General features: G+C 38.1%; 1 protein-coding gene and 1 long non-coding RNA gene across 10 annotated transcripts; both read left to right on the plus strand.

The window, feature by feature from the left end:
• The first annotated feature begins 1,707 nt into the window (after positions 1 to 1,707).
• LOC104091985 (uncharacterized) lies at positions 1,708 to 28,391 on the plus strand. 9 transcript variants are annotated; one of them, XM_009597440.4, is made up of 15 exons: positions 1,710 to 2,955; positions 3,035 to 3,767; positions 4,391 to 4,886; positions 5,372 to 5,523; positions 5,631 to 8,966; positions 9,102 to 9,314; positions 12,735 to 12,938; positions 13,074 to 13,277; positions 15,165 to 15,314; positions 16,252 to 16,602; positions 23,543 to 23,975; positions 24,074 to 24,164; positions 26,024 to 26,208; positions 27,093 to 27,217; positions 27,300 to 28,391. In XM_009597440.4, the coding sequence occupies exons 1-14, from the start codon at positions 1,817 to 1,819 to the stop codon at positions 27,152 to 27,154; spliced, it is 7,749 nt and encodes a 2,582-aa protein (XP_009595735.1). In that variant the 5' UTR covers positions 1,710 to 1,816; the 3' UTR covers positions 27,155 to 27,217; positions 27,300 to 28,391. The 9 variants fall into 9 exon arrangements, with proteins under 9 accessions (XP_009595741.1, XP_009595743.1, XP_009595735.1 ...); XM_009597443.4 differs by having other exon boundaries at positions 27,102 to 27,217; XM_070175065.1 differs by having other exon boundaries at positions 24,080 to 24,164.
• Positions 28,392 to 29,031: 640 nt separating this feature from the next.
• Positions 29,032 to 51,597, plus strand: LOC104091987 (uncharacterized). Its single transcript, XR_685326.4, has 2 exons — positions 29,032 to 29,611; positions 51,320 to 51,597. It is a non-coding gene; the product is annotated as an uncharacterized lncRNA (long non-coding RNA).
• Positions 51,598 to 72,089: the final 20,492 nt, after the last annotated feature.

Consider the following 72,089-nt stretch of genomic DNA (forward strand, 5'->3'; position numbering starts at 1 on the left):
GTGTTTGGTACGCAGGAAAATATTTTTCGAAAAATATTTTCCAATTTTTTCATGTCTGGTTGGCTTAAATGTTTTCCCTATCAAGAGAAGGGAAAATATTTTCCAAAACTCCTTCTCAACCTTTCCCACCCTATTCCCCATCCCCACCACCTCCCCCCACCCTAACAATCAAAAACAAAGCCCTTCCACATCCCCACCAACCCACCCCACCCCCACCCTAAATAAAAATATTATTAATAGTACTTTCTTTTCATGTTATAAATAGTTTTTTTTTTTCATTTCAACAAATGGGTATTTTTTTCATGATATAAAAAAGTATTTTCTTTAATTTTAATAAAAAAGGTATTTTTTTTTTCATTTCAACAAAATGAGTATTTTCTTGTCATGATATAGAAAAAGTATTTTTTTTTAATTTTAATAAAATGAGTAATTTATTTTCATGTTGTAGAAATAGTACTTTATTTTTCAACCAAAAAAGAGTATTTTCTTCTTAGTTATGGAGAACAAATTTCAACGTTATTTTTGAGTAAAAAAAGTAAAGTAACACATTAGTTACTTTGAATTTGTGTGAATTTTTAGAAGAATAATAAATTCTTGAAGAAAATAGAGTTCCGAAGACTTTAGCTATTTGGGGGGGGGGGGGGGCAATGAAACATGGGGACTTGGGGGAGAGGAGGTGAGGAGAGAAACATAAAATAATATTTTTCTAAAAAAATATTTTCTACTATTTAATCAAACACTAAAAAATATTTTTCGGAAAAGTTTTTGACTCACCAACCAAACAAGAAAAAATAAGTGATAAAACACTCATTTTCTATAAAACCATTTTCTAGGAAAATATTTTACTCGTCCCAAACACACCCATAGTTTACTTAAAAAAATTTCAGACCCTGTTAGTAGGCTATGGTTAATCATTACTCTTTTATTTCATCCTTTGCAAAAAAACCTATACTTTTAATTTATTTTCCGCTTCAACCTACTACATTTTCTTTTTATAGATTTCAGATACCAGATCATACACATATAAAAAATAATCCTTTATCACTAATTGTGTATTCAACTTTAATTTTCAAGACCGGGGAAGATGAACTTGTTACTGTAATAATTATCAAATCATTATGTTTAATATAAATGAAAACAAAATTTAATTTTTAGGATTCTTACTGCAAATCTAATTAAGCATTATGAAAAAGAACTTATAGATTGAGAAGCAGAAGAGCACACAAGTTATAAATATTAACGAAAGACCCAAATGAAAATAGGGCGAGGGCACAGAAGGCGATTTATCAGAAAAAATTTCTCTTTTTCGCGTACAAGATTTGAAAGCTTGTTTGGATGTTTGTTGCATATTGAATTGTATCGTATTGTTATTTTGAGTATAATATTTATTTTGATTGTTAGTTAAATTTTATTGATCGTATTGTTAAATCCGTCGTAATGTAATAAAAAATATTATCATTTTATGTAACGATTGATTTGCCGTGATTGTATTGTTATCTTATATTTTTCTCTTATCTTGCCCTTCCAGCTTAGTATTATATTTTATTCATTTTTATCTTATAATTTTATCTTGTATCTTATTTTTTATATTACTGGTGCATCATATTACAAAATAAAAGCAAATGAAATAATCTATTCAAACAAAATACTAATACAGTATAATATAATATCATAAAATATGATACACCGTACGTTGGTTTTCTTTTTGTTTTTCTTTTCCGACACTAAGCTTCCGCGCTAAACAAGCTGTAAAGCTGTAGGGTTTAGGGTTTAGTCTTAAGCTTCCGCTCTAGTTTCTCTTTGAATTGCTGCAACAATGGAAGACGAAGAAAATAAGGGAGCAGGAACAACAATGCCTCTGTCTCTGTTCGAAAATAAACTCTCTCAGGAGGCTAAACTCAAACACCTTCTTCGCAACTTAACCTCTACAGACTTACAGCTATGTTCCGATGCTTCAAAGGAGTTCCTCAAGCTTCTCAAATCCGATTCTGGACCCGAATTTCTCAACCTGTACATTCAGAATTCATCTAAGTGTATCGAACTCGAACAAGCTTGGGAGCTCCGAAAAGGCAAAACTGGACTTTACTATGTTTTCAATTTAATTTCTGGAATTCTCAATCATTCTTACGGGAAAAACAGAGCTGAAAAAGACCCGAAAGTTGCTTTAGTTGTCAATGCGTTGGATAGGTTTGCGAAATCGATAGTGGAAAAGAGAATGAATGATTTGTATAAGGAATTGAACAGTAAAGAGGCAAAGCGCCAACGCGCTGCCCTTTTTCTGTTGGCTTCTATAGTTAGGCGTAGTTCATGGATGGCGTGGGAAGTGGCCAAGTGTTTTGACTTTAAAATCCCTGTATTTGGGAAACTAGCTGAGTGGAAAGTTAAGAAAATTGAAGCGGAAAAGAAGAAGCACCATTCGACGAGGAAGGCTTTTGTTGGTTTTGCTATATCTTTTTTGGAGGTAGGGAATGCCAGGTTGTTGAGAGGTGTGTTGCAGCAGAAGGATATGTATTCTGGTGTGCTTCGCGGGTTGGGTAATGATGATGAGGATACTGTGGTTTATGTTTTGTCCACTTTGTGCGATAGGGTTCTTGTTCCTGATTCACTGGTGCCCACCGGGCTTAGAAGTGTGCTTTTCGGGAGTGTAACTTTGGAGCAGCTCGCCAGCATTTCGGGACAAGAGGGTGGCGGATTGGCTGCAGAGTTAGCTCATGAACTGTTATACATGGTGTGTACTGATCCTTCTAATGGATTGATGCCAGATTTGAAGAGGGTACCTAGTCCATTGAGAGGAAACCCGAAAAGGCTATTGGGCCTTATGAAGAAGTTAAAAGCTGCAGAAGTTGAGAACCACAGAAACCTGCTTTTGGCAATTGTTAAGGGGAAGTCGTCTTTTGGTTCAGCTTATTTGGATGAGTTCCCTTACAATCTTGAAGACCCTTCGTCTCGTAACTGGTTAGAAAATATTGCTTATTAGAGTTTATTTTTGAATATCAATATTGTTGTCTGTCCATTGTGACTCAATTACTTGCAGGTTTGCTTCAGTTTCTTTGGCAGCAAATGTGCTCTCCTCTGTTGGTGACGGACTTGTCTTTGGATTTATTGGATCTCAAACCCAGGAGCCACCAACTCTTAACAGCCCAGAGGTGCAAAATATCATGAAGTGCATTGGACCACGATCCTTCTCTCGGCTGGTGATTAATAAAGGGTTACTTCATTCTGATCCTCTAGCAAAACATGGAACTTTGAAGCTCGTGTTGGAGGTTCTGAAATTGTTGGAGTTACTAATTGGTGCATTAAACAGTGTATCGTCTTCCCAAGGTCAGATGATCCACAAATGGGAATCCCTCAAGCAAGATATCTGGAATGCAGTTCGGATTCTTCTCCCCGATCCTCAAGTTCTGTTCTCATTACTCTCTTCACTGAATGAATTTTACAGAGGTCTTGAGCAATGCTCAAAAAGACCCGCAGATTCTGAAATAGGAGATAAGATGAACAGTAGGAAGAAGCTGAAAATTGATGTTGCAAATGAAGATACAGACATTCTTGTTGGTGGGGTTAGTTACTCCCCTGATGCTGCTCTGCCCCTTGACGGTGAAGGAATCATAAATGAAGATGACATGGATAATTCTAAAGATGAAGCTTATTTTTTAAAGCTTATAACAGAACTCTGGGGTTTGCATTCTTCTGCTTTGCCAGACTCTACTGTAAAAGAGGCAGAAGTGCTATTCTATTCCAAGTTGCTTAATGCTTTAACGGTATATTATGTGAGTTTCAAACGCTTGAATCCTAGTTGTGCTGGATTTTTGTGAAACAAAGTGTTTGTGAAATTATAGAGGAAGCATTTGTTTGCATTTAGGGAAGTTAAAAACGTTTGCATGTAATAATTGATAAATATATTGCATCTAAAAACATGTTATCTGCAGTATCCCGTCGGTTTGACTCTGTATTAACTATTGCTGCATTTGTGTTAAGTTAGTGCCCACGTAAGCCACTCCAGTTGTTCCTCTATGTATTGATACTCATTTAAAATATTCCATTTTCTTGGTGGATCAATCAGTGACTTGTAGCATGTTGTTTGAATTTAACATTGTCAGTCTTATAAACTTTTAGCTTTACCTTATGTTCGTAGGTAGAACTTCAGATGCCCATGTTTTCGAGCGTATATTTGGATGAAACTTTTTCCTGGATTTTTCTTTTATTCTTCTTGTATGTGCTCTGAAACTGGAAATCCTCTGCTATTTAATATGATATATATCTAGTATTCTGATTTACGAATGTAAATCTGTTCACGCGAACTTAATAGTTCCTAATTCGAATAGGGAAAAATAAATGGAGAAATCCTGATATGTATTGCTTACATTTTGGATGTTATTTTTCTTTCTTGCAGAAAACAATGCCTACTATGTTGGAAGGATTATTTGATTTTTTCAAAATTCTGCCGAACAACCCGCTAGCATTACCAACTATGTTGCAACAAGCTCTGTTATCTCTGCTCCAAGAACATGTTGGTTGGTCCTCTAAATGCGAAATTGCCTCAAGAGTTCACCCACAAATGTACAAGCATTTGCTTCCTTTTCTGGAGTTGTCAATGTATTCACAAAACAGAGACATTAAAGATCAAGCATACAGTCTAGCGAAGGCATCGATGTATAGTACTGGTGCATTTGACCAGAACCCAAAGGAAATTTGTTCATGGTTCTTCTTTATTCCTGGGTATAGAAAAGACTACATGCTTGGAGGAGCAGTAGGGTGTGATATCTACAAAAAATTGTCCTCACCTGTTCTTCTTTTCCTACGTGATGCTGTAATTGAATCTGGCAATAAGTTATTCTATTATTTGAATCTCTTAAGGTCTTCTTTGAGTAGCATACCAGGCGCTAAAGGTACTTGAAATTTCATACAATGTTCTTGGTCTTCTTTTTCTTTTCCTCAAAAAAGATGGATTTTAACTTTTACCTTTTCTTTTTTGTAGTGATATATTTTCCATGTGACTTGACAAATATTGGATATGTCGTATTATTTTTGTTTCTTTTGTTCTATGATTTTTTGTGGGGGGTGGGGTGGGGGCTGTGACCATTATTCTACTTGTTCACTGGATAAAGCACTCATCACTTTACTCATTCTTGATCTACTATTTCAGTTTCTATTGGATTCATAGTGCATCATGATCGTGCTTCAATTGGAACTTTAACTTTTCCGCCGACATTTAATTGGTCTATCTTATTTCTTATAAATGAAATAGTTAACCGAATGGCTTGCAAAATCTTTTTAAACCTGCCAAAGTTCCGCAAACTCGAAAGGAAGAACTTAACAGTATGCTGAAAAGACTACTTGCGGTATTCTGACAGTTATGTGACACTTCTTGCAGATACATCTCCTGATTTCAGCGCTTTCACTATTTGCATCTTGGATAAGTGCCTAACATTGATAACTGCTGAATCTGGTGCTTTTTCTGTATCTGAGAAGTCAATGGTTTCATTATACATGTGCAATACCCTAAAGTATCTCCTGGAGACTCAGGTAATATCTGTCCTTACATTTATGTAATTTTTTTTTTCAATTTGAATTGATCGTACTTTAGGTGCTTTCCCCTCTTGACAGTGTCTATCTTTCCTGAACTTTGTTAGGTGGATCCATTACTTTTATCTTCAATAATTGATTTGAAGCTTTCTGAGAGACTTGAAGCTGCTTATGACTTGGATGATTCTCAATGTCTCTGTGAGTGGAGGCCATTCAACAGTTTACTACATTTGGCTCGGAGAATTTTGCAGAAAACTTACAGAATATCTTCCAACTGCAACGAAGTTGTGTATACTGACAGTTCTTTTACCCGTACAGTTGGTGAAGTCCAAAGATTGCTGAAGAGTGAGTTTGATGGTAGTCTGCTTGGAGTAACCATTGGGTTTTGCTTTTCATTGGCATGCACAAGACCAGCTGAGATAATACAGAATTTCCCTTTAATCATGTCTGTCTCAAATAAATTGCTTGGGGTCCCTCTCTCATTGTTGATGCAACTATTTTTCTCAGAACCTAGTCTTCTTAATGATGCTTCTAAGAGATGGCGAGAAATCTTCTTCACGGGTCTGGATAGGGCCGTAACTGGATTAAGTGGTGGGAGAACAATGGACTGCAGTGTCATCAGTTCAATGGATAACAAGTCTAATGCATTTTCTGTATTTTTGGACCGTGCACCTTTTTATATTCTCTTCCCAGCAATTCTGGATATTGATGGATTGGATTTGTCTAATCAATCAGGATTGCAAAACTTGTTTATGGCAAAGCTTTCTGAGGAGACATCTGATCATCTTCTTTCCATTTTCCGCTATTTACTCTTTTGGTTGAATCAAGCTCAATTATCATATAGAAATGAGCATTTCGAGGGGTTTGAAAAGCTTTCTGAAGCTTGCTTCCTTCTCCTGAGCCGCATGTTGAAAGAGTTGGTGGTTGAAAAATTTAATTCTTGCGGTTTAGACACCTTTACTCCTTTCACAATTCACTTTGTTAAAGAGTTGGTTGTAACTATCCTAGATCACCCTGCTGTGGCAGCAGTGCTGGAGTGCCCATCCCCTGTTAAAAGTGATTTTGCATGTGGAATAATTAAGGACAGTGTTGACCAGTTTGTTGAATCAGCTAAACTGGAAGTCAGCAAGATGGATCATCATGTGCATAATTTGTTAAAAGCAACTTCTGAGCTCTGGTTGTCTTTCTGCCATAGCCAAGGCTCCTCATCTGAAGTTTATCATGCTAATAAACATGTCATAAGTTCATTCAAGAATGTGGTAAATAAACTGGTTATGGCATTCAAGCAGAAGATGAATGAATGCATGAAGTCGAAGAACGTAATACCTTTAGTTCCTACATTATGTGCTCTACACAATTTGATTCATTTCATATCTCCCTTTGAGATGCTTGAACTGGTCCATTGGATGCTGTCTGCAATTGACCATGAGGATCGTTCTGTTTGGCTGACTTCAGTGCTCTGTGTTGGATTACACATTGCTGGTTCTGCATTTAGTCATCTGGCAGCAAACATGCAGCAGCCACATGAAAAAATGCCTTTTTGTTTGTTTTGGGGAATTCAACAGGAACAATTTGATGTCATCCTCTATGAGAAAATCTTTTCGCAAGTATACGAAATTGCCACTCGTTTTGAACTTGATGTTGCTGATATCTGTCTGCTCAAAGCTGTAAAAGTTGTGAAAACACATAAAGCTATCCAGAAGCCAAGCCATCCTTTTCTTAAGATTACATGTAGAGCTGTGGCTAACACTCATGTCAATATCCTTTCTCATTGCATGCTCAAAATAACCAAAAGAAAAGCTGAAATCTTGTTTCTTGTTGCTGATATAAGCCCCCTGCATCTATCAGTATTTGGAAAGTTATTTTCAGACATGATGAATAAATACGTGGCAGTCAAGTCTTGTGCAGTACAGCAAATTTGTGGTTATTCTGATGAGGACATGTTGATGCTTCTTCCCACTGTCATCCTGTACTTGAATTCAATTCCTTCTAAGTTTGGGGGCCAACTTTGCATGCTTCATGAGAATATAGTTTCTTTTTATTGGGGAATACTCAAGCAAGGTTTCTCTATCTGGAAGAGCTATGTTTCCAGGGAGATATTTCAGGTAGAATGCTGTGAAAACCTATCAATGGAAGATTCTCTGAATCTTATCTCAGGTAGTCTTCTTACAAATACTGTTCTTGTAGCTCAACTTTTCTTTGAATTGAGAGGTGATTTGGTGAACGTGAAAAAGCGCATGAGTATATTCAATTCTGTTTGCTCAAGTGAATATAGTGATCTGCTGGAGTTCGATCTCACTCAAGATGGTGCTTATTCAGTTGAGGAGTCTTTGAATGTTGTCAACAGGACTGTTACAAAAATACGTTTGTGTAGGGCACTTTTATTCTCCGAGAAGAGGAAGTTTCCATCTGTGCTGAAGAGAGACACAGAATTGATTCCTTCAGAAGATTGCTCCATTTTAGACTTGGCAAGAATCCGGCTTCTGAACCTGTTGGTTCAATCGTGGCAGCTTATTGTCAAGAGATGTTCTTTGAACGTTGTTGACTTCTCGCAAATTGAAGTTGGAAGCTGTTCCTTGTTTAGATATCTGGAAGTATATATTCTGAGAAATTTAATGGAAATAACAATGGAGATGCATGATTGTCTTCTGAATTTGGCTTCTCTTCCATTTATAGAGCAACTTGCTAAGTCATCTCTTTTGCATAGGTTTTACGATCCTACGACACTGCGGATGCTCCGAGCTATTATCTCATCGGTATCTGAGGGGAAGTTCTCTTGCATTTCAATTATTCAACTGTTGCTTGCACATTCGCAATTTGCAGCTACAATCCATTCTTCTCCCATCTCAGCTGGTCATTCTCACTTTGGGCTGATATTTACTCCTTTGCCGAGCATCATGAGATCGTATGTTCCATGTATTGATCAAGATGCCCTTGATCTAAAAGATAATTTTAAACTATCTGAAGAACGTGCCCGGCAGTTGGAACTTGTTAAGTTGCTTAAGTTGCTTTTCCAGATCAGGGCTCAGCAATGTGATATTGATAATGTAAAAGACATTGGAATAAATTTGAGGGAATTGGTCTTTTTACTATTATCTTCTTATGGTGCAAGTATGAGTGCGATTGACTTGGAGATATACAGCTTACTGGATGAAATCAAGTCGGCTAATGACTTGGATGAAGAAAGTATGGCTAAATTAGATTTCCTATGGAGTAGTGCTCTGCTGAAAGTCAGAAAAGAAAATGAACTGGTGCAGACTCTCTCTCGTAATTTGAGCGAAGCTGAAGCAGTTGATGACTACCGCAGAATCCACTTCAGAGAAAACATTCCCATTGACCCCAAATTTTGTGCAACTACTGTGCTTTATTTCCCATATGATAGAACTGTTGGTGCGGGGATTCACAGAAAACCTGAAACGGATAATCCTGATTTTAGATATGCGGTACTCCTATTATAGATAGTTTCTTTTTTCATAATCTTTGATTTTTCTTTCAATTTTCAGAGAGCAAGGAATAATGGATATTTTCTGTAGTTTCTCCCAGATCTGTCTAATTCTAAACTTCGGAAATATCTGCAGGTGCATTACACAGATGTTGAGAAAATCTGCGTGTATGATCCCATTTTTATCTTGCGCTTCTCAGTTCATTGTCTTTCTATGGGTTTTATTGAGCCCTTGGAGTTTGCTAGCTTAGGCTTGCTTGCGATTAGTGCTGTCAGTATATCTTCACCTGATGATGACATGAGGAAATTAGGTTACGAGGTTCTTGGAAGGTTCAAGAGTACACTGGAGGTACCTTCTTTTTTATCACTAAATACTTTTTTATTGATAGCAAAAAGTAGTCAGGCACTAAGCTAGCGCTGAACTATACAAGTTGAGAGGATCTCCTGTACAAAAAAGAAAAAGGAGCGTCTCCCTGTACAAAATTACTCCTGTAATGAGCTAATAAAGTCAGTCATTCCTATTTCATCATATATCCTGTAGAATGTAGATTACATGAAAGTGCCAGTAGCCTTAAACACCTATGCTTCATGATCTGAATTGAGCTGTTCTTTCCATCAAAACACCTTTCAATCCTCTCTTTCCAAAGCAACCAACAAACACACGCAGGAATAGTAATCTACTATTTTCTATTTGTCTTACTAGGACAGCAGCATCTCCAGCAAATCAGTAGGTTTTTTTTATCCCCCCCCCCCCCCCCCCATTTGTCTTGGTGGCCGACAATGTAAGAACAGGTGATTGCAGCATAACACAAAAAACATCTGCTACACAGAGGCAGACCCCTTCTCTGTAGATTACTTTGGGTGAGATTAGCTTCGTATGCAGCAACCCGCGTAAAACATGCTACTTTGTATGGTGCACTTGTCTTCTATATCATCGTCCATGGCTATTGAGTAGGACTACCACACACATTACTTAACCATTTATAGCATGACCCTACAGATAACGTCCCATTGCCTTGTCTTCTCCACCTAAGTGAATCAGTAGTCTCTGAATTTATCTGGAATTGTTCTAGCCTTTGTATTAGCTGAGCAAGCCTGTTCACCTCCCCGTCAAAATATGGCCTTCTAAAATGAAGGTTCCAAGCATTTTCACTTCGGCTCTGGCCGATTGTGGCTTCTGTATCCATCACCAAATTATCTAAATCTGGGAATTCAATTTTGAGGGGAGTATGGCCCAGCCAAGAATCATGCCAGAATTTTTTGCTTCTTCCATCCCCCGCTTTAAGCACAATGTTTGTTTCAAAGAGTGGCAAGAGGCTGCGTATATGCCTCCATACCCCATCGCCATGTGGGGAACTCACAGAATTAGTTCTCCAGTTCATGTTCTCCCCATATCTGCAAGCTATCACCTCTTTCCACAGCCCCTTCTCTTCTCTGCCGAACCTCCATAACCACTTCATTAGCAAACTGTTATTATGGTTCTTTAAGATCCTGATGCCCAATCCTCCTTCAACACCTCCATTTCTCTTATCCAAGGTCACTCTGTCCCATTTAATAAGATGAACAGATCTTCTATTTTGTTGCCTTCCCATAGAAAATTTCTTCTCAATCTATCCATGGATAGCTCAACCTTCCTTGGAATAGGAAATGGCAACATTAAGTAGGTGGGCAGTGAATCCAGGACGCTATTGATTAATGTGACTCTCCCTCCCAAAGAAAGATACAGTCTTTTCCAACCTGCTAGTGTTTTCTCAAACTCAAACCTTTCAATGGTGCTTTGTCAAATATTGGTGGCTTTAAACTGTCCCCAAAGGCATACTGAGGTAAGTGGTGGGTAGCCTTCCATCTCGGCACCCCAAATTCTCTGCTAGGCGCTAGCCATTGCACATTTTGAACCATGTTGAGAGGGAAATCGAACTCTTTCCCAGATTAATCCTTAACCCGGCAGCTGCTTCAAAAATTAGTAAAATTACCCTCAAGTATCTTAACTGGCATTCATGGGCATGCACTGGAGTTGCCTATTGTTGTCATCATTTTCTGTTGTTAGTGCTCTTAATATTTTGTGGATAGTGATGGTAAGTTTTCTTATTGAAAGATGGAGCTATATTTATCTGTAAAGTGCTTTGAGGTGGGAGGAATTTTTTTTATTGAATTCAACCCCGATGGATGGTTACAAACTTCAGACTTTGTTATGAGAATTATTGCAAGTTGAAGTATGATTTCAGATTTCAAAGTCAAATTGTCACAATAATTCTTTAGTTTGTGTGGCTAATGGCATTAACAATGCATAGGTTTCAGTATAGATGTTGAAAATGCTTGTTTATCATGGACTCCTATCTCTTTTATCCACATTTAGAAGAAGCATGTAAAATTGATTAACTTAGCTACCTTTCTTTTTGGTGAATCTGAATCTCTTGAGAACTCCATTATGTCTACACTAAGATCTAACCCACTTGCTACCAACTTCGGCAACTTAAATTTATACCCCTCTTTGTTTATCACTTTTCCTTTGTCAGGGTCAGTTTGACCTATTTTTATAGCTGAATTAAATACAAATAATTCATTCATTGAATAGAATTTTTGTATCTAGAAAGTAACAAAAGTACTATCAGTTGCAATAGACCAAAGGGTATATTAAATTATTTTAGTAAAACATTCTTTCCTTTACTTGGGAAGCGAAAATGACATCCATTTGGGATAGAAGGAGAAATTAAGAAATGGTAAGATTGGCCCAGGAGTAGGTGGAAGAGTGCCTCATAGGCCTCCAAATTTATAGTTGTACGCAGTGTTATCAAAGGCGAAAAGCGCAAAAAAGCTCTAAGGTCTATTGGGGCTTTAAGCGCAAAGCGGAAATAAAGCGTGGGCTTTAAGGAAAAAAGGCTCAACTGGAGAAAAAGTAAAAATATGTTTATGTAATCCAAGACCAATAATTATAAGCATAAATAACAAATATATGGACAAAGAAATTGAAAAATCAATTGCTTAGTGTCGCCTTTTCAGGATCACACTCATTGGCAAGGAAAAGTATGCCTTAGAACCTTGATGCGACACTGAAGCGCTCAATATGTTTTGAGTCTCGCTTCAGGGCTTAAGCGCGCCTTTGACAACACTGGTTGTACGTATTCAATACTTCTCTGTCTCTATTTATTTAAAGTAGTCTCCATTCAGGTGTCTTGAGAGTATCTTTTATCCAATTAGTTCAAGTGCTTTTCTAGCAGTTCAGATTCTATATTTGTAGTCAGTAGTGCTCTCTTTATTTTTTGACGAAGTTGATGAATTATTGATGTGATGAAAAACCTTCATACTCGATGTATAATTAAAAGAATCTTACATATAAACTCTTGCACAAAAAAAAAAAAAAATTACATACAAACATGATTCTCTCTGAAGAGGTATTGGGAACCATAGACTTAAACAATTACTAGCCTATGCATATCTCTGGTGCTTCTCAAACAAAGGCTATAAAAAGAGGCCAGTATTGTGAATTAAAAGTTTGGTAGGCGAGATATTGTGGCCATGCCTGCAAGTATATACACAGACGGAGATTTGTAACGAAATAGTATCATCCAATGTTGTCTGATAAAAGATACCTATCTATATATAAGAGAGATACAGTAATCTGTAACTATCAATTGCAAATCATAATAACCAGTCATCTTGGCTGGTTATATGCCAGGAAAAGGTGTTGATATCTCTCCAGAGCTGCATTATTGACTCTTCAATAGAAGTAACATGTCCTGATTTTATATGTTTTGACTGTTGGCTGCAGAAATGTCAGAAGAGGAAGGATGTGATGCGTCTTCGTCTCTTAATGTCATACTTGCAAAACGGTATTGAAGAGCCTTGGCAAAAGATTTCATCCATAACTGCCGTATTTGTTGCAGAGGCTTCTTTTGTACTTTTGGATCCTTCACATGACCATTATTCAGCAATAAGTGCATATCTGATGCGTTCTCCAAGTGCAAATATGAAGGTATATCTTCAGTATCGGAAATTTATAAGTGCCATTTGTCATAAAGATCAACTATCCAGTCATATCTGATCATCATCTGACTAATTTGTCTAACAGCACTTTTCCTTTCTCTCCTTCCCTCTGATCTTTTAACAGGGTATACCGTTGTTCCATAATTTTTTCTGGAGTAGCTCGACTAATTTCATAGCAGAGAGGCTGTGGATCCTACGTCTGTTGTACTCAGGATTGAATGCGAATGATGATACTCAAATATATATTAGAAATGCCATTTTTGAGACCCTTTTGAGCTTTTATGTTTCTCCTATTTCTAGTCATGAATCAAAGGAGTTGATTGTTCAGGTAATTGAAGCCCCATCTTTTATTGTTGTTGTTGGTTGTTTGTTTTTTTTCTCTTCCTTCTTTAGGAGTCTATTTGTCTTGCTTAAGTTTCCATGTTTTTGTTGTTGCTTTTTGATGTTGGTGTGTTAGTGATTATTTAGTTACAACTGAAGAAGTTGATTATTCAGGTAATATGCCATGTGTTTTCTTCTGGTTGGCAATGTGTTCTTGTCTTCCTTTATTTTTTGTCTCTTGCTTACTTTGCTGAGCTTTTCTGGTAAGGTAAGATTTTATTAAAGGTACCAAGAAAAGCAAACAATCCAGCTGGGTTACAAATAGAATTTCTACATATCAACTAATTCCAAATCACCTAAATCCATATCACCTAACTCCTCTAAAAAATTTAAATATCGTTCCAGATTTTCCATAACACTTCTTTTACACCAAAAATACAAACTTCGTAAACATCTATTTTTAATCCTGGAGATGCTCTGTCTTCTCTCTTCAAAACAGGCCTTATTCCTTTCTAGCCATATTGTCCATAGCACACATAAAGGAATTGTCCTCCACACAGACAACTTATCCTTTGCCATCTTCTGAAGTTGCCAAGTTTCCATTAAGCTCTTAACATTAGGAGGCATTGCCCATCTGACACTGCAAATTTAGAAAGAATTCCCAACATTGTCTTGCCACTCTACAATGAATAAATAGATGGTTGACAGTTTCAAGATCTTCTTCACACATATAGCATCTGTTAATAAGAATTATTCCTCTTTTCTGCAATACTAGTTTACTTGCTTGCTTTGCTGAACTTTCTGGTTGCCTTTTATTTTTATGCTTCTAGGTTCTGATTACTATCTATTTTTTAATTGCAGCTAATTGCCTAGTTATTTTCAGTTTAGAAGCTAAAAAGTAATAATAACTCCGTTTGCGAGGGGCATCATGAAGGGATGGAAAGATTTTAGTGAAAATATTACTTTTAGGATTGGGGATGGAAGCAGGGTTTGTTTTTGGGAGCATAAATGGTGTGGTGAGAATATATTGAAGGAAGATTTCCCCAACATTTATGGAGTTTCGTGCCAAAGAGAGCTGACAGTCCGACAGATTCACATGTTTAATGAGGGGGAAGTACACTGGGATTTGAGATTTAGGAGGGACCTCCAAGAATGACTGTTGGGGGAATTTGAAACCTTGGTTGAACTTTTGTACAGGCAGAATACATCACAGACTATTCCTGATGTATGGAGATGAGATGGCAAGTGAGTAGAGATGACTGGTTCACTGTCAAGTCTGTCTTATTATGAGAGATTACTGAGGAGGGAGGAGGTCACATTTCCATGTCGCTCTATTTGTGTCCCTAAGGTGCATAGGAAGGTTTGCTTCTTTGTGTGGCTGGCATCGAGGGGCGTGATTTTGACAGCAAAAATCTGAGGAAGAGGAAGATCACCTATGTTGGTGTTTCATGTCGTCACATGTTTAATAAATTCATCTGCTTATTTGGTTATCCTTGCATTCAGTAGATAAGAAGTGATAGTAAACTTCTAAAATGAAAATACTTTTATCCCTTGCTTTTTATACAATCTTGTAACTAGAACTGTTAACATTGTGTTCACATTTTACACCAATAAAATTATTAACTTAAAAAATCCTATAAGTGCACGTATTGGCAAGTTTGTTCCTCTTTAAGTATATGAAGTTCTTGTTCCACATAGTTATAGTGTCAAAAGAATGTGGGTCTTTAGTTTGTTGGTTTAACGTGGAACATAATTTTTAATTTCGTCGATAGGAACTTGTTTTTTACCCTCTCCATCCAATAGATGTTTTTCCAATTGATCATGTTTCTCTTTCCGAAGAGTGGTGAGCCTCTCCTAAGCAAGAGCTGAATTAGTCAGATGGTTTATGTTGCAGATAGTGAAGAAGTCTGTTGGAATACCCAAGATGGCCAGGTACTTAGTTGAACAATGTGGCTTGATCTCATGGTCATCCTGTGTCATTTCATCTCTCTCTTGGAGTCCGTGCAGACGTGATTCATTTGTTGAGTTGACTGTTATACTAGAGGTATTTGTTCCTTTTATTAAGTACTATAAAAATCTCTAGTTCTTCTTTCCCTTCTATTTAATTATCTCGACTATTTATGCTGTTAGAGAAAATACATTTACTTGTTTCTCGAGGATGGAGAGGGCTTATTATATGGACTTGAGTGTGTGTCAGTAGCAGGACGTTTCTGTATTAAACTCATCATGACCTATACGTTAGGATGCATGACAATGTATTCACAGTTGAAGAGTGTTGCTGGGATATAGTAGATCGATATCTGAGTTTGCACCTATATGCATATATTTTCTAATATGGACTTTTAGGCAGTCGAAAGGATCAAAGTTTCTTTTTTCTTAAACAAATATATTAATCAAGTTAGTAATTTTATGTACATATTCATTTAGAGAAGTCTCCAATTCTTACAAATTCATTATTCCGTGTACCAGTCTGCTGAAATGGAGTCAGAGACATGGGTATTGACTTCTAAACCATTGGATGATGATAAGTTATGGATCAAGTGTTGACTGTAGCCACCGATAGCAATCAAGAAATTTGGGTTTCCGAGGTTAAGTTTTTGTTGGTTCCATACAGATCATCTGAACTGGGGTAACATAACAAGAAAAACTTGCATGCATCAACCTCGAGGTCCCGGGGTATTTGCCAAGTTTTGTCAGATTTAGGTTCTAAGTAGTGTACCACATCATTTTCCACCATAGTCAGACAGTGTACATTATACACTCAATTCATTTTCAGTATTGCTGCTCTCCTTCACCACCAATAAATCGGAGATTGACTCACCCCCTCCAAAGCAATAGATCTCGTGGTACTTTTCCAAATTGAAGTCACTGCTGAGTTGCTGAACACTGTTTACCATTTTGCATCTTGAACTATTTTATGTCCCTGATAGCTTTTTGTGTACACTGCTATATTATATTCTCTTATCACGTTTCTTGTTTAGGCACTCAATGAAGTCATTTTGTCGAGACATACTATTGAGTGGATGCAGAAATATGCCTTGGAGCAACTTGTGGAACTCTCTTGCAATCTATACAAGATGCTAGTTGAACGTGTTGAAACGTTTAAAGGAAAGACTCAACTTGTTAAACTGATTCTACAAATAGTTACATCAGCATTGAAGATATCCCAAAAGAGGAAAGTTTATCAACCGCATTTCAACATCTCCATTGAGAGTTTACTTCAGTTATGTGAAGTTGTTGATGAATGCTGTGATGGAAGGCAAAGTCCTGTTGCACAGATTGCACTTGAAGCTGTACTTATGAGCACCCCTCCAGTAAATATTCTGCAAATGGTAAACCCCCTTTTCACTCCTTCTATAAGCTACGTGTTTGTTGATATCAAGCTTTATATACGTTCCTGCTTCTGCTGCAAGCTAAACATGGAATGTGCTTTGAAATTTGAAAAAAAATGCAATTGTGTTAGACTGGATGCTTAGTGCTTTTGGTGTAGGAATATCATGATAGAAAACTTGTCACAGTATTTTGATCTTCTGTATTCTTTGGGGATGTAATTGGAACAGATATGCTGTAATCCCTTAGCATTGCATTTAACCTGTGAGAAAGCATGGGAGAAAATATATTATCGATATTAGATACTCAATATAATACAAAAGGTCCTATTTATAGCTATAGTCTACAAAGTACATATTACTCCCTAACACTCCCCCTCAAGCCGGTGCATACACATCATATGTACTGAGCTTGTTACACATGTAACTAATACGAGAACCAGTAAGAGACTTGGTGAAAATATCTGCTAGTTGATCATTCGACTTTACAAACTTTGTAATAATATCTCTTGAAAGTATTTTTTCTCTGACAAAGTGACAGTCGATCTTAATGTGTTTAGTCCTCTTATGGAACACCAGATTTGACGCAATATGAAGAGCAGCTTGGTTATCACACACCAGTTCCATCTTGCTGATTTCTCCGAACTTTAACTCCTTGAGCAACTGTTTGACCCAAACTAACTTACACGTTGCCATAGCCATGGCCTGATATTCGGCTTCGGTGCTAGATCGAGCAACTATATTCTGTTTCTTGCTCTTCCACGAGATCAAATTACCTCCGACTAGAACACAATATCCAGACATAGAACGTCTATCAAAAGGTAATCCTGCCCAATCAACATCTGTGTACCCAACAATCTGCTCGTGGCCTTGATCCTCGAATAGTAAACCTTTGCATGGAGCTGACTTTATATACCGAAGAATGCGAACAACTGCATCCCAGTGACTATCACGGGGAGAATCCATAAACTGACTTACAACACTCACCGGAAAAGAAATGTCAGGTCTAGTCACTGTGAGGTAATTCAATTTGCCAACCAACCTCCTATATCTCGTAGGGTCTCTAAGTGGTTCCCCCTGTCCAGGCAAAAGCTTAGCATTCGGATCCATAGGAGAGTCAATAGGTCTACTACCCATCATTCCAGTCTCCTCAAGAATGTCTAAGGCATACTTCCGTTGTGAAATAACAATACCTGAGCTAGACTGAGCGACCTCAATACCTAGAAAATACTTCAATCTGCCCAGATCCTTAGTCTGGAAGTGCTGAAAGAGATGCTGCTTCAGATTAGTAATACCATCATGATCATTGCCAGTAATAACAATATCATCAACATAAACCACTAGATAAATACACAAATTAGGAGCAGAATGCCGATAAAACACAAAGTGATCAGCCTCACTACGAGTCATGCCGAACTCCTGAATAATTGTGCTGAACTTACCAAACCAAGCTCGAGGGGACTGTTTTAAACCATATAGTGACCTACGCAATCTGCGCACACAACCATTAAACTCCCCCTGAGCAACAAAACCAGGTGGTTGCTCCATATAAACTTCTTCCTCAAGATCACCGTGGAGAAAAGCATTCTTAATGTCTAACTGATAAAGAGGCCAATGACATACAACAACCATGGACAAAAAAAGACGAACATATGCTACTTTAGCCAGGGGAGAGAAAGTATCACTATAATCAAGCCCAAAAATATGAGTATATCCTTTTGCAACAAGACGAGCCTTAAGCCGATCAACCTGGCCATCCTGGCCGACTTTGACTGTATAAACCCCACGACAACCAACAGTAGACTTACCTGCAGGAAGAGGAACAAACTCCCAAGTGCCACTCGCATGTAAAGCAGACATCTCGTCAATCATAGCCTGTCGACATCCTGGATGAGATAGTGCCTCATATGTAGACTTAGGGATAAAAACAGTGGACAAAGAAGATATTAAAGCATAATGAGGTGACGACAGATGGTGATAACTTAAACCGACATAGTGGGGATTAGGATTAAGTGTGGATCGTACACCTTTGCAGAGTGCAATTGGTTGACTAAGAGGAGACAAGTCCGCAGTAGGTGCAGAATCTGATGCATGGCGTGAATCACCTGGGCCTGATGCTGGATGTGGACGACGATGATAAGTCAAGAGTGGTGTAGCGGCAGAAGGTTGAACTGGATTATGTGGAGGAACTGGAGCTATAGGTGGTGGAGCTACAATTGGAGTTGTAGGCGGTGGAACTGGAGCTATAGGTGGTAGAGCTACAACTGGAGCTGTAGGTGGTGGAGCTGGAGATGTAGAGGAAGATGAATGGGAGATAGTGACTGAATCTCCAAAAGATGAAACTGGTAGTACCTCAGAAATATCTAAGTGATGACCTGAACCTGTGAAGTATGATTAGGTTTCAAAGAAGGTAACATCAGCGGACATAAGGTACCGCTGGAGGTCAGGAGAGTAGCATCGATACCCCTTTTGTGTTCTCGAGTAACCCAGAAATACGCACTTAAGAGCACGAGGAGCTAACTTATCTGTTCCTGGAGTAAGGTTATGGACAAAACAAGTGCTTCCAAAGATAAGGAGTGGAAGAGAGAACAAAGGTAAGTGGGGAAACATGACAGAAAATGGAACTTGGTTTTGGATAGTTGAAGATGGCATACGATTAATAAGATAGCAAGATGTAATAACTGCATCTCCCAAAAACGCAACAGAGCATGAGATTGTATGAGTAGGGTATTAGCAGTTTCAATAAGATGTCTATTCTTTCTTTCAGCTACCCCATTTTGTTGAGATGTGTACGGACAAGCATGTTTGATGAATAATCCCATGAGATTTCATAAACTGCTGAAATGGGGAAGACAAATACTCTCGGGCATTATCACTATGAAATGTGCGAATAGAAACCCCAAATTGATTTTGAATTTCAGTGTGGAAGGTCTGGAAAATAGAAAACAGCTCAGATTGATTTTTTATCAAAAATATCCAAGTGCACCTGGAATAATCATCAATGAAACTGACAAAGTAGTGGAATCCCAAGGTGGAACTGACCCGACTGGGATTCCAAACATCTGAATGGACTAAAGTAAAAGGTGACTCTGCTCGATTATCAAGACGTCGAGGGAAATAGGAGCGAGTATGCTTACCGAGCTGACATGAATCACACTCTAGAGCTGACAAGTGAGATAAACCAGATATCATTTTTTGAAGTTTTGACAAACTGGGATGTCCCAACCGTTTATGTAATAAATCTGGTGAATCAGTAACAGGACAAGTTGTTGAAGGAAGACAAGATGTGAGTCTATGTGATTTAGCAAGGATAAGGTAATAAAGTCTGTTTGATTCATGCCCGGTACCAATGATCAATAAACCTGGTGAATCAATAACAAGACAAGTTGTTGAAGGAAGACAAGATGTGAGTCCATGTGATTTAGCAAGGATAAGGTAATAAAGTCCGTTTGATTCACGCCCGATACTAATGATCCGCCCCGTACTGTGTTCCTGTATAAAAACATGGTCATCAAGAAATAAAACAGCGCATTTAAGTGATTTGGCTAAGCGACTAACAACTATGAGATTAAAAGGGCTATTGAGAACATAAAGGACTGAATCTAAAGGTAAGGAAGGAAGTGGGCTTGCTTGACCTATTGCAGTTGCCATGGTTTGAGACCCATTAGCCATTGTGACTCTTGGAAGAGATTGAGAATACAAAATAGTAGTGAAAAGAGATTTGTTACCAGAAATATGATCCGATGCACCTGAATTAGTGACCCAAAACTCAGAGGATGAAGATTGGGAGAAACAAGTCACGCTATTACCTGTTTGAACAACAGAAGCTATCTCAAAAGATGTCTGCTTACATGCTTTGTACTGAAGGAACTCAATAAAATCTGCTAAAAGAAACCATCCGACTATTCAAAGTATCGGTTCCCATGTCGCTACAATTTGTAGTAGGGTTAACTTGAAATAGTGGAAATAAGTAACTCCTGTGAGAAAACTGAAGAAATAGTTGGGAAAATACTGTTTACAGCAGAAAACAGGAAACTATTTTACGCCGGAAACACTTTAGCTCGCCGGAAAATTGTAAACTTGTCGGAATTTGTCGTAACCAGGATGGATAGACTCGGAATTCCCTTGCGAGCAAACTGTGCTGAAGAAATGTTTTCAAAAAAATAATGGCCGGAAAGGTCTGTTCACGCCGGAAAAATATAAAAGTGGTCGGAATTTGATTTGAATTAGATGAGTAGGCTCGGAATTGTGAGGAGAGCAGACTGACCTGAAGAAGTTTCGCGAAAAAATGGCCGGAAAGTGGCCTGAACCCTCGCCGGAAAAGTTGCTATTGTCGGCGCGTGGAGGTGTGTGGCAGCTTTTCTGCCGGATAAATTTTAAGGGGTTGGTCGTCGGAGGGTTATCTACCTAGTGGTGGTGTTGGTTTTAGCACAACACCGACAGAAAGTGACTTTAACGTAGACATGTCTTAGGTCACCGGAAAAATTGCACGATGACTAAGTTCTTTCTTCCCGGTTAACGCTGGAATGACGCACAACGATCTTTTCTCACTAATGCTCTGATACCATGTGAGAAAGCACGAGACAATATATTATTGATCTTAGATACTCAATATAATACAAGAGGTCCTATTTATAGCTATAGTCTACAAAGTACATATTACTCCCATTCCAATGTGGGACTACACATAACTAACATAACCCATTAAATTTGAGCATTTAACAAGCTGATCTACATGCATCTGTTCTTTTTGGATTGGTAGGCACACATCAGATGGAGTCAAATTATAAAGTAGACCAGAGAGACTAGGAAAGAAAGATGTAATCTAGATTAGTGCAAACACTTTGACTTGAAACTGGTACTCTCTCTCTTTGTTCAAAGATAAATGTTGGACTAATGAGTTCTGATAATAAGAGACGTCATAATCCATTTTTCTGTATCTTGTGATGAGTTAGGATTAAAGTTGTCCAAAGCAGTAAAATCTTGTGCTAGATGTAGGGTCCTGGAATTTTATACCCTCCTCTAAACCAGATACGCACTTAATTGCAAGTAATATTCGTACATTCGTTCCAATTCGAATTGATATTGTGTTTTTCTCTTTAAGCTGTATCAAATTTGATTTTCATTTCCTAAAATGGAATATCTTGCACCTTATCACAAATTAGCAGTTCGCATACGTTATCCAACCACTCAATAAACCAAAAGTAGCATATCGCCTCACTTTTAGACCCCCTTGTAATATAATTAACAATATTTTTTACTCTGGAATAAATATTTATTCCAAGTCAATATTTTTCTTCTGGAAATCCTATTAAGTTAAACCATGACATTCAATATTAATTGGAAAATAAATGATAATTGCAAGATTACAGTGAGGAAGCAGTCTTCCTTTGTTATCTTTATAAAAGACTAATTTAGTGTTCCCAGTACTATGTCCTTTTCTCATGGTCTCTGGTAATTGATTATTTTCTCGTTTATTCTTCTTGTTGTGGTCTTTTACCATTGCTGTTTGATGTCTTCTCCAAGGCATCTTTACTTACTATTGGTTGGTTGACCTCTTTCCTGTAGCTTTCTCTCCGACGAGTTAAACAGCATCTTTTGCTCTACTGATTGATCTTGTTTGTCTGCTGAAGCTAACTTGTATTATCTTTTCATTATTTGATGGATTTGGACATCATGGTGCCATCATATAGTTTTCCCACTATGCTCACACCAGGCTATATAGCTAACCCTGCTTTTAGAACTGATTGGACGAGCCAGTTAAGCTAGTCAACTGGATTCAGACCCTTGCTCCTTTTAAAATTTATGGTTTTGTGAGTTAGGCATCTCTCACTCGCTATGCAGACACTCCCTTGGAAACGAATGTAGCCGGAAAGCATCTGGATTCTGGAGTATACCGTGAACGGAGATGACGTTCGCACTTAGAAGAGTTATTTATATGTGCAAACAATTCCATATATGGAACAAATTACCTTGTCTTCATATACCAAAAAGGCTTAAAATCCAGCTCTAGCAAAGTACAACAACTAACTTCAGGATGCACTTAATGAAAAAAAAGAAAGAAAAAGAAACATGCACCTAACGAAGCCACTGGATGAGGACCTGGCGGTCCATTTAGTACCTTGCTTGATGGATTCAGTTGTTCACATTCAGACTCACAATAATCCATTTGATCATAAGAAGGGTACGAACAAAAGCAATTTGATCATAGAAATGCGGATGTTAGGATTGATATGCATTCATACAGGAGTAGGAGAAGGTACAAGTAGCATGTATAGATGGCAACAATATTTCACTCATCAGCATGTGAAAAGAATTGACCCTGTTGTCTTTGGATTCCACAATACAAGGTTAAACTGTCTTTCACATTAGAGTGCCCACTGATGTTGGACTTGGCTTGATCACTTTTGGGCAAAGGGCAGCCCGGTGCACGAAGCATCCCCGTTCACGCAGGGTCCGGGAAGGGCCGCACCCCAAGGGTTGTGATGTAGGCAGCCTACCCTGATGCAAGCATCAGTGGCTGATTCCACGGCTTGAACCCGTGACCTATAGGTCACACGCCGTTGCTCCAAGGTTCCCTTCTGGCTTGATCACTTTTGGGTCTCACAGAAATGCTGCTACTCATTGGTTTTGTTTAGCTGATTAATGTAGGATTTGTTTGAGTATTCTGGTGATATAGATCCATTCTAGAGTTACTTTTATTTGAAATATGGTTATTTTACACCAAAAATTGGGAGGGCAGTGAGTTCTGAAGTAAGTGTAGCAAGATATTCAGACCATGAGATCCTGACTTGAAATGCGTAAGCCTAAGCATCCTGATGAATTCATATGTTGTGCCCGTCAAGCTTTAGTACTGGTTTTCTGGAGATCACTAGCTTTGGTGTGTGTTTGATTTTCTATATTCAAATCATTTGTAAGGTAATTCTGTTTTAAATTTTTCCAGGACAAGGAAAAGGTTTCCAAGTTTGTTAGATGGGCTACTTTAATTGCTTTGCAGCCAAAGATTGAAAATATCCACGGGCCGGAAAATTTTGCTTGCATTGTGAGACTGCAAGCTGAGAAAGAAACAGATGATTCTCTGATATCAAAGCTTGTTCGCTGGCTGGCTGCATCAGTGATTGTAGGAAAGCTTTCCCTCAGATTCAGTAATTCGGACTTGTGTCATTCCTTTGACAGATCTAAGCTCAATAACCTGCTTTCTATGATGGAATGGAATGAGAAAAGATGTGAGGAAACCAACAGGGCATTTGCATGTGAAGGAACTTTGGCCTTATCCATCTTTTTTCTGCAACAGCTACAATGCACAAACTATATAGTACTTCCATCTGTTGTTTCTGCACTCAGTCTGCTGCTTTTATCTAGTCTTTCCTCAGCAGGTAGACTCATAAGCTTATCAATACTGCTTTCTTCACTTAGACAACTTCCTGTTTTTCACACTAATGGCCGACTTGTTTATTATGCTGCTGTTTGACAGAAACAGACATCTTAGCTGGCGATGCAGTACAGTTGGCAACCCTCTGCTCAAAGATTAATTGCCCTGCTGAAGCTAATCCTGCCTGGAGATGGTACATATACCGCTCTCTGCATTACTTTCTAGAACGAAAAAGGGCCAAAACCACCCCTGAACTATAGGCTTAGGGCCAAAAATACCCTTCGCCCACCTCTTGAGCTAAAATTGCTCCCAATGTTATCTTTTCGGCTCAACTTTACCCTTATGACTAATGGCCCACTCCAAATTTAAAAAATATTTATTTAATTATTACATGGCAACTTCTTATTGGCCCATATTAGAACACTGACCCCATTAAAAATCCCACCCATATGTAAAGATCCATGACCCATACCTGGTTTTAATGAAAAACCTCAGCATCTCTTTTCCTAAACACATACGTGCATCTTTTCTTTCTTTTCTAGTTATGGTTCTGTAAATTCCCCCATCTCCTTTTTCTTGTGCAACTGATTCATTTGCTTCAATTTCAAAAAGGGGACAGTTGAAAACAGACCATTTCGGTTGAAATTTTTTAACTGGAATATGAAAGACTCAATTTTTGACGAAAATTGAAACCAGGATTGAAGATTGAGAAATGCGGATCGATCTGTCAGTGGCTATTGAAATTTGGATGGACAGTTGATTTGTTTCTTGATTGGTCAAGTATGTAGAGTTCAATCACTTTAAGTTAGAAGATTGAAGTTATGTAAAAGGAGGATAGCTGAGAATTGAGGATTGAGATCTGGCAAAAAATAAAATCAGGTTAAAAGAAGAAGAAGATGCATGTATGTATTTAGGAAGAGGAGATGTTGGGGTTTTTCATTAAAACCGGGTATGGGCCAGGGATCTTTACATATGGGTGTTTTTTTTATTAATAGGGTTAGTGTTTTATTGTGGGCCAACAAGAAGTCGCCACATAATAATTAAATAAACATTTTTAAATTTGGAGTGGACCGTTAGTCATAAGGGTAAAGTTGAGCCGAAAAGATAATGTTGGGTGCAATTTTAACTCAATAGCCTTTTGAAGTTTCCTACTTGTGCTTTGGGAGATGGCCTCTCATTGTTAAATCTCCTGCTGCTAGTGCTTGTGATGTCTATGTTACTCCATTCTCTTTCTAGACTATTACTGGCCAGTCCAAAGACTCTGAAGACTGTTAGTAGAGCAATACGCAGGAATTAACAAAGCAGAACCTTGTCTTATGTGAAACCTCTTTTTGCGTCTTTTTATTTCCACCAGCTGATGTTATAGAGTTGGGATTTATTTCCATAAACATTACACTCCACTAGTGTAAATTCTTTTCTTTCAGGGTCTAGGTTTTCCAAATCATAAGTTCTCCTATCAGTTTTTTCTGTCTGTGCCCATCACTGAGCTCTCTCTCTCTCTCTCTCCATTCCCCGTAGAGAATCTGCAGATGAATATGGGGTCATTGCATAAACAAACTAAGCAATATCATGGAGTAGTTCAAAACAATTAAGGACAAGATGCTTAAATGATTTGATTTTCGCAAGGTGATGGGGTTTTATTATGTCTGGATTTTATGAGAGAAGTTACTTCAATAAACTTATAGGCTGGTATTTCTTTGATAATGGACAAATTCCCGGGGCCAGTGGCACACAATTAGAGACTTAGTAGATAAACGGCCTACCCCTCTATCCTTTCCACTTAAATACCAACTTTTTGTCGCAGCATGTTTGAACCCGTGGCATGCGCCTAACCCACATCATGCACAGTGCTCTTACCAACTATACCAAAGCCCCGGGACAAGAAACTGCAAATAACCAAGTAGTTCAACGAATTTATAGGCTGGTAGGTTTTTTTAAAGAATATATAGGCTGGTATTTTCTTTTTCCCAATTTACCCTTTTCTGATAATTAACTGCTGCTTTGAGATACATATATGAAGTGCCATATTTGATGTTACTCTTTGTTGAACAGGTCATTTTACCAACCATGGAAAGATCATTCTTCTGAGCTCACTGATGCAGAAAAATTGGAAGAAAATCAGGCTTGCGAAATGCTTCTTGTTGTAATTTCAAAGTTGCTAGGAAGAAATTCTTTATACTCGCAGTTCTTTTCCTTCCAGGATTTAGAGAAGTTGTGCGTCTTTGACTGGGAGAGAAGTATCCTTAATTCTCAGTAATTCTTTTAGTATTATTTATTTGATTAATTTAATCCCATAATTTGGTTAAAATCCGTGGCATTTTTGCTGATTCATCACTCGTAGAGCTAATTTCTTATTTCCACCAAGCGTAAGTTAACCAACACAATGCAGTTGGTGTTTCTTTTCCTTTTGATCTTCATTCATACTTTTGTATATAATATGTACTAGATATATTCAAGGTGTATTTCTTATTCTCCTTTATAAAAGTAAAATCACACTCAGTGCAACTTTTTCTCCTTTATAAAGTTTCTGCAAATTTTATTTTTGTGAGAACTTGTTTCAGATCTGTAGCATGGTCAAAGTTCAGAGCTTCAGATAAATTATTATGCGTTTCACTATTCAGAGCTTCACTTATAAATTATTATGCGTTTCAAAGTGAGTGAGTGTTCGTTAAATAGTAAGAGGAGAACTGAGTATAATATGGTATACTTTCTGTAGCTCCAGCAGATTCAGTTGCAAATGTCACCATGAGCTTCCAAAGTAGTATGTCTGGTTATTCATCTATTTACAGTTTACCCAAATTCTTGGTTTATTTCTTTATCACACTGGTACAGTTTGTTAGGATGGTGCTGTAACCAACGTCCACGTGATCTAGATTATGCTTACACTCTTTATATTCAGTTGTAGTTCCCATTTAGCTGCATGTTGAATGAAATGAAATCTCTTTTTCTCTTACTTTTTCGTGTAATTTCATGTTTTATTCTCTGTTCTAGAGAAATCTTTAGTTTTCATGGCGATTCCAATCTGGGAATCATTATAATTTGTATCAAACCTGACGTTTCTCGGCCGTGATTCCGCCGCGATGCATCATTCACTTTTACTATCATTCACCTCAAGTCTTAGCTACCACAGCTCTTCCTGAGGTCCATCTCCATGGTTCACCAAGTTCAATGATGGGCCTGTGAGCCAGCAGATTTCAACAAATCCGAATTTTAACCTGACACCCTATGGTGTTGAGAATTACAGTGGTGGGTTTTATCAGTATTCATACGCATTTGAGTTTAATGGTGTGATGTTTGGATCCATATGCATATCACTATTGCAATGCAGGTCTCAATCTCCATTCAAATTCCTATGGCTTTGAGATTATCTCAGCAACCATGGGTATTTAACGAGATCCTCTTCACAAAAGACGTGCGACTGGTGACAAGAAAAAAGCTTGGAGGAAGAAGCGCAAGTATGAACTTGGCCTCAAGTAACAAGACAGTCAAACGAGTTTGTGTGCATGGTGGCAAAATGAAGTGGAGGGCACTGAGCTTGGATTCTGGAGTACTTGAGAGCACAAGGTTGTTGCCACTGAGCTTGGAACGAAGCTGCAAATATCGCTGGAGTTTGGGCTTAAAAGTGCTCATCAGGTTTTTGAAATTGATCCAAATAATAAGAACACAGGGAATTGGGTGAAGGACGTATTAGTCGAGACCAAAAACAAAGATGAGGAAAATCCTGAAATTATCGAGCACCAGCTGTTTGATGAATTGCCTCAACAGAACAAGACAGAATGGCTGGTTAAGCTTCAGGCAACAAACAAGAAGGAAGGGATAATGGTGGATGCGAGAAAATTTATCAGCCTATTACAGCCAATGTTACCAAAGAACTTTCTTTTGCTGTTATGCAGTACCCCGTTTCATTTTCTGATCTTGCGGACTCCAATTTCATAGGAGGTTCAGTGGAGGAATTGGTTGGAAATGACAATGAGAATTGCGACAGTGAAGATAGTTCGAGAATTGATCAATGGGTAATGTACTCTCTGTTGCGTTGTCTTTTGAGTTTTTCCCTTAACACTTTACTCTGTTTAAGTTGGTGGTGGGGTCAAAGAACTGAAGTGCGTAGTTGCCAGGTTGGGCAAAATAGATGAGTTTATGGTTGGTGGGGAACCTGATCACATTGGGGGACTTCCCAAAGGATTTTGGTCAGATAAGGAATTGAAGTCTATTGTGGTAAGCAGTAAAGCGATGGCTGACATAAGGGGTGTTGACGAGAGAACAAATGTGGGAAGGAGGTTGTCTACGTGTCTCCTGGAGGTATGCAAAACTTCCAGTCATTGCCTGTGTTTACTTCTCCAGTGGTACAACAAAGTGAAACCATTACAAACACCTTGAAGTACCTATTATCTCTTTTAGAATTTGATAACCTTTCTGTTTTTGGTCCTTTTTTATTCATTAAATACTTCAAAATGCGATGGAATTACTTGCTGAAGCCATGATATTCTATGGTTGCTTGCCATCGGGATGAGAAGAGGATATTCACTTTACAGTCAGCCTTGTGGGGTTAAACTTCCTTTGGTAATCTATTTTTTTAGTGATGTATGGAGTTATGATCATGAGGAATTTTGGTTGACTGTGAAGACATTCAAGAGTTTAATACCGGGATACATTGATGAAAACAACAAAAAAACGTTTTTAATGTTCTATTAATACCTTCAGGAGCGCAATACAATCTGGAGGACGGAGCAATTATTGTAAAAGTATCAAAGATTATGATGTAGATGTTGGTCTCTGGAGTTTGGACAATTTTATCATCTATTAGATGACCTCGAAGTTACCTTTGATCCTCGTGTGAGCATGTAATTTTTGCCCTATGATTAAATTACTCCTAAAAAATCCAAAAAAAATTGTCTATTAATTAGTGCTGATTTTTATAGAATTTTTATAGATTTTTCTCTATTCATTGTTTGTATAGATTTTCATAGAATTTTTATAGAATTTTTACAGATTTTTGCCCTCTTGCATTTTCTGATTGAGCCAAGTAATTCATGAAGGCCCAGTTGTGTTTCAGATCTGTCTAAGCCCAAGCTATACCCGACCCAGCCCCTCTTTAAATGCCTCTTTAAATGCCAAACGACGACGTTTCGTTTAGGGTTAATCTCAGTCGTCCATAATTTTGATCGGACGGCTCGGAACTGAATCTCCAAACCTCTTAAAACTGTCCTAAGAGAACGACCCCTACCCCAAAAACCTTCTCAGAACTCTCTTTCACCTCTCTATAGCCCCATTTTCCTCCACCGCCCGCTGCCCGCCAGAAATCGCCCACGGCAGCGGGCCACCACCAATCAACCCGAAAATTTCACCAGATGATCCTCGTCCCTTCCTCATTCCTAATCTCTTAACCTTGGCCTTTGAAACCCACTATAACTCGTCCAATAGTAGATCTAAAATTCAAAAAAAAAAAAACCATAATATGTCTTTTCTTGATTTCTTCTCAAAGACAACTCATTATGACTCGAAACCTATGTTGATCGATTGCTCTTGACGAGAGCAATCGATTGATGTTTTTTTGTTTATTCCGAGATCACCGTATTTTGGTCAACCGACCATTGACCGGCCAGAAGTCACTAACCCCGTTTGATTAAGAGCTCTGAGAAGGTATACTCCGACATATCTCTTTTCATTCCTTCTTTTTGTCCTCATCATTCCAGTTACACGTTAGTTTAGATTTTTTAATTTTTGTTAGTATGTTAATGAATGCTCTTAGTTTACACGGTTAATTAAGTGCTTTTCTCCTGAGTTATAGTATGTTCCATATTAGTCTAAATTAATTCATCAGCTTGACAAGTCGGTTGGGTGACAATTTGATTAATTATTGGAGTCTCAGTTTCATTCTCTTAACTACATAATGATTTAGTAAATTCATACCAAAATGCCTTAATTAGTTAGTTGATAATGAGCTTCAATGATTCTGTCAATGTTTCTTGACGAGCTTAAAACATAAAACAAAATTATGCTCGCTAGTCGAATATAGTATAATATAATATCGTATCCACATGGATTTGAGTTAAACAGTATTATCGTAGTTTGTAGCTAGATTGCTATCCAAGATGATCAACAGTTGAGAATTATGTAATTTAAAACTAAAATTAACTAAGAATCTAAAGCTAATTGACGAATGACACTTGAACAAAAGTAAGCAAGAAAGATATCAAGGGGAGAAAATAGGGGTTGATTGGGTAGGTGCAAGATAAATGTCTGGGATTTAACTCTAGTTAATTCACTTCTAATGTTTAAGTGAGTCTCTCGAATTCACTCAATTATTAGTTCAAACGTTTAGTAGAAACTCCTATCTCGATTAAGTCTCAACCTCACAATATGAACCAATTTAAGCTCAGTGAAGATATGCAAGAATTCGTAGTGGATTGGTCTTAGGAGAACCTCTCTCGATTATCCTCCTAACTAGGTCTAAGCAATAATTCAACTAGCCTCTTTCGATTACTAAGAAGATTAATGAATTCAACCAACAAGATAATGCAAAGATATCACAAGTATGCCTCTCTCGATTACATGAACATGTGAATATATATGCAACAATTAAAATACCCAAAATAATTCAATGCATAAAAACTAGAGTTAATATCCATAAACAAATATCAATACACCAAGTCCATCAATCCCTAAAGAGAACTATTCCATAGATATGGAGTAATTTATCACAATTATACAGAAAAACATAAAGCAATCCAAACTCTTGTCTTGAGTGAGGATTGAATGATGAATCCCCTGTGCTTTCGCTTCTCCACCTCCTTCTTAGACTCCTTAGGTCTTAGATGTGTTCCAAAGTCCTAAAAATAACATTTTTAGATGTATTTATACCAAGTAGGGTCGGGCTCAAACAAAACCACCTTTTCCTACGCGAATTAGGAAAATTACTCTGTAAAATTTGTACAGGCTCTCCGTATGGGGCGACGCGCCAGGCGGGGCAGTAATGGAAAACTTCAGAGAGCTTTCACTTTTATAGGAGAAGGAATTTACATAGACGCGCCGCGCCATGCGTCGCCCCGCGCGCCGCGGTTGTACACTTTTCTCAGTGTCTTGCTTTTTTTGCTTCGATTTTGACATCCAGACGTGGTATTCGATCCCCGAACGTGATCCCGGCTTAATCCCTTGGGCTTTTACTAAGATTTCAAAGCTCCAAATAGCTCAAATTCATTCCGTAATATCTACATAGCTTGGAATCCTCCTACAAGGCATAAAATATACAATTAGTGCAGAACACTAGCAATTAAAGCTTAAACTCAATTAAAGTGCAGTAAATTAGAGTGCAATAAGCGACTAAACCACGAGATTATAGCCTACCATCAACACCCCACACTTAAACCATTGCTCGTCCTCGAGCAATCAAACTACACTTCATATAGACACAACCTTTTTAAACAACTCTCATAACTCATCAAACCAAGAATATTTAAAATAGATTAAGCACAATAACGTAACATCATAGCCTCAAAATTTGACTCAAACGTACCACGTATTTTTCACAACCTGTTCACTTACTCTAACATAGAGGTCAATGACATTACCTTCCTTCGTGAATCATGTACCCTCATACAACAATATAGAGTACTTCGACACACAATAAAAGTTAAGAACAATTAGGAACGCAAGATAGAAAGAATTCACTCACTCTCAGAAACAACATTCGTATGCCACAATAGATGCACCATATGCTTGTCCGTAGTGTACTACTCTACTAATGGAGTTCATTCAGTCAAGGATCAAGTAGGACTTTAATTGGTTGTAATGTAAGCTGCGGGATGTGTCAGATACATTTAGATATAAGAGTGACTACACCTCCCTAAGTACTTTAATACATACAATTTGCCTTTCAAAACCCCACACTTATGTCAAACCATAACTCCACTTTCACATCAATATATATTAACTCCCTACTTCTTTAAGCACAATTACATCAAGAGTTACCACTTATCAATGAATATTTTTCACAACAATACAATTATTTTTTCTTTTCCTATTCAATTCAAGTGGTTCTTACTTACTTTTTTTTTTTAAAAAACAAGTGCACCTTCCTCCTTAATTCATTAGTTCCACTCAAAAGCCAAACCAACAACCCCACACTTCACCTTTTGCAAAGTTCATATCAAATTCAAGTGCTCACGAGAGGTAAATGGTTCAAATATATGGTCAATTCAAACAATTGGGTGTTGATACCCAATTTTGCCCTCATATTTTTTCAATAGTATATATACTTTCAAAATAGCATTTTTACATTATTATTTAATTTATACGAGTCGTATAGGTATCTTCTATAATTTTTTAAACCTTTAAAATTGATTTTCCTGTATTTAAATTATTCAAATATTTATTAATTATCCCTTCAAATTACTTTGTGATGACATAATCATCCAAAATTATTATTTACATCCACATATATATTTCATAATATTTTTAATCCATTTATGTAATTATATTTGTAATTTTTGGCTATTTACATAATTATGCAATAATAGCCTATACGCTATGCATAATTACATTTATTACATCATTCATGCTAAATAGCATTTTTATATTTTTATAATATTAAGTTATTATTTTTAATCATTTTATTACATAAGTAATATTTTATTATATATTAAATATTTTTATAAATTATTTTTATTAACAATTTCTTGTGTAGCCTCAATTATACCAATTTTGGACCACATTAGTGGCCCAAACTCCTCAAATCCCTAGCCCAATTCCCCAGCCCATGCCAAACGACCCCTTAATTTCAAACCCGGTCGGTACCCATTTAAACGACCAACCCCACTCCCTTTTCGATCCTGGCCGTTGATCTCAAATGATCAACATCCCATAATAATCTCCCACATCTCCTTATATCCCCATAACCCAAACCCTAGACCCATTTCATCATTTTCGCCGCCTTAAAACCCTCCCCCTCATCTCTCAAACCTAAACCCTAGCTGCCTCACTCAAATCCCAGCCCCAATCCAATATTGCATGGAAATCGTCCATGATTCCTTTCCTTTCTTGTACACATAGAGATGCCTACCATCTTTTAAACGTTACAAGTATTTGGTACTCGATTATTTATGGAAGCTGAGTCGTTGGTGTTCGCTCAACTCCGATTCTGTATTATCTTCATGTTTCTGACCTGATACACTCACTACCAGGCCATATGGGTCCGATTCAGTGAGCGTTTTTGCCATTTTTGATCTTCGTCTAAATTAAGGTTTGCTGGATTCCTCTTAAATTGATTCTAATTGATTTCGCATGTTATTTTTTCCTTATTTGTGTTTAATCGATTGCTTTTCCTTGTTTGGGTACTTACTTTCCCTACTATATAAATCCCTCCCCAATTTCCCCTGTGGACAGACCTTTAATCGCCCTAAGAACTATCCCTTCACTCTCACTTATTCGATACTATCCTGAAATTAAGCTCTTGGCCGGCTGAAATCCAAGGCCACCGTATTCTATTGACCTTCTCCAGTGCAAGCACTTCTTGGGGTCCATTTCGCGGCTCTTTTGAACTTTGAAGCACTGAGGTTTGGGGTCTTTCGTCACTCATCTGCAATTGCTGCTATTTTTGAGATTTTGAGTTTATTTTTTTATTCGTTTATTTGTAACTGGTTAGTGCCCTGTACCCTCGTAACTCTACTTCTTTTGTTTGTGCTATGTGCACTAGTGTTATTTGGATTTCTCTGAGTTAATTTTGATATTATGCCACTTCGTATGCAATTCTGCTTGTTCTAGCTCCACTCTGTAGTTTCACTTGCTTCAATTCGTGCAAGTTTTGATGTTAAATCACATAAGGATAGCTAAATTGATTCATGATGACTGCCTTGCTTTGCCAAAACCCTTTTGAGACTATGTTCTTGCTCAAATTTCTCTCTTTATGTTGAATCCCCTATGTATAATTTGCTATTTCTCTGCAAGTTTTGTGACAATACTGTCTACGTGCTTAGTTTAATATGTCAGCCTTAGTGGATGCTCATTATACGTGTCCAGTCTGATTAATTGCTCATCTTCATGTTTAAGTGTAAACTAGTCTGCTGCTCATCATGACTTAGATCCTTTTAGGGGACTAATGCATGCCCAGAACTCATTGGAATGTGAATTTGCTAAGACTTTCATGTACAAACTGCTACTTCCTTGAAGTCACCCTGTGATTATATGAATTCTATATGCCTATACTGTTACCATTCCTAGGCAGACTTATTTCTTTGCTTTTATGTGCTCACTGATCGTTCAAGACTCCTAGGGTGTAATCCAACATATGTCTAGTCTATTTCATCTTTCTTCGTGTGATGACTGCTTGCCTTATGAATGCTCACCTGTTGGATGTAAAACCTTGTGTGGTGATTGGTATTTACCTTAACATTTCACATGTTAAACCTTGCAAATTAGTTGTTCTCATTAGGCTCTTATGTTGAAGTTTTCATGTTAAGTCTATATCTCACTAGTCTTGCCCATGACACTATTGGATTTCCATGTTCAAACCCCTGCTTAAGGGTCCTTAGGATAGTTCTGGACCAAGCTCGTTTCTGAAACGTAGTTTGAAATAATCCTACTGCTCTTAAACTCTGTTTCTGGTGTGATAAACATGAGCTTGCCTCATATGTGTCTTATATGTTTTTTCCAATTTGAGCATGATCTTGCTTATAAGCCCTAATTAGAATAGTTTGCTAATTATAGTTGAATATTAGTTCTGTTACTTGTGTGGCTGAACTTAGCATCCCTTAGCTTAATCAGTGGAATTGTTTGGGCCTGGTATGTTGGGCCTGCCTTTGTTCTTGAGGTTTCGAAGTATACTGTCTGCGCTTGGAGTTTGGGCCTGCTGTCTGCATGAAGTCCTAAACCTATTTGAAGACCCAAATATATTGTTGGGTTATCCTCTATTTGTATTTGGGCCTGTAATTACTTAAAGTGATCTGTAATAGCTTCTAAAATTGAATGATGGGGGAATTAATAAAAAGGGGAAATAGATATGTTTTATTCTTGCATAAAAGGGTAGAGAACATGTCTATAGGGTCTTTGTGCTCTATTTGTTGTTTTTGTTTAGCATGCTTTATTTCTGCACACTGATAGACATCATGCCTATAGGAGGCACACACTTCACTTAACTTGTCAAAATATGTTAGTTCCAGTATTTGCCACACCTGTTCCCATGTTTACTATTCAACACTCTTAGATATAATATCTATAGGGCGCTGCAATGCAATATTTTTACTTACCTAGATACCATGCCTATAGGACATTGACGTCTGCCTAAGAAGCTTGTTTATAAAATCAGCACTAATAATCTGGTAATTCATATCGCTTCACTGCCTCATCGCGTAAACAATTAAAAATCATGCCTATAGGACTTATGATGCTTGAACTGGCCTATATGTTGCAGTACTGTCTGGATAATATTAATCAAACTCACATAGGAACCATGCTTATAGGATTTAACAACCCAAAATATGTTTTAATTCTGAAATCGTCTACTGCATAACCAGAAATCTGCCCGCATGCATTTGTTGTTATGTGTGGAAGCTAACTTGGGCCTTTAATTGTCTTTACGTGAAGTCCTATCTGTTTTGAATGTCACTTAGTTTTATCATTTTTTGAGCAACCTAAGTAAAGTCTAGAACAACCCAAATAGTAGGTCCAAAGCCTCCTGGACCATAGGCATGGGACGGGTAGCGCACGCGTAGGGTACGACTTAGAACTGAATTAGAATGCTTTAAGTAAACAATTTCAACATAGTAATCGGGTAGCAGGAGATGATAGTCTGTTCCCGCTGAATAATATGAGCAACCCCTACCTAAAGGGAGTTGCGAAGTATTATTTATGTTGCACGGGGTGATCCTTTAGGCTAAAAGACTTAGGACCCCCCCTTTCCTTCATATACTTGGCATTTACATTAAGTCATTTAACATAGACCAATGCATTTGTAATCATTTAGGATTTGTACCAATTCCCAATGTGTTATGATAAGACTCTTCGACTTCTATACTTCCCTTTGTTTATTTGATCACCTAGCCTAATCACGTAATCCACATAGTTTAAATTTCGGTCGGGACCCATAGTTGTGGACCTCGAAGAGTACCTAACACCTTCTTTTTGAGATAATTTGAGTCCTTACCCGATCTTTGATGACACAGACTAGTCAAAATAGAGTTACTTGTAAATAGGTGCCCTAACGCACCTTAAACCGTTAGGTGGCGACTCTTCTCTTTTAACACCTCCTTTTAAAGAGTTGTCACACGTCGAACGAGAAAATGAGGCGCGACAGCATGTCGACTCTACTGGGGATTACACTTAGGCTCTTACCATAATGAACTTGACTTATATGGATTTCTCTCTTTTTCTTTATTTGTTCTAAAACTGCTGCTACATGCACATACCTTCCCTTCTTCACCTTTATTTGCTTGAATTTGCTATGACATGCACATCCTTTCCCCTATTCGCCTTTATCTGTTTACATGTGCTATGACATGCACATCCCTTCCCCATTCACCTTTATAACCACCCTTCTTCTCTTTCCATCGTGTCTAAAACCTCTATATCATGTCTTTACCATCCCTACTCCCTACTTTATTACATTCTCGCATATATTTTTATGAACTTAACTGACTTCTTCCTTTTGTCTTTCTTCTCTATTCTTTCCATGTTTACTTTTTCTATCCTATTTACTACTTTCTATCATGCAAATATTTGGCAACGTGTTATTATCTCTGCATAAAGCATGCTTCACATCATACTCCACTCGTGCCAATTATCAACATAGCGGCGCTTGATGGGCGCCCGCACTCTTCCAAAAATTACCCTTTTTAAATTGGAAAGGCTTATTTGCGGTAGACTAGTCGATCAATAGTGCAATCGATAGCCCTGTTCCTTTCCCTCTCAAGTTGTCCACTTGGGAGTACCAATCTAGACCATTCTACAAACCCTACTCCAACTTGAAATGTACATGCATCATGCTACACCTAGTATGGGCTGGAGCATTATCAATGTAACAACCCGCTAAGATAAACCTTGTCCAAAGTCCGTCGGGATTTCCACAATCCCAATGGACACTATCATATTATGTGAATTACTTGGAGAAAATACGCCAACGTGTTGATCATTATTGCATAAGTAGTCAAATCTGGAGGGGGAAAGGGCTAACCTTTGTTGGTTTGCAGAAAATAAAGCATGAAGTCCCAGGGTTCGATATGGTCCAAAATATCGGTGGAAAGACCTTGTACCTTGCAACAAGAATCATATGAGAAGAGTATTGGGTGACCTTCCATCCTTGCTAAACATTCCACCAAATAGGGCACTGATTGAGGCCGCTACCATGTTCTGGGATGAGAAAAGCGCCATTTTTCGATTCGGCAATATAGAAATGACTCCTCTCCTAGAAGAAATGGGAGGGTTCGCTAAGTTTCTATGGGATAGTCCGGGATTACTGGTACCAGAGAATCACACTCCTCGCGGTTTTCTAAAGATGTTGGGTTTTAAGAAAAATGACGAGCCGCTCTGTTTAAAAAAGTCATACATCCCTTTTGAATTTCTTTATGAGCGTTATGGGCATAGCAAGTCATATCGTCTTCATCATGAGGAGCTTGCCATTACTTCCTTTGGTTGGATGCACCGCCGGGTTTATGTGTTCATCGTCTGCTTCTTGGGGTTGTTGATATTTCCAACAAAATAGGGAAGGATTCATACTCGCTTAGCCATGGTTGCCAGGACTTTGATGGAGGGCATCGAAGGACAAACTTATACTATCATCCCTATGATCTTAGCTGAGATGTACCGCGCTCTAGATCGGTGCAAGCATGGATTTGGACACTTTGAGGGTTATAATTTGCTACTACAGGTCTAGCTGCTGGAACACTTTCAGAGAGGAGAGTATCGTCAAGAGCTTCTACGACAGCTGTTGAATGACTACATAGCTTACCATCACCTAAAGAAAATGATGTTTATCCCAGACAGGTTTGCACAACCTGGAAATGCTGTAAGTTGGGTACGCTTCTTCAGCAATCTCACAGACGAACATGTACATTGGATGTTTGAGTGGTTTCCTAGCAGTGAGTTCATCATCAGGTCAAGAGAGACTACTCATCTGGTACTGATCAGGTTACGAGGCATCTATCCTTATGCTCCCATAAGGGTAATGAGGCAAGCAGGGAGAAAACAGGTCATACCTCAGGTTTCTAACATGGTCCAGTACATGGCAGATTTCAAAGGAGACGCCATTCCATTCAAGTTCGAGGCACAACATATGTGGAACCAAAAGGTCATTGTGGAAAAAGAAACCATTAAGCCAGACAGGTATCACGCCGGTCATATGTACTGCTATCTATCATGGTTGGAGGATGACGTAGCGGAAGACATCAAGAAAGGAATCAATCTGAAGGACAGAAATATATATAAAGCAGCTGAGGCACAGGTTAAGTATATAAGGCTATGCAAAAGAGTGTTCGAGTCTGAAGCTAAACATGTGGAACAACACAAAGTGAACATGGAAGTGATAAATGAATGGATGGATATTGCCACTAATTCAACAGAAAGATTGGAATACTTGGAACAAGGATTGATGAAGCTCGAGGGAAAGATGAGAAAGAGACTCTCAGATTGTCAAGGCACGGATGGTAGTGAAGGAGGACATCTAGCAAAATCTTACTTACTGTGCGCGATCTGGGAAACCTGATTGATGAGGTCAAAATAGCTAAGCACGGAGAAGGTCCTTCAGGGACCAAGTAGACTAGGATATGATGTTCTTTACAGTTTTCTAGCTTAGCTTTAGATTTCGATTGTAATAAGGATAAATGTCATTAGTAATTTTTATTATTGTCGATTTAGTAAGGGTTTGACTCATTTTTGGCATTAATGAAATGACGCAAATATTGGCATCAATTTTCTCCAAGTCTATGTGTCGCTTAGGCCTACCTCGGGCACAATGAAGTCCCCAAATTAGGACGCGAATTATTGCATGACTTTGTGAAACATGTTTTAATATCGCAAACACTCTTTTAATATTCCTTACTAACTTGGTTACCTTTTTCTTTTTCTTTTCTTTTGATTATTCCTATTCCTAAAGGTTGGTTCGTGCATACTGGCATCGTCAGCATATCACACTAGATCCAGAGGTCCTCCACCTCCTCCTCCACCAAGCGATCTTCATTTTCCCTATGATCAGAAACTAGGGCAAGATCTCGAGTTTGTCTGATTTCATTACGTTTGGAGCAACCGAAGAATGTGTTGCCAGAAGTATGCATTTAGACTGGGGAAGAATTTTGAGGAGGATCCTCAAAATCCCGAGTCAAGGAGGTTTCAATGTCTCAAAAGCATGTCACAGTCATCAATTCAACAAATCATCTTCTCTCATGCATTATCACATATTTCAAACAACTACATTTTTATAAGCAATTCATCACAAATGCATGTTTTTCGAAAATTTTATAGCAGACAGACGTTACCCAGGGTGACTCAAGCAGGACCTCAAGACAGGAGTAAAGGCGAAGCAAGGAATCAATAGCAAGAACCAACCGCCCCCCGCAAACCTCATGATTTTTCTTTGGATGCAGGCACAATGAACACAACAGGAATTTTCACATATACATACATACAACAAAATCACTATCTTCATAACGACAAAGTTGCCAAACGCAAACACATCAAGCTAAGAATTACTTTACTCTATCGCATCTATTCATTGCTCTTCTTGCATGAGACTAAGCACTATCTCCATTCCGTGCATAAGGCTAAGCATTGCCTTTCTTCGCATGAGACCAAACACTGTCTCCATTCCTTGCATGAGGCTAAGCATTGCCTTCATTATTGCATAAGGCTAAGTATTTCCTTTTCTTGCTAGAGACTAAGCATTGTCTCCACTCCTTGCATAAGGCTGAGCATTGCCTCCATTATTGCATAAGACTAAGCATTGCCTTTCCTTGCCAGAGACTAAGCATTGTCTCCACTCCTTGCATGAGGCTAATCATTGCCTCCATTATTGCATAATGATAAGCATTGCCTTTCCTTGCCAGAGACTAAGCATTGTATCCATTCCTTGCATGAGGCTATGCATTGCCTCCATTATTGCATAAGGCTAAGCATTGCCTTTCCTCGCCAGAGACTAAGCACTGTCTCCTTTACTTGCATGGGACTAAGCATTGTCTCCACCTATTACATAGGGCTAAACACTGCCCTCACCATTGCATAAGGCTAAACATTACCTCTCCTTGCATGTGACTAAGCATTGTCTCTACTCCTTGCATAGGGCTAGGCACTGCCCTCACCGTGCATAAGGCTAAACATTGCCTTCCTTTGAGAACTAAGCACTGTCTCCATTCCTTGCATGAGGCTAAGCATTGCCTCCATTATTGCATGAGGCTAAACATTGCCTCTCTTTGCATGAGACTAAACACTCTCTCCACTATACTGCATAAGGTTAAGCACTATCTCCCTTCTTCGTATAGGGGTAAGCATTGCTCTCATCTCATACAAGACTAAGCCTTGTCTTGTCTCGTCCTCGCATATGACTAAGCATCACCTATTTCCTCTATAAAATGATTGACATCGCCATATCTTTGCATTTCATGGGCTGAAACGTCGCCACATTATCCAAAGGCATCATAGTCCGAAGGCACCATCCTCATGGCCTCAAGACACCATTCCATGGCCTGAGGATCTCTCGAAACTGCACATCATCATTCAAAGGCATCATAGTCCAGAGGCACCATCCTCATGGCCCGAGGACACCATTTCATGGCATGCAAATCCCTTATCATATGCTTCATGGACCAGTATGTCATGGTCTAAGGACATCATCCTCATTGTCCGAAGACAACCTTCATGGTTCGAACTGAATTTGCATCATGTTTAAATTTTTGCAATAACCCATATATATTCGCATGCACCGTGATTTGAGTGTTGCAGGTAACTCGGGAGGTAACCGTTCTGTAAACAGGAGAAATCTTCGCTCCGATTTCCGTTCACAACGTTCACATCCTTTGACTACCTCAAACGTAACCGACTACTAGTAATTGACTACTTTTTTACTCTATGACCATTCAAATATCTGCCTTGTGATACACCCGTAACGTTCATTTCGCATTCATGACTCCACCTAAATTTGTCCGTTACTTACAACACTATCCTACCCAAAAAGAACCCTTTTGAAACATATCCAGAACTACATACGACCTGATTCCTGTAAAATCAGGGATATGTAGGTAACTCAAGAACCAGGGTTCGACCCCCATTTTTTCAAAATACATCATTCCTCACTCACTTCGGACAAAATTGGTCATCATTTTCTTTATCCAACAACTCTTTCATCCTTCCCGGATAAAGAGAGGTAGCTGTTGATACCCAATTTTGCCCTCATATTTTATCAATAGTATATATACTTTCAAAATAGCATTTTACATAATTATTTAATTTATACGAGTCGTATAAGTATTTTCTATAATTTTTTATAATATTTTAAATCTTTAAAATTGATTTTCCAGTATTTAAATTATTCAAATATTTATTAATTATCCCTTCAAATTACTTTGTGATGACTTAATCATCCAAAATTATTATTTACATCCACATATATGTTTCATAATATTTTTACTCCATTTATGTAGTTTTATTTGTTTTTTTTGTCTATTTACATAATTTTGCAATAATGGCCTATACGCTATGTATAATTACATTTATTACATCATTCATGTTAAATAGCATTTTTATATTTTTATAATATTAAGTTATTATTTTTAATCATTTTATTACATAAGTAATATTTTATTATCAATTAAATAGTTTTATAAATTATTTTTATTAATAATTTCTTGTGTAGCCTCAATTATACCAATTTTGGACCACATTAGTGGCCCAAACTCTTAAAATCCCTGGCCCAATTTCCCCAGCCCATGCCAAACGACCCCTTAATCTCAAACCCGGTCGGTACCCATTTAAACGACTAGCCCCACTCCCTTTTCGATCCTGGCCGTTGATCTCAAATGATCAACGTCCCATAGTAATCCCCCCACATCTCCTTATATCCCCATAACCCAAACCCTAGACCTATTTCATCATTGTTTTCCGCCTTCAAACCCTCCCCATCATCTCTCAAACCTAAACCCTAGCTGCCTCACTCAAATCCCAGTCCCAATCCAATATTACATGGAAATCGTCCATGATTCCTTTCCTTTCTTGCACACATAGAGATGCCTACCATCTTTTAAATGTTACAAGTATTTGGTACTCGATTATTTATGGAAGTTGAGTCGTTGGTGTTCGCTCAACTCTGATTCTGTATTATCTTCATGTTTCTGACCTGATACACTCACTACCAGGCCCTATATGTCTGATTCAGTAAGATTTTTTGCCATTTTTGTTCTTCATCTAAACTAAGGTTTGCCAGATTCGTCTTAAATTGATTCTAATTGATTTTCCATGTTATGTTTTCCTTATTCGTGTTTAATCGATTGTTTTTCCTTGTTTGGGTACTTACTTTCGCTACTATATAAATCCCTCCCCAATTTTCCCTTTGGACAGACCTTTAATCGCCGTAAGAACTATCCCTTCACTCTCACTTATTCGATACTATCCTGAAATTAAGCTCTTGGCCAACTGAAAGCCAAGGCCACCGTATTCTGTTGACCTTCTCAAGTGCAAGCACTTCTCGGGGTCCATTTCGCGGCTCTTTTGAACTCTGAAGCACTGAGGTTTGGGGTCTTTCGTCACTCACCTGCAATTGCTGCTGTTTTTGAGATTTTGAATTTATTTTTTTATTCGTTTATTTGCAACTGGTTAGTGCCCTGTACCCTCGTAACTCTACTTCTTTTGTTTGTGCTATGTGCACTAGTGTTATTTGGATTTCTCTGAGTTAATTTTGATATTATGCCACTTCGTATGCAATTCTGCTTGTTCTAGCACCACTCTGTAGTTTCACTTGCTTCAATTCGTGCAAGTTTTGATGTTAACTCACATAAGGATAGCTAAATTGATTCATGATGACTGCCTTGCTTTGCCAAAACCCTTTTGAGACTATGTTCTTGCTCAAATTGCTCTCTTTATGTTGAATCCCCTATGTATAATTTGCTATTTCTCTGCAAGTTTTGTGACAATACTGTCTACGTGCTTAATTTAATATGTCAGCCTTAGTGCATGCTCATTATAAATGTCCAGTCTGATTAATTGCTCATCTTCATGTTTAAGTGTAAACTGGTCTGTTGCTCATCATGACTTAGATCCTTTTAGGGGACTAATGCATGCCCAGAACTCATTGGAATGTGAATTTGCTAAGACTTTCATGTACAAACTGCTACTTCCTTGAAGTCACCCTGTGATTATATGAATTCTATATGCCTATACTGTTACCATTCCTAGGCAGACTTGTTTCTTTGCTTTTGTGTGCTCACTGATCGTTCAAGACTCCTAGGGTGCAATCCAACATATGTCTAGTCTATTTCATCTTTTTTCGTGTGATGCATGCTTGCCTTATGAATGCTCACATGTTAGATGTAAAACCTTGTGTGGTGATTGGTATTTAGCTAAATATTTCACATGTTAAACCCTATAAATTAGTTGTTCTCATTAGGCTCTTATGTTGAAGTTCCCATGTTAAGTCTATATTTCACTAGTCTTGCCCATGACACTGTTAGATATCCATGTTCAAACCCCTGCTTAAGGCTCCTTAGGATAGTTCTGGACCAGGATGGTTTCTGAAACTTAGTTTGAAATGATCCTATTGCTCTTAAACTCTGGTTCTGGTGTGATAAACATGAGCTTGCCTCATATGTTTTTTCCAATTTGAGCATGATCTTGCTTATGAGCCCTGATTAGAATAGTTTGCTAATTATAGTTTAAGATTAGTTCTGTTGCTTGTGTGGATGAGCTTAGCTTCCCTTAGCTTAATCAGTGGAATCGTTTGGGCTTGTTATGTTGGGACTGCCTTTGTTCTTGAGGTTTTAAAGTATACTGTCTACGCTTGGAGTTTGGGCCTGCTGTCTGCATGAAGTCCTAAGCCTATTTGAAACCTAGATGTATTGTTGGGTTATCCTCTATTTGTATTTGGGCTTGTAATTACTTAAAGTGATGTGTAATAGCTTGTAAAATTGAATGATGGGGGAATTAGTAAAAATGGGAAATGAGTATGCTTTATTCTTGCATAAAAGGGTAGAGAACATGTTTATAGGGTCTAAGTGCTCTATTTGTTATTTTTGTTTAGCATGCTTTATTTCTGCACACTGTTAGATATCATGCCTATAGGAGTCACGCACAAACTTTACTTAACTTGTCAAAATATGTTAGTTCCAGTATTTGCCATACCTGTTCCCACGTCTACTATTCAACACTCTTAGATAACATGTCTATAGGGCGCAGTAATGCAATATTTTTACTTACTTAGATACATGCCTATAGGACATTGACGTTTGACTAAGAAGCATGTTTTTATAATCAACACTAGTAATCTGGTAATTCATTTTGCTTCACTGCCTCATCGTAAACAATTAGAAATCATGCCTATAGGACTTGTGATGCTTTAACTGGCCTATACGCTGCAGTACTGTCTGGATAATATTAAACAAACTCACATAGGAACCATGTCTATAGGATTTAACAAACCAAAATATGTTTTAATTCTGAAATCGTCTACTGCATAACCAGAAATCTGCCCGCGTGCATTTGTTGTTATGTGTGGAAGCTAACTTGGGCCTTTAATTTTCTTTATGTGAAGTCCTATCTATTTTGAATGTCGCTTAGTTTTATCATTTTTTGAGCAACCTAAGTGAAGTCTAGAACCAACCAAATAGTAGGTCCAAAGCCTCCTGGACCCCATAGGCTTGGGACGGGTAGCGCACGCGTAGGGTACGACTTAAAACTGAATTAGAACGCTTTAAGTAAACAACTTCAACATAGTAATCGGGTAGCAGGAGATGATAGTCTGTGCCCGCTGAATAATGTGAGAAACCCCTACCTAAAGGGAGTTGCGAAGTATTATTTATGTTGCACGGGGTGATCCTTTAGGATAAAAGACTTAGGACCCCCCCTTTCCTTCATATACTCATCATTTACATTTAGTCATTTAACATAGACCAATGCATTCGTAATCATTTAGGATTTGTACCAATTCCCAATGTGTTATGATAAGACTTTTTGACTTCTATACTTCCCTTCGTTTATTTGATCACCTAGCCTAATCACGTAATCCACATAGTTTAAAGTTCGGCCGGGACCCACAGTTGTGGACCTCGAAGAGTGCTTAACAGCTTCTCTTTGAGGTAATTTGAGCCCTTACCCGATCTTTGGTGACACATACTAGTCAAAACAGTGTTACTTGTAAATAGGTGCCCTAACGCACCTTAAACTATTAGGTGTCGACTCTTCTCTTTTAACATCTCCTTTAAAAGAGTTGTCACACGTCGAAACCCGCTTTCGCGAGAAAACGGGGCGCGACATTGGGTAAAGCTTATAATGTGGTTGACAAAGAAACATGATTATATGCTCAAAGGGTTTAACTAAGATACATAACAATTAGGTGGGTAAAAGCATATAACTGGTTCAACAAAGAAATGCCTAAATCACTTCCAAGACTAAACAAAACTACTATTTCGCTTTGCAAACACACAGGGCAAGTTCTAGACATCAAATGCAATGCACAGAATACACAAAACCTCACACACACATGGCACCTAACTCACTCATGATCAGACTATCAAGACACTCTAGTCAAAGCAGTTAAGCAAAATTAAAATCATACAATTTAAGGTGCATATGCAAGAGTTAAAAACTGAGCCTAAGCGTCACAACTAAAGCACTCAATATTCTCAAGGTATAATAGAGTCAAGAGATATTGCTTTCAATTCAAAATACAGCACAAAGTTCCCTACTACTAACAAAAATTTAAAACTAACTACACCCGGTTCAAACAAAACCCTTGGAAAAGAACTGCGACATAAAGAAAAACCAATGAGGAATTATTACACTACCTAACAAAATAAAATCTTTGTCTTTTTCTTTCGACTTTAATCCCTCAAGAAACCCGTCGAATGATATCCATTGTCGGGAAAAGTCAAAAATTTTAAATTTTTGTGTTTTTTCTCATTTTTTAAATCATTTTTCTATCTCTAACTACTAGAACAACAAAACTAAATTACTAACATAGATACATACAACATACAATTTTCCCCACCCCACACTTTAAGTTGTGGCATGTCTCCATGACACACAATTAAAAAGCATAAGGTAAAGGAAACTTCCCTGAATTTTCAGTCGGGCTTTGAGTCGAAGTCGGGCTCCATTCTACGCGCCCGAACCAATGCACACATCCATGTAGACAACTTCTTCTCAGCTTTATTGGGATACACCCCACACTTATCTTTTCCAATCACTGGAGCATTCTCATTCGAACTCTTCAATTTCCACTCAACACTTGCAGCTGGCTTCTCCTTTTTCACCCCCGTCTCTACATTCATCTCGAACGTTACAGTCTCTTCACCCATTCTAAGCATGAGTTTTCTATCATGTATATATAAAATTGCTCTACCCGTTGCTAAGAATGGTCTTCCTAAGATTAGAGGTATCTCCTTGTTCTACTCCATCTTCACCACTATAAAGTCTATTGGAAATACGAACTAATCTACCCAAACTAAGATATCTTCCACTATCCCCTCAGGTATTATAGTTGTTTGGTCTGCCAGCTGCAAAGATATTGGTGTAGACCTTATCTCTCCACGCTTATTCTCCAGTTTTCTGTAAATAGACAAAGGCATTAAATTACTTGAGGCACCAGAATCACACAAAGACTTATCAAAATTAAGAGTGCCTAACGGACAAGGTATAGTAAAACTCCCTAGATCTCCACACTTTTGTGGTTGTTTGTTTTGCAAGATTGCACTGCAATGCTCTGTGAGCTTGACTACCGATGTTTTTTCTATCTTTCTCTTCTTTGTCAGGATTTCCTTCAAGAATTTGACATAAGCTGGCATTTGTAAAAGCACTTCTGTGAATGGCAAGTTTACATTAACATGTCTCATCATATCTAAAAATTTCTCAAACTGCTTGTCCAACCTTTCTCTAAATAGCTTTTGGAAAAAAGGTAGAGCATGCATATGCTCGCTCTCATTAGATTCCTCCCTTCTTGAAGTTTCCTCTTTCTTTTTTTCTCAGCTCCCTTCTTGCCTTTCTTCTTCTTATCAACTTCATTTTTCAGCTGCTCCTTACTTTTTTTTCCAGGTATCACCTCTTTTTGGATAGGAATGGGCTCTTTCACTACTTCTCCACTTCTCAGAGTTACAACATTTACCATCTCCTTGGGGTTTCTTTCTGTATCAGCTGGCAAAGTACGTGGGATCCTTTTAGACAATATGGTGTCAATTTGTCCCACTTGCTTCTCCAAGTTTCGCAGCCCTGTGCTAGGTTCTTTGATAGCTGCACCATGAGAATCTAACCTCTCATTTGTATTAACAATAAAGGACTTCATAAGATCTTCTAGCCCAGGCTGATTGGATTGTTGAGGTTGAAACTGCTGCCTTTGCTGATTTTGAAAGCCTGGAGCTCTTTGACCTTGGAATCTGGAGTTGTTTTGTTGCCATGCATTTGCAGTACCCCCAGGTGAACTCTATGAAACACCGGGGTACCTCTGATCTATTGCATTGAAGCTATAATTTTCCACAACATTTACTTGCTTAGTTGAGGCCTGACACTCATGAGTAGGGTGTCATCTTCCACATATATCTCAAGCTGCGTGATTCTCACTTTGTATAGAAACTAAGGTTAACTTCCTTATCTCTTTCGCCATGGCATCAAGCTGTACCTGTAGAGATGTGTTAGCATCAACCTGATGAACACCATTCACCCGTCTTCTTTCAGCACTTTTAGAGGGCCACTGATTTGCATCTTCAGATAATTCATCGAGAATAGTGACTATCTCCTCTGGTGTCTTTTCATCAAAGGGCCTCCAGCTACATTACTCAATGTTCTACCTGAGTCCGGTGTCAAACCATCACAAAAATTCAGGAGTTGCATCCAGAGTTCAATTCTGCTATGTTAACACTTTCGCACTATCTCCTTAAACCTCTCCCAAGCTTCAAACACAGTTTCAGTCTCGTTTTAGCAGAAGTTATGGATTTCTCTTCTAAATTTGCCCGTCTTAGCTGATGAGAAATATTTGTCAAGAAATATTCTGATCATCTCATCCCATGTTCTAATCGATCCATTAGGCAAGTTGCGAAGCCAGTGCTTTGCATCATCTTTGAGTGTGAAGGGGAATGCCCTTAAGTAGATTGCATCTTTCATACACTGTTGTATTGAAAGGTGTTCATAATCTCCTCAAAGTCTATTAGATGGTTGTTTGGATCCTCATTCATTTTTCCTCTGAAGACACAACCTTTTTGAAGAGTTTGGAGAAATCCCTGCTTCAACTCAAAATTGTTCTCAGCCATTGGAGGTGGTCTAACACTTGATAAGCCTTGTTTGTAGACTGGTCTAGCATAATCGCTAAGTGGTCTCCCAACACCCAAAGGTTGATTCCGAAAAATTTTCCGAGCCCTCTCCTCCTCATGGACAAGTTGTGCATTCCGAAGAGTTGTTTCCTCGACATCCCTTGCAGCTTTTTCTCTTTGCTGGGCTACCTCTCTTTCAGCCAAATAAACATTATCATCATCTCCCGCCATAATTTCTTTGGTTGAGGATTGCCCAACCTTCTCTATATTCTCACAGAGATTTTTTTTCCTTCCTCAACTGTGCAGTTCTTTCACGATTTCTGGTTCGTATGGTAGCACTTCCTTCCCAGAAGATCGAGTCATGCACCAACTTAACCTGCAGCCTGCGCACAGTCAAAGAACACCAAGCGTAAAAATGGAAAAATAAAATAAAATAAAATAAAAATTCCTAAATTAGTACTACAAACTATTTCAAACACTATTAATTGCCAATTTCTGACAATGGCGCCAAAAGTTGAGGAGCTTAAAAAATAACACAAAATTATGCTCGCTAGTCGAATATAGTATAATATAATATCGTATCCACAAGGATTGGAGTTAAACAATATTATCGTAGTTTGTAGCTAGATTGATATCCAAGATGATCAACAGTTGAGAATTATGTGATTTAAAACTAAAATTAACTAAGAATATAAAGCTAATTGACGAATGACACTCGAATTCACTCAATTATTAGTTCAAACGTTTAGTAGAAATTCCTCTCTCGATTAAGTCTCAACCTCACAATATGAAGCAATTTAAGCTCGGTGAAGATATGCAAGAATTCATAGTGTATTGGTCTTTAGGAAAACCTCTCTCGATTATCCTCCTAACTAGGTCTAAATAATAATTCAACTAGCCTATTTCGATTACTAAGAAGAATTAATAAATTCGACCAACAAGATAATGCAAAGATATCACAAGTATGCCTCTCTCGATTACATGAATATGTGAATATATATGCAACAATTAAAACACCCAAAACGATTCAATGCATAAAAACTAGAGTTAATATCCATAAACAAATATCAATACACCAAATCCATTAATTTGTAAAGAGAAATACTCCATAGATATGGAGTAATTTATCACAATTATACAGAAAAAATATAAAGCGATCCAAACTCTTGTCTTGAGTGAGGATGAAATGATGAATCCCATGTGCTTTCACTTCTCCACCTCCTTCTTAGCCTCCTTAGGTCTTAGATGTGTCCCAAAGTCCTAGAAATAATGTTTTTACATGTATTTATACCAAGTAGGGTCGGGCCCAAACGAAACCACCTTTTTCTACGCAAATTAGGATAATTACTCTGTAAAATTTGTATAGGAGCGCCGCATGGGGAAACGCGCCAGGCGGGGAAGCAGTGGGAAACTTCAAAGAGCTTACACTTTGACAAGAGCAAGAATTTACAGAGACGCGACGCACCACGCACCGCCCCACGCGGCGTAGTTGTACACTTTTCTTAGAGTCCGGGTTTTTGCTTCGATTTTGACATCGAGACGTGGTATTCGACCCCCGAACACAATCCCGGCTTAATCCCTTGGGCTTTTACTAAGACTTCAAAGCTCCAAATAGCTCAAATTCATTCTGCAATATCTACATAGCTTGGAATCCTCCTACAAGGCATAAAATACATAATTAGTGCAGAACACTAGCGATTAAAGCTCAAACTCAATTAAAGTGCAGTAAATTAGAGTGCAATAAGCGACTAAAATACGAGATTATAGCCTACCATAATTTTTTCACACGTTTCATTACTTTGATTTAGATTTTGGATTTTAATTTTAACTAATTAGTCTATCATTTGGGTTTGTTGTTGACATTAAGTTAAATTAGGGTTTAGTTCTTATCAGGTCCGTTTTTTGAAATAGATAAAAGGAGAATGGGGTAAAAGGGTAAAGTAATAGAAAAGGGTTAAATGAAAGAATGACATTAACTAGGACCTGGGGGAGGGGAGGGGGGTTGGGGTTAATTAGAGAAGATAGTTTTAGGGATTCTTTTGTTGCTGGTTTAAGAAGGTTCTAGGAGGATGTAGAAAGAACTGATTTGCAAAATAAATAGAAAAGAACCTGGGATGAGGGAGTAATAAAAAGAAATAAGAGGGCAGTAAGGGAAAAAGGAAAATCACAGAAATCTGTTATACAAAGAGGTACAACTCACACACTATGGACGACTATAACATTCACATAATATTATTTTTCACCCTAATCTCTCGTTTGCATATACACTCTTACTCCTCTACATTCTCTCATCTGATACACACAATACATACACATTCCCCATTTCATTCACTCCCCATTGCACTCTCCTCTCCTCACTCACACACACATATCACCCTACAAAAAGCTCAAACAATTTTCTGGAATTCAAATCTAGATAAAAAACGCAAAAAAAAAAAAAAGAAGAAGAAGAAGCTAAAACCAAAACCAAAACAGAAACCAAAGGAGGATTTAGAATCTAGTTCAATTTCTTCTCTTCTACTTCATTGTTTCTGGGATTTCATTTATTTGAAGTTGTAAATGAGCTGTTTGGCTGCTGAATTTGTTTTTCTGGACTTGCTGAACTCCATTCCTCTGTTTAGCCTTTATTTGGTTATTCAAGTTTGCTTCAAATTTAGGTACACATCTATGAACTTGTACGACTTTGAATTTAGCATAATCAAACTTCTCTGTTTTCTTCTATGAAGTTGAGATCTGTTTGTGTGATATTTGTGTTTATATGCTTTGTGAAATATTCTAAAAATGTTTGAATGACTTGAATTGAAATCGGTTTAACCTTGTCGTTCTACTGTTGCTCACGAACTTCTCTAAGCATATGTCATCTTTTTTAGTTTCTGTCATTGATATTCCAATATCATAATCTGTTGAGCCTAAATTTCAATTTAAACAGGTTTCCTGAAATGCCTGTTAAGCAATGTTTGGTAGTGAAATATGAAGATTAGAAGCAAGACTATTGGTCTGTAGGTTTATTGTCGAAATTAGTAGTTTCACTTGTTAGTCTTGCTGTAATTTGAAAGTTCCTAGCCAAGTTGTTTTTGAAAGCATTTGGTTACTATGAGTGTTAAAAAGTGGTTGTCAATTTAATGATTTAATTCTATGTTTTGAGTCATGTTAAATGGAATTGATATTGAAATTGATCATGAAATTGTACTTATTTACTTGTGATAATCTTCCGTTAACGGTTGATGGATGTACTATAGATGCCCAGACCTCTTTTAGAGTCCATAGAAATGGGACTTGATTTTACATGAATTCAAACGGGCCTGATATGATCAACAATGGCAGGCCCATTGACTGGTCAGCCTATTTGCAATACGAAATGTTAGACATGACCTGGGCCTAGCGTTTGGGTCCAAATTAATAACCAATACTTTATCAACTACATGCGGGGCCTAATTAAGAAAAGCTTACTTCAGTCTTATTTAAAAAGGGGCGCAATTACTCCGCCTATTTCATATGTGAACACTTAATCATTGCCCAACACTTATATATATATTTTTTGAGTCCATTAACGCGGCTTAGTGTACTAGTAAATCTTTAAAAATGAATTATAATAAAAAAAGAATACAACTTTTGAATATTTGAAGACTGCTTTAGGCGCAATTTTAATCTAATATCATGGTTATGTACATGTCCGCATGATATAATTATGATTTCCAAAATAAATCAAGGTAAGCGTTCGTGTGACTTTGGCAAAACAACCTTAATAATAAAAAGATGTTATTAATTATGTACACGTACGCGTGATATGATTTTTAGCGCACTAAATAAAACGGATTCATATACACGTGGTTCATTTCAAGATAATTCCATAACGCCATAATCGAGTAAGTTAAATGCGGTAAAAGGTTAAAATGCACATAGGTTGTAAAATATGTAATAATCAAATTAATAAGCCAAGTGTAGATTGTAAAGCGACCGCGCTAAAATCACGAAATTCAGTTATGCCTAATACCTTCTCCCGGGTTAACAGAGTTCCTTACCCGGCCTTCTATGTTTCGTAGACTTTAAATAGATTCAATTTTCTTTGATTTGGGATTTTAATCCGATCTTGGGACACCATAATAATTACCCAAAGTGGCGACTCTCTAATTAAATAATCTCATTTCAATAATGTCACTTAAATTAGAAAATTCCTTTCCTCGTAAAAATGAGGTGTGAAAGCTCTGGCGACTCTGTTGGGAATGTTGAACCCAGAACTTCTGGTTCAGGGTTCAGAATTTGAGCTTGTAGTGTGATACTTAGCTTTATTAATTGTGTGATATTACTGTGTTTGTGGTCCTAATATACTAATTGCCGCTCATTTACCGCTTTATGGGCCTAATGCGCGTGACCCACTTTTTTGTTAGAGGTCATACCAATTAGAACGAGGTTGGGTCAGTAACTAGGTCGGGTAAAATTTCGTGCTCCCAGTATGTTGCCCTCACCTCGGCTCGAGTTGTCCGCTTGGGTAAGCTATGTCTAAAATATTCCCCCAGGATTTAAACCTAGAATAACATAGTCTCATGCATGATCCCTAGTAGAAACGTTTGTTTGCATCACGTGCATTTGACTTTGGAGACTCAACATAGGGGTTGGGTCCGTCTAGGACAGGTGTACCCAAAATTACAAGACCATCCTGATGCATCTTACGTGCTCCTTGTGCATTTTGTTTGATCTGGTTTGTATGTTGACCAATTTCTAGAATAGGGACAAAAAAGTTGAAAAAATCAAGAATGAGAAGTAGGAGAGAGAAAATTCATCCGGTTCAAAATGAGCCAAAATTTTCAAGTGTCATGTTTCCCCTGTTTTTGTCAAAACGTACGAATTATGCGGGTCTAATTCTCACTGGACGAGAGATACGTAGGCAACCTTCATAGGGTTCGGCCCCATTTTTGCAAAAATAACCAAAAAGAAAGAATTGTGTCAAGTATTGTTGTCAAAACAAATAAGCCGACCCAACTTCGGTTAATCTCGAGCCGTTTTTGTCGGAATAACTTTAGAACATCTTCAAAGTGTCGAAGGGCTGTTCTCGCAAGAACGGATGTGTATTTTAATGGGGCATCACTTTTACCATAATGTCCTCCCCCCGGCCCTAAAGCTTTCCTTGGAAGTACGAAGGGGCCATAGTTGCAAAAATAGCCACCCTGTTCTTGACCACAATTGCACAAATAGCCACCCTCTCTTTGACTTTTCTTGAAATTGGTTAATTTACAAAAGATTGTTTTGCAAAAAGAGTTCATTGGTTTTGTCTTTTGAAACTAGTGTCAACCCTAACCATAATCACCCATAGGTACAAAATGAGCACTGTCCAGAACACACTGTTGACGGTTGTAGACGAGGCTCCACTTCAGCTTCAGATGTGGTGGTATGACTTGGGGGAAGATGGTCAGAAATGGGTCACCGAGCACCTGGGCGCCCTCACAGATATTATAAAAGTTAAACCACGGGACGATTTGATCGAGTCACTAGTGACCTTTTGGGATCCTGTTCACAATGTCCTCCGCTTCTCCAATTTTGAGCTTACTCCCACTTAGAAGAGATAACTGGATATTCCGGGTTTGACAGGGATTTGAGAAACCAGAAGCTCACATTCCAGAGGGCTCTCTCTGTACACCCGTCCTTTGATCTTCTGAACATCGATAAGCAAATCAGAAAGACCAACGTAGTCAGAGGGTGTTGTTCTTTATACTTCCTGTACTCAAGGTTCGGGCAGCCAAATGGGTTTGAAATGCATGAAAAGCACCTTAACAATAAGCAAAACAAGGACACATGGCAGTTTCACCGTCGCTTAGCCTTCATAGTGGCATCTCTAGGAATTATGGTCTTCCTAAATGAGGAGCGGATAATTGATACCCGTATAGCCAGGGTTGTAGAGGTGCTCACTATCAAAGAACATCACACTCTTGCCCCGATCATTCTGTGTGATATTTATCGGGCGTTGACTTTGTGTAAGTCCGGGGTAAAATTCTTCGAAGGGTGCAATGTTTTGTTACAAATGTGGTTGATTGAGCATCTTCAGCATCACCCCAAGTTCATGAACTATGGTCCGAGCAAGGAAAATTTCATTGAAAATTATGAAGAAAGAATAAAAGATTACAACTCGCCAAAAGGGGTAGAAGCCTGGATATCCCACTTAAGATCTTTAAACGCAAGCCAAATTGAGTGGACTTTGGGATGGCTCCCGGTAAGAGAGGTGATACATATATCGGCCCTGGAGAGTTATTTGCTGTTGTTGGGTTTGAGAAGTGTCGAGCTGTATGCGCCATAAAGAGTTCTGATACAGTTAGGAAGGTACCAAGTAGTGCTTGAGGACGAATATTTAAGTGTGCAAGTAATTGAGCTACACCCAGAAGCCCCATTCCCCGAGGCTTTAATCCACCAAATTTGGAATGGTTGCCGCTACTTGAAAGATGATACCCAGGTGCCAGATCCCGCGAGAGGTGAGGTAGATCCGGGTTATGCTATGTGGTTTGGTAAGAGGTCTCGCATAGATTATGAGATAGAGCCCGAGCCCGAAAGGCCCGCAAAAAGGCCGCACGTTCAATCCTTTGATTATAAAATCCAAGAATGGTTGGCCTAGGGTAAAAAAGAAAAGGGATACCAAGCAACTATTCATGCCTTAGAAGAGAATCTGAGAAACCTCAATTTTGAGAAAGACTTACAAGCACAAGAAGCTGAAGGCGAAAAGAAAAGTTTGATCCGCGAGAATGAAGCCCTACGTGCTCAGCTTCAATAGATAAAGAAAGCCTCTGAAGTGCCGGCAGAAACTAGAAAGACCAAAGAACTATTACGAGCTTGCTTGAGAAAATGCAAGATTATGATGGCACTCTTGAAAATACTGAAAAGGCATTAGGAAAAGCCAAGAAAAATATTGGTCAACTAAGAGGGGAGGTAAATGACTGCGTGAGGTTGTCGCAACAGATGAAACAACATCACGGCGAAGAGGTTTTCGCCCTTAGGAAAAAATTTGGTGCCCTGGAAGAGGCGTTGGGTCGACAGTCCAAGGGATTTGAAGCAGAAAGGGAACATTGCTACGCTTTGCTCAACAAGCTGGAAGGTGATGTAGAAAACCTGCAAAACCAGAACAACAAGGGTGGGCGAGTAGTGGAAGTCCGAGAATAACAGATTGGACGGTTGCTCCAGGAGAAGGGTGCTACTAAGCTTAGAATCAAAGAAATAGCTAACTACACTGCGATGAAATGCAATGAATGTGAGAATATGACTAAAGCTATGTTCTTTGCTTCAGTGTTGTCTTTCGCTCGCCAGGTCATGGCCGACCTAGAGTTCCTTCATGATGAGCTTACAGGTGAGCCCGCGTCCTGACCGACTGATGTCACCTGAGACCCTGGATTAGATTTTGAGAGTCATCTGTCTTTTAATTGTTCAGTCATCGAGTCTGTAGTTTACTTTTTCTCGCGTCGAGTCTTTTGTCCTTCGTCCATTTTGATTTTGTTGTTTTTGCTTCGAGTATGTGCGTTTTCCTATTAAAGTCAGTTGTTGATTTTCAAGTCTTTGTAATGAAAACCCAAAAAAGATTTTATTAATGAAGTATTGAAAACCCCAAAAATTTCTTTGCTTTCATTTTACATTTATTTCCCTGAACTATATAATGGTCTGATTCATGCCGCATCATGATACGTAGGCAATCCCCATTGGATGCGATCATAGCAATAAACAAAACTGAGCAAAAAATCAACAAAAAGAGAGAGAAATTGAGAGAAAAACAAATAAAAAGAAAAGAAAACAATGAGTGACAAAACAAAAAGAGAAAAACAAAGAGCGACAAAAGACAAAAGAGAAAAATCACGAGCGACAAAACAAAAGAGAAAAAGAGAACAAGAAATGGAAGAAAAGAGTACAAATATTTAAAAGCCAGGATGAAACACGCGACCGTTGCAAACACATGATAGAAGCGTTTAACTGTTTAGGTGCATTGCATCCCAACGTGCGATTTTCTATCTGTTAAATATTTCAAAACTAACAAGGTTGTTGTGCGTGCAATTTAGACAGGTTCTATTTAGGTGGTTGGTTTTTTGTTGGTAATCTGGCTTCCCATCCCTACTTCAAAAGATCTAAAGGAAAGGTTCTGATAGCCTCCGAAAGCAATCTACACATTATCAACCTTGAGGATAACCTGACACCGGCTATTCCACAGCCATAATCAACAACTACTGAAGAGAATAAGATATTGTGTCTCCGCATGTTGGAAATGTGGGACTCCTGGTCTAATGGTAGGGAACCGCCGGGTGCAATTCCTTGGTTCCCTGATTTGATCCCAAGGTAGGGTGGGGCTACCAACGTCCCTGTATCCAACCCGTTCATCCCATATGAGTACCCTCCAATGACGTCTAACGGCCGGGGCACCTCCAACATTGTTCTCCGCAACGCCTGTCTTTACTGCGGTGCAACCGACCGTTCCCAGGTCGTGTTTTGAACCTCCGAAATTCACATTCCAGCGCCCACAATTTCAGACACAATTTCAGCAGTATATGACCTATATCACTCCGGACTCATATGCTCAACATCTCCAGTATGCGTTTCCGGTTGAACTAGAAAGAATAGTCAAAAATCCCGAGCGGGAAGAAATGGCTCAAAAAATGAAAAGCCTGGAGCAGAGTTTAAAGAATATGTAGAGCTTCAGTGGCCAAAAGAGTGTCTCCTACTCATACTTATGCATGTTTCCACATGTCCATTTTTCGTCTGGTTTCAAAATGCCAAAATTCAAAAAGTACGACGGGCACAGAGACCTGATTTCTCATTTGAAAAGGTACTGCAACCAGTTAAGGGGCGCCGGTGGAAAAGAGTCTGGTGGGAATTGCCTCTGAATGGTATATGGACCAGGAAATCGCTCACTGGCACGTATGGGACGACCTTGCCAGAGATTTCGTCCGTCAAATTCAATACAATATGGATATTGCTCCGGATAGAAACTCCCTATCTAATTTGAAAAATAAATCCATGGAAAGTTTCTGTGAGTATGCTGTTAAGTGGCACGAGCAGGCTGTCCGTGTGAAGCCTCCAATGGTCATAATTATTTTGCAGGCCTAAGAAGCCGATTATTCCCAAAACATGATGTCTGCCATTGAAAACCATTTGCTGAAGCCATAAAGATTGGGGAAATTGTTGAAAATAGGAAGGATATTGAGTTGGTAGCCCTTAAGGCTACATCGCAAGCCATCAAGAATGGATCGGGGGGTTTAGCTAATCGGAAAAAGATAGAAGAGGCATCCATGATGGCTTCAAGCTCGAGGGGGTCTTGTAGATCATTTAACCAGTCTTATATTCCACACCAAACACAACAACATTACTACCCACACTATGATGCTGCATACGCCGTGGCACCGCCTCCCTATGCGGTGATGAATGCACTACCCTACATTCAGCCCCAATAAAATTACAATCAAAGCCGAGCTCCACCTCCCAGAAATAACCGTCCTTACCAAGCTACATATAATCCTCGCCCACCACAAAATACACCCCAATATAATTCCCCTAGAGCCTCCCAAAAGAAACTATTTCACCCCCATCGGTGAATCATACTCGAGTTTGCTCCAGAAGTTAACCCAATTGGGTTTACTACAACCTGTGGCTCCAAATCAGCCAACTCCCGAGTCTACGACATACCAGGCTGATGTTAGATGTGCATTCCACTCGGGGGTGTTAGGCCATGATACTAAAGATTTCTTGACCCTCAAGAGGGCGGTTGAAGACTTGATTGAAGCTAAAAGAATTGTGCTGAGGGACGATGAGGCACCCAATGTGACCAATAATCCATTGCCTGCTCACAATGACGGGCCAATTATTGGTATGAACTGTGATGATAAAGAATTTTACCCGGCACTGAAGTCCATTATTATCATCACTAGTTCGGAGGAAAAACCTAAAGCAATAGCAAAACCGTCAAAAACTGAAAAGAAAATAGCTCCGGTCACTTAGGCCGTTGAAACGAAAGCTGAGCCGACACCTGCCAATTGGTTCTTTATGTTCCGAATGCCCCGAGGAAAGAACAACTTGTCCTCATCACTCCAAAGAAGTTTGATGGAAGGAAAGTTACATTGATTATGCTAAGGTTGTACGTACCGAAGGAAAGACATGTGGCGCGGGGGCCGATAATATCACCAAAGCTGACTGAGCCCGTGGTTATCAGTCCTGCACCACTAACACCGATGAAAGATCCTATTGCGGTCCCTTGGAATTATAGCAAGACAGTTGTCACTTACAAAGGGAAAGAAGTTGTGGGGGAGTCAAGGAGATGACTCGATCAGGGAGGTACTATACCCAGGATGAGCTCAGGAAAGCTAAACAAAACAAGGACAACTAGATGCTACCCAAGAAACCCGTGAGCAATGAAGAAGTGGAGGAATTCTTTAGTAAAATGAAAACTTCGAAGTACTCGATAATTGATCAACTCCGGAAAACTCCCTCCCAGATCTCACTTCTATCTTTACTATTGACCTCAGATGAACACCGAAAGGTTCTACTCAAAACATTGCACGAAACGTATGTCCCAGATGAAAATATTGTTGCACAATTAGAAAGAATGGCCGAGAGATATTTTGAGGTCAATAAGATCTCATTTGGCCGTTATGATTTACCTGTAGAGGGAGCTGCCCTATAATGACCCGGCCGGTCATTTTGAGTATTACAACCCCGTTCCCTCATTTACTGCTAAATTTATGCTTTACAATTATGTGACTTGCCGGGATGATTAGTTCGGGTCCGGTGATGTTTTGGAATGATTTGGAATACTTAGTTCCAAGGTTTAGAACTTAAGTTAAAAAGGTTGACCGGATGTTGACTTATGTGTAACGACCCCGGAGAAGTTTTGCTAAGGAAATTAAGATTTTGTGGTGCCGAGGTAGATCAATTAGTGCAAAGGTTGTATAAATTTCTCGCAACAAGCTTGCTCGTCGCGGCTCAAAATATTTGGGTTGAACAATACACTGGGTAGTAAAGGAAAATTTTCGGCACAAGAGGACATTTCTGCAGCCCACTATGCGGTCGTAGAACTACTATGTGGACCATAATGGGCGCAGAGTGAATTAGAGGCGGGGAAAGATTGGAGGAAGTCTGCGGTACATTATGCGACCGCAGACCAATTATGCGGTGCATTATGCGATCGCAGAATAGGTCTGCGGGCCGTATAATCACCCCAGACCCAACCGGGGGACCCCCGTTTTTGGAGCTTCAGTTATGCGGTCGATTTGCAGACCGCAGACGTGTTATGCGGTCGCATATGCGACCGCAGATCTGCGTCAGGCTGTAATTTTTCAAATTTTTTACCTAACCCCATTTCGATATATTGAGGTAATGGGGCTTCTTTGGAGCAAAAATATGATATTTTAGAGAGTGATGAGAGCATCTTAGAGAGAGAAAGTAAAGACCTAGTCAATTGTTCATCAATTCTTGTTCAAGGCTTGAAGATTTCACAAGGATCTTGCTAGGGCTTCAAAGAGGTAAGAATTTCTTCCCCCAATTCTTCAATTTCGAGTTTGGGATAAAAGATGGGGGATTAAGAGTATGATTCTTAGGTGTAAGAGTATCATTTATACATACACGTAAGGTTGTGGAAAGATTGTTGAGTTCTAATGGGTAAAGATTGAGTTGAAAAAGGTAGAAATCTTCAAAGACTTTAATTGAAGATTTGACGGTCGAGTTGATGTCGGAATTTGGTGAAATTTGTATGGTTAGACTCGTGGTTGGATGGGCGTTCATATTTTGTAATTTTTGTCGGATTACGAGACATGGGCCCCACGGGCGAATTTTGAGTTAAATTTTAGATTTTTATTGGAAAATTAGTATTTTCTTATGGAATTAATTCCTATAATTTGCGTTGACTGAATCGAATTAATTATGACTAGAATCGAGCCATTTGGAGACCGATTCGCGAGGCAAAGGCATAACAGAGTAAAGAATTACACGGCTTAAGGTACGTAACATTTCTAAACTTGGTTTTGAGGGTATGAATCCCCAAATTTGGTGTTATATAAATTGGTTAGAGGTGACACACGATATGTGATAAGTGTGTGGACGTACACCGTAGAAATTGTGACTTGAATAAATCCTGTGAAGTTGTAAAATTAAAGAATCGTGTTATTATCTGAACATATTCCACGTGTTAGAGAAATTGAGCTGAGGCTCTTATTAAAGATCATGTTTAGGCTACGTGCTAATATTTTAGGACCCATGGGGTCGTGTTGCTGTTGAATTAATTGTTATAAAAATGTACATTTCACACTCAGTCATATTAGTCCATTGTGAGGGTATTTATGGGATCGAGCTGCGTGTCGCAGCAGGCCATATTGGCTTTATCTATATGATTACTATATGGAACGGGGCTGCCCGCCTGTAGCAGGCCTTATAGGCTTTATTATTACATTGATCGGGGCTACTCGCTACAGCAGGCCTTATAGGCTTTCTCATTATATAGATCAGGGTTGCCCGCCTGCAGCAGGCCATATCGGCTTTATATCACGCTTGGGCTAAAGGAGCCCCTCCGGAGTCTGTACACACCCCCAGTGAGCGTAGATGATTATATATATTCGGGATGGACTTCCCAGGGCATGGACTTGCCTTACTTATTTATATTGTGATAAATTTCCATGGACATGGATCTTGTCCGTATCATTTACATTTGGGGATAAATATCCCTGGGCTAGATTAGCCTTATACGGTACCGAGTGACAGGACGAATTGTGACCAGTAGTACGTGAGGTCTTTCCACTGAGATGTCATATTCCTCATATCATGCAGTATTGATCTATTTTTGCCTGTACTGAGTTTAACTTGAAAGCATGCCTACATTTCTGCACCATTATTTATGTACTGGACTGTACATGCGAAGCTCTTCACTATTTTTAGCCCAGAGGTTAGTCTTGTTACTTATTGAGTTGGTTGTATTCATACTACACTTTGTACCTCATGTGCAGATCTAGGTACTTCCGGATACGGCGGTTGCCAGATTTGAGGATTTATCTGTTGGATACTATCAAGGTAGCTGCTTGGCATCCGTAGACCTTGACTCTCTTTCCTTTCAGTTATTCTACTGTTCTATATTTTCAGACAGTGTTCTTATCCGACAGACTTTGTTATTATTTAGATGCTTATGTACTCAGTGATACCAGGTTTTGGGGGTGTTTTGTATCTGAAATTGTGAGGTTTTCTATGGAATTCAAATATTATATTTTCAAACTTAAGAGATTATTGTGATTTATTGAGGTTATCGGCTTGCCTATTATTGAGATAGGCGCCATCACGACGTGTTAGGATTTTGGTTCGTGACATGCCCATAACAAATACCTCAACCTGACTGTTAAATGTGAGGGATACTATGTGAAATATATGATGCTGGATGGCGGGCCAGGAGTAGATATTTCTCCCCTCTCAACGCTCATAGGATAGAAATCGTTATAGAAGGAATTCGGGCCAACAGTGTCTGTGTACGAGCCTTCGATGATGTTAAGAGAGATACAATCGGAGAAATTGATCTAGTCTTAACTATTGGCCCTGTGAACTTTGAGGTGACCTTCCAAGTCTTAGACATGGAAACCATGTGCAATTTCCTTCTTGGCAGACCATGGATTCGCACCGCCAGAGCTGTTCCGTCCACTCTCCATCAGATGGTCAAGTTTGAGTACGACAATCAAGAAATCATTGTCAATGGAGAAGATGAGCAATCTATTTACCGGGACCCCTCAGTCCCATGTCTTGAAGCCAGGGAAGGCAGTGAGCACATTGTGTATCAAGCTTTTGAAATTGTGGTCGCTGACCAGTTTGAAGAGGGCCCCCCACTACCTCAATCTTGTTTGTCCAATCCTTCAATTATGGTTGCCACCCAAATGATCAAAAATGGGCACAAACCCGAAAAGGGGCTTAGAGCGTCTCTACAGGGCATTACTGAGCCCATTTCCCTGGTCGTGAATGAGAAGCCTTTTGGGTTGGGTTTTCGAGCTACATCGGCTGACAGAACATGGGCTGGAAAACACAAAGAAAATGGGTGGGTCCTATCACAGCCCATCCCGCATCTCTCCCAATCATTTGTCAGGCAAAAGTATATAGATGAAGAACAAGAGGCCTTCACAGCCGAAGAGATAGATGATATCTGCGGAGTTCTGAAACAAATGCAATATGAATTCGACATGGTCCAGCCAGGGGAAGGCACGAGCCGTGCCGAGGTGCAATATATGGGACCAAATTTCAAACTCCAAAATTGGGAGGCTACCCCATTCCTCGTCTGGTGAGAATCCTGGTAGTTCAATCTTGCTATCTTTTCTGCGTTATGGGTTATTTTAGGGTGTAACTCAAATGTTCTTAATTTACCGTCTTTAAATTATGATGTAAACCCTACTACCTTTCAATTCAATTAAATGAAATCAATATTTTGTCGTTCATAGATGTCTCTTTTTCTTTTTTCTGATTTTGCTATTTTTCTTATATTTTTCTTTTCAGTTAAAATAATACGGACTTTAATAACATGACATGCTTGCGGAATTCATGCCCAGATCTTAAAACGCTATCTAACTTTGAAATAATGAATCAAGATGCGGAATATGACGAAGATGAGGCTTTTAGGGAAATAAATCGAGAATTGGAACAATTTGACAATAAGTCTAAGCCAAACTTAAATGAAACTGAGCCCGTTAATTTGTGCAATTCAGAAGAGGTCTGAGAAACCAAGATAAGCATTCACACTGATGAGAGAACTAGAGATTCCTTGATTCAACTTTTGTTTGAATTCAAAGACGTGTTTGCATGGTCCTATAACGATATGCCAGGGTTGAGTGTTGATTTGGTGGTACATAAACTTCCTACCTATCCCGGTTATCCCTCGTCCAGCAGAAGCAAAGAAAGTTCAAAAGTGATATCAGTGATAAGATTAAGGAAGAAGTCACAAAATAATTGAAAGCTGGTGTGATCTGAGTGGTACGATACACCACATGGATGGCTAATGTAGTACCGATACCAAAGAAAGACAAAAAAATCTGAGTTTGTGTTGATTATCAAGATTTGAAGAAGGCAAGTCCCAAGGACAACTTTCCATTGCCAAATATCCACATTCTTGTTGACAATTTGTTTGGCTGCTGAATTTATTTTTCTAGACTTGCTGAACTGCATTCCTCTATTTTACCTCTATTTGGCTATTCAAGCTTGCTTTAAATTTAGGTACACATCTATGAACTTGTACGACTTTTAATTTAGCATAATCAAACTTCTCTGTTTTCTTCTATGAAGTTCAAATGTGTTTGTGTGATGTTTGCGTTTAAATGCTTTGTGAAATGTTCTAAAAATGCTTGAATGACTTGAATTGAAATCGGTTTAACCTTGTCATTCTACTGTTGCTCACGAACTGCTCTAAGCATATGTCATCTCTTTTAGTTTCTGCCATTTACATTCCAATATCATAATCTGTTGAGCCAGAATTTCAATTTAAACAGGTTTCCTGAAATGTTTGTTAAGAAATGTTTGGTAGTGAAATATGAAGATTAGAAGCAGGATTGTTGGTCTGTAGGTTTATTGTCGTAATTAGTAGTTCTAGTAGTTAGTCTTGTTGTAATTTCAAATATCCTAGCTAAGTTGTTATTGAAAGCATTTGGTTAGTGTAAGTGTTAAAAAGTGGTTCTCATGTAATGATTTAATTCTATATTTTGAGTCATGTTAAATGGAATTGATATTGAGATTGATCATGAAATTGTACTTATTTACTTGTGATAATCTTCCTTTAACTGTTGATGGATGTACTATAGATGCCCAGACCTCTTTCAGAGTCCGTAGAAATGGAATTTGATTTTACATGAATTCAATCGAGCCTGATATGATCAATACTAGTAGTCCCATTGATTGGTCAGCCTATTTGCAATATGAAATGTTAGACACGACGTGGGCCTAGCATTTGGGTCCAAATTAATGATCTATACTTTATCAACCGCATGCTGGGCCCAATTAAGAAAAGCTTGCTTCAGTCTTATTTAAAAAGGGGAGCAATTAATTCGCCTATTTCATATGTGAACACTTAATCATTGCCCAACACTCTAATGTTTTTTTTATTCCATTAACGCGGCCTAGCGTACTAGTAAATCTTTAAAATTTAATTATAATAAAAGAAGCAAACAACTTTTGAATATTCGTAGACTACTTTAGACGCAATTTTAATCTACTATCGTGGTTATGTACATGTCAGCGTGATATAATTATAATTTCTAAAATAAATCAAGGTATGCATTCGCGTGACTTTGGCAAAATAACCTTAATAATAATAAAGTGTTATTAATTGTGTACACGTACGCGTGACATGATTTTTAGCGCACTCAATAAAACGGATTCACATATGTTGATACCAAATTTTGTCCTCATATTTTTATAAATGTCATGTATACTTTAAAAATATCATTCCTGCATCATCACCAATTTGCAAGAGTCATATAAGTACTTTCTGTAATTTTTTATAATTTGTAAGGCTTTAAAATTAATTTTCTTGCATTTAAATTACTCAAATATTTATCAATTACTCCTTCAAATTATGTTGTGATGACTTAATCATCCATATTTATTGTTTATACCTACATATACACTTTATAATATTTTAATTCATTTTATATAATTACATTTGCATTGTTTATGCTAATTACGTAATTTTGCAATAATAGCCTATACTTTACAATTGATTGCATTTGTCATCTTATTTGGGGTCAAAATAATTTTTTACATTTTTATAATCTTCAAATATTGTTTTAAGGTATTAAGTTTCATAAATAATAATTTTTTATATTTTATTTAACTATCTTATTAAACTATTTTTTCTTAATTTCTTGTATTTTAAAATATAGCCCAAGTTATGCCAATTTTCGGACCATATTAATGGCCCAAACACCCCAAATCCCTGGCCCAATTCATAGAGACCAAGCCAAACAACCCTCTAATTTGACCCGGTCGGGGACCCGTTCATTTGACCCGCCCTGTTTCCTATTCGATCTTAGCCGTATGATCAACGACCCATAATAAATCTTCTCATTCTCCTTATATCCCCATGACCAAACCCTAAAGGCCACTTATCTATCCACAGCCTCCCTCACCTGCTCTCTTCTCCCTTAGAGGCCAAACCCTAACCGACCTAAAAGATCCTCATCGCCCTTCCTCATACGCGTTCCTACGCAGATTCTACTTACCTTTTATGTTATTATTATTCATTTATAGTAACTTTCGCTACCTTTTTACTTATGGAAAGTTTGATCCTCATAGATTTGGCTTTGATTCTATGGTTGTGGGTGCGTTTGTGGTTCTATACACTGGAGAAGAGAAAAATCTCTCTTGTATCTAGTATATCTTCGTTGATTCTGTCGTGATTGGAGCTTGTGAACGAGTCGCCCTGAATTCAATTCCAACTAGTGTTTGGGTTTTGATTCTTCTTTTACTGGTTCTATCATTGATTGCATATGATATTTTTTTTCCTTATTTTTTGTTTAATTGATTGTCTTATATGTTTGTTCGTTCAACTTCTATCACTATATAAACTCTTCCCCAAATCCTTGTAAGAGAGACCGGAATCACTGCATTATTCTCTCATTCTCATTTATTATACTCTGAAACTTGATATCTTGGCTGGCTGACAGCCAAGACATTCAAATTCTATTGCGTTCTTTTTCAGTGCGGGTACTGCCCGGGGTTCATTTGAAACCCTTGAGAACTCTGACGCACTGGGATTTTGGGGGTTCTACTGCTCTTTTGCTACTGATAATTAAAGCACTTTTGGATATTCTTCTTCTTACTTACTTTTTCCGTTAATTTATAATTGGTAAGTGCCTTTGGCCTTTGCAGTTTCATTCTCTATTCGTTTGTGTTCATGCTCTGTATATTTATGTCATTGAAACCTTTGTGAATCAATGTGCTACTATGTCATCTCTGTTTGCAGCCCTATTTGCTCTGAAGTTATTCTCGTGGTTCTATATTTTTTCTAGCACCTGAACTAGCTCAAATTCTAACGTTGATTCTATCTTTCTTAAGCATGTCTATCCTGGTGTGTTTGTGTGCGTCTGAATGCTTACATATGTTGCTTGTCCTGAGTTTATCTTCTATCATGTTCTGGATTCTTGTGATTAAACCAATTTACGCCCAGAATATGTTCTAATTCCTGTTAAACCATTCATATATAACTTAATGCTTTCCTAGAGTTATTTCTTGATATTGTTGATTAGCCAAACATGCTTTCTTTCTACTTAACGTATGCTCCTTGATTTGTTCAATCCAGTGCTCTTTAATATTGCCTAAGACTTTTAGAATGAGATTTAATATCTAGCTCCTTCTCCTATATATGATTAAGACCTAGTGTCTGCATGTCCTGTTAATCTGGAGTTAATATATTTTCACCTATCATGAGTTCTGATATTGTTTTTGAACCTTTGTACTATGATTTATACTCAATATGTTAAGTCTCATGTTTGACTTAGTGACTTGTTTTCCCACTGTTGTAACTGGCATATTTTTTATATTGTTTGTGACCACATGCTCATTAGGCTTTCATGTCTTCATGTAAAAACTGCCATCAACTTGTTCTTGTCTATGACTTTACTAGATTCTTATGTTAATTGTCTGAAGACTCTTAGGCTAATTCTGGACTATGCTTTTCTTTGAAACTCTATTTGAAGTAGTTTTCTAGCTTATGATGTTCAATCCTGTCACTTTGAAACCTAGCATGAGCCCACCTTATGTATGCCTTGTTATTTTCCAAAACATCATGTGATCCTGTCTATATACCTTGGTTAGAACTGCTGTTAGTTACACCTTTAAGAACTAAGTGTGTGGCCTTCAGAGCTGCTTAATTACTTTCTCGAATAGTTATTACTTGCATGGTTAAGTAAGTCATGCATCTTAGGCCTGGTATTGGGACATATATATTGTTGGACCTGGGTGCCGGATTCATGTGAAGTCCTATATGTTTTGAATGCGCGATTAGTTTTGTCATTTTTGATCAACCTAAATAAAATTTAGAACCACCCAAATAGAGGTCCAAAGCCTCCTAGACCGCAGGTATGGGACGGGTAGTGCACACACAGGGTACAACTTAGAATTGAATTAGAGCGCCTTTAAGTGACAATTTCAACATAGTAATTAGGTAGTAGGAGATGATAGTCTGTACCCGCTGAATAATATGAGCAACCCCCTACCTTAAGGGAGTTGCGAAGTATTATTTATATTGCACGGGGTGATCCTTTAGGCTAAAAAACTTAGGATCCCCCTTTCTTTACATACTTGTTATTTACACTCAGACACCTAACATAGACCAATGTAATTGTATCCTTGTAATCATTAAAGATTTGTACCGATTCTCATGTGTTATGATAAGATCCTCCGGCTTCTATATTTTCCTTTATTTATTTGATCACCTAGCCTAATCACATAATCCACATAGTTTTAAATTCGGCCGGAACCCACAGTTATGGACCTCGAAGAGTACCTAACACCTTCTCTTTGAGGTAATTTGAGCCCTTACCCCATCTTTGGTGACACTGACTAGTCAAACAGAGTTATTTACAAATAGGTTCCCTAACGCACCTTAAAAATTATTAGGTAAAGACTCTTCTCTTTTAATATCTCCTTTTAAAAGAGTTGTCACACGTCGAGGCCCGCTTTCATGAGAAAACAACGCGCGACAACACACATATGGTTCGTTTCAAGATAATTCCATAGCGCCATAATCGAGTAATTTAAATGCGGTAAAAGGTTAAAATGCACATAGGTTCTAAAATACGTAATAATCAAATTAATAAGCCAAGTGTAAAACGACCGTGCTAAAATCGCAGAATCCGGGAATGCCTAATACCTTCTCCCGGATTAACGGAGTTTCTTACCCGATCTTCTGTGTTTTAAAGACTTTAAACAGAGTCAATTTTTCTTGATTTGAGATTTTAAAATAAATCGGTGACTTGGGACACCATAATAATTATCCCAAGGGGCGACTCTCTAATTAAATAATCCCATTTTAATAATGTAACTTAAATTGGAAAAACTCTTTTCCCCATAAAAAGGAGGTGTGACAGCTTTGGTGACTCTGCTGGGGATGTTGAACCCAAAACTTCTAGTCCAGAGTTCAGAATTCGAGCTTGTAGTGTGATCTATACTTGGCTTTATTGATTGTGTAATATTACTATGTTTATGGGCATAATGCGCTAATTGCCACTCATTTACCGCTTTGATATCATTTGAAATGTATAAACTGTCTTCTTACGCCTCCCTTTTGAGTCTTCTGAATTTATGGATCACACGTACACGTGGCCCACTTTTCTGTTAAAGGTCAAACCAATTAGAACGAGGATAGGTCAGTAACTAGGCCAGGTAAACTTTCGTGCTCCCGGTACGTTGCCCCCACCTCGGTTCGAGCTGTCCGCTTGGGTAAGCCATGTCTAAAATATTCCCCCAGGATTTAAACCTAGAATAACATAGCCTCATGCCATATCCCTAATAGGAATATTTGTTTGCATCACGTTCATTTGACTTTGGGAACTCAACACAGGGGTTGGGTCCGTCTAGGACAGGTGTACCAAAAATTACAAGACAATCCTGATGCATCTTACGTGTTCCTTGTGCATTTTGTTTGATCTGGTTTGAATGTTAACCGGTTTCTAGATTAGGGACATAAAAGTTGAAAAAAGCAAGAACGAGAAGTAGGAGAGAAAAAATTCATCCGATTTTAAAAAATCCCGAAACTCTGCCAAATTTTTGAAAAAAAAGAAAAGAAAGGTCATTTCAAAATGAGCCAAAATTTTCAAGTCTCATGTTTCCCCTGTTTTATCAAAACGTACGAATTACGCAAGTCTGATTCTCACCGGACGTGAGATACTTAGGCAACCTTCATAGGGTTCGGCCCCATTTTCGCAAAAAATAACCAAAAAGAAAGAATTGTGTCCAATGTTGTTGTCAAAACAAATAAGCCGACCCGTTTATGTCGGAATAGCCTTAGAGCATCTTCAAAGTGTCGAAGGGATGTTCTCGCAAAAGCGGACGTGTCTTTTAATGGGGCGTCACCTTTACCATAATGTCCTCCCCCGTCCCTAAAGCTTTCCTTGGAAGTACGAAGGGGCCATAGTTGCCAAAATAGCCACCCTTTCATTGACCACAATTGCACAAATAGTCACCCTCTCTTTGATTTTTCTTGAAATTGGTTAATTTACAAAAGATTGTTTTGCAAAAAGAGTTCATTGGTTTTGTCTTTTGAAACTAGTGTCAACTCTTAACCTTAATCACCCATAGGTACAAAATGAGCACTGTCCAGAATACACCGTTAACAGTTGTAGACGAGGCTCCACTTCAGTTTATGTAGGATGTCTGATTTTTCATCTATTTAAAATTTAGTCAAAAATTCTTGGTTATCACCCTAGTACAGTTTGTTAGGATGGTTGTCACCAATGTCCATATGGTCTAAGATTATGCCTACAGTCTTTATATTCAGTTGTAGTTCCCATTTACAGCATGTTGAATGAAATGAAAATTTTCTTTTTCTCTTACTTTTCGTTGTAAACCTGCTTTATTAACTGTTCTAGAGAATACTTTAGTTTTCGTGGAGATTCCAACCTAGGAATTGTTACAAATTTTCTCGTGTTTTACAAACACCTTATTTGTACTCCCTTATTTTTTTGAGAGCTTGTTTCAGATGGATCAAAATTTAAAGCTTCACAAGTAGTCTTTTTGTTCTCTTATCATCCCTACACCGTTAATCGATCACGCCTCCTGTATTTTAAAATTATAAACGTCAGTGAAACTCCTACATAATTATATATAACAGTGTTATCCTTATTTTTCGAAATCACATAAGACCTCTCAAGCGTGATTTTAATTAGATTTTTATTTATTTTATTTTAGTATACTTAGTTGCAGTTATACTTCATGTTTTTCAATCCAAACACTGAAACATTTTTTTACAAAATACAGTTATCATTCAAACTAATATTTGTGCCGATTTCCAAACTATAAGTGGTCGAAGTGCACGAATTTGAAATAGAAGGGGTGTATTTGCAAGAAAATTTAGCGCATATGCAATTGAATCATATTGTAAGGTGCTTTGTGTAATTTATCATATTATTTATAGTGCAACGTAATAAGCAGAATAAATGTTGTTTTACAACTTATAGGAGTTTAAATAGCAATAAAATAGTTATAATAACATACGTAGATTTTGTAGAAAAACACAAACACGACAACCAAGTCATAGGAATTACGAAAGGAACATCATTTTCGTGTTTTTATATACTTATAAAATAGTGTGCGCTTTATTTGTGAGAATGGAAAAAAAACAAGAATGAAAAAGGATGCATTGCAGGAGTTATCAGAGTCAGTATCTTTTCAGTCGTTTACCCCAAGCTACTCATCTTTAAGTTGAACTTTGTGCAAGGTCTTAATTAAACTTGCTTCAAATCAAGGACTATTCCTGACAATTATCCAATGTATTAATACTACTCCACAATAAGGTATATGTCACGGGCCTATTTCCTTACATTAGCTAGCGGCACCGAAAGTGCGGATTGTGACAATAGTTTCAAGGAATAGAATGCAATAGCAGACAAGCTAGCTAAGGAGGAACTTAAAAGGTTATTCTTTGATACCTATCATCTATCCCCTCCTACTTTTGTTTTGCCACCCTTAGTGAAGAACCACTTTTGCAAGAAGAATTTTTTACTAATAGAATTTGTAGTATTTTGGCCTAAATGGGAAACTATTATGCTGTTGGGAGCATTACTACGTGTAAACCAAGTTAAGTTTGTATTTCTAGTTTAAGACTAAAAGGAAGAAAGAAAAAAGAAGATACGAGAATAGTATCAATTGAACAATGGGAAAGCAGTGACGTTTATTTGGGCCAAAGGAAAGGGAAGAAGCTTCTGCAATATTCTACATGTTCTTAATTCTTCGTAACAGCGAAAAGTCGAGTTTCTGCAAACTTCCCATATTCTCTAGAAAATCAAAATGAAAAGCCAGAAACTGAATGCCCTTCTGTTTGAAAGAACATAGTGCAGCAGTACAAATAAACTTCAGCTATGAACAAATTTTCATATTGTTCACTACCAAACCTTAATAAATAACCAGGGCGGATGTATTGTGTTACCGACGCTTTCAATTGAACCCAAAACTTTCAACGGGCAGTAAAAATTATTCTCTCCATTTTAATTTATTTGAACCTGTTTGACTGGACACGGAGTTTAAGAAAAAATAAAGATTTTTGGAATTTGTGGTCCTAAACAAATCAGAAAGAGGTCCAGAGTATTTGTGTGATTATAAAAGTTTCTCAGTAACGATAGAGTTGGAAGTTTAAACTAAATTATTTCCAAATGTAGAAATGAGTCATTGTTTTTGAAACGGACCAAAAAGAAAATAGGTTCAATTAAACTGGAACAGAGGGAATAATTATAAAAATAGTACTCCATCCGTTTCAATTTATGCAAACTCATTTGACTGGATACAGAGTTTAAGAAAAGAGATAAAACTTTAGAACTTGTGGTGTAAAATGAGGCACATATATTTTGTGTGGATATAAATCATTGCATAAAGATAAATTGTTTCCAAATAAGAAAATGGGTCTTTTTTTTTGACACAGACTAAAAAGGAAATAAGTTCACATAAATTAAAACGGAGGGGTAGATATGAACACATAACTTAAAAAAGGCGGAACTACAGTAGTGGGTGCGGGTTCGGGCGAA

This window comes from Nicotiana tomentosiformis, chromosome 5 (assembly GCF_000390325.3).
Source record: "Nicotiana tomentosiformis chromosome 5, ASM39032v3, whole genome shotgun sequence".
Lineage (NCBI taxonomy): Eukaryota > Viridiplantae > Streptophyta > Magnoliopsida > Solanales > Solanaceae > Nicotiana > Nicotiana tomentosiformis.

What these genes read in the sequence shown, in the direction of transcription:
- LOC104091985 (XM_009597440.4), top strand. Translation starts at nt 1,817, where the DNA reads ATGGAAGACGAAGAAAATAAGGGAGCAGGAACAACAATGCCTCTGTCT. An exon ending in GACCCTTCGTCTCGTAACTG is followed by an intron (nt 2,956 to 3,034) that starts GTTAGAAAATAT and finishes AATTACTTGCAG; the next exon opens with GTTTGCTTCAGTTTCTTTGG. An exon ending in GGTTCAAGAGTACACTGGAG is followed by an intron (nt 9,315 to 12,734) that starts GTACCTTCTTTT and finishes TGTTGGCTGCAG; the next exon opens with AAATGTCAGAAGAGGAAGGA.